At 38.0% G+C, this 72,089-nt stretch overlaps 2 protein-coding genes across 4 annotated transcripts; both read left to right on the top strand.

Annotated features, from left to right (window-relative positions):
- The first annotated feature begins 37,636 nt into the window (after nt 1-37,636).
- On the top strand, nt 37,637-53,070 carry mapk13 (mitogen-activated protein kinase 13). Of its 2 annotated transcripts, XM_051902508.1 has the most exons (12): nt 37,638-38,024; nt 41,533-41,662; nt 42,060-42,118; nt 42,344-42,449; nt 43,801-43,830; nt 45,456-45,503; nt 45,591-45,705; nt 47,191-47,262; nt 47,725-47,804; nt 48,063-48,141; nt 51,636-51,809; nt 51,904-53,070. In XM_051902508.1, exons 1-12 carry the CDS (start codon nt 37,912-37,914, stop codon nt 51,981-51,983), a joined length of 1,086 nt encoding a protein of 361 aa, XP_051758468.1. In that variant the 5' UTR covers nt 37,638-37,911; the 3' UTR covers nt 51,984-53,070. The 2 variants fall into 2 exon arrangements, with proteins under 2 accessions (XP_051758469.1, XP_051758468.1); XM_051902509.1 differs by lacking the exon at nt 43,801-43,830 and having other exon boundaries at nt 37,637-38,024.
- Nucleotides 53,071-54,814: 1,744 nt separating this feature from the next.
- brpf3b (bromodomain and PHD finger containing, 3b) lies at nt 54,815-70,645 on the top strand. 2 transcript variants are annotated; one of them, XM_051902495.1, is made up of 13 exons: nt 54,815-55,300; nt 57,114-58,650; nt 60,715-60,871; nt 61,054-61,185; nt 62,866-62,994; nt 63,572-63,884; nt 64,135-64,416; nt 65,449-66,024; nt 66,613-66,691; nt 66,788-66,882; nt 66,964-67,052; nt 68,955-69,109; nt 69,261-70,645. In XM_051902495.1, the coding sequence occupies exons 2-13, from the start codon at nt 57,149-57,151 to the stop codon at nt 69,442-69,444; spliced, it is 3,693 nt and encodes a 1,230-aa protein (XP_051758455.1). In that variant the 5' UTR covers nt 54,815-55,300; nt 57,114-57,148; the 3' UTR covers nt 69,445-70,645. The 2 variants fall into 2 exon arrangements, with proteins under 2 accessions (XP_051758455.1, XP_051758456.1); XM_051902496.1 differs by lacking the exon at nt 54,815-55,300 and adding an exon at nt 55,371-55,498.
- The last annotated feature ends 1,444 nt before the right edge of the window (nt 70,646-72,089 follow it).

Here is a 72,089-nt window from a genome sequence, read left to right as displayed (position 1 = left end):
AACATGTAAGATATTTACGATTTGAGATTGGTGCAGCCCCAACGTTCTTCTGAGCACATTCAGTCGCTCTTAAAACACCTCACAGCACAGGAAAATCTGATAATATAATCTGTAGAACCATCAAGATAATCGGGACTTCCCCTAGGACTGTCGGAAGTGGAGAATTGGGCCCGATTATCTTGTAGTGTGTGGGTGCCTTTACACATATTAACATACATCCTCTTTTTCACACACTAACAGGTACCGCCCCTTAAGGGCTCGGGATTCCTTGAGTCCTGTATCCACACAGTGTAATGTGTGGTTGAATGAACAGAGCTCTTTACAGCTCACTGCAACTACAAGATAAAGGCGCAATTTCCATCTCACTGCCCTGAAACAAACCCTCTGCATGCAGCACTCAGAAGCACGAGATTGAGCCACTAGCCTGCATTTAATTAGCTTCAAATAGATGTGCCTTTATCACTCGAGAGAAAAGAGAATTTTTGAGATGCTTGCTGCCGGCGGAGTGTTTCCTGAGGAAATCGCCTGTGTTTGTGCTTTTCTTTACCCTTCATCTGCTGTGTGCTGTGCTTTTGTTCACGACTCATGCACACTGCAAGAGCAACAAAATGTCACAGAGCATTTAGAAACAGGTCATTGTGTATGCAGCAAAACAGACCTCGTATGACAAAGACAAACAGACAGCTGAGTGCTGCTGATGCGGAATCAAAATTGCTTTCGAATTACATTTTCAATTTTCTCTTCAATTGTGCTAAAGCTAGAATAACTAAGTACACAAGTCTGAAGAAAATGTGAGTGGTTAAGGGTACTCAGTGCCACAGTATTTGCATGGTTGCTAGGGTGTTGCTAGGTGGTTGCTAGGATGTTCTGACTCTTTGCAAAAACATTGCTAGCCTGTTGCTATAATGTTCTACAAGGCAGTTTTCAGCAAAAACATCATAGAAACTGCCTAGCTGCCATGCAGGGTGGTTACTTGGTGTTCTGGGTGGTCACTAGGGTGTTTCCAGGGATCTGGATGTTTCCAGGTGTTATGCGTGGTTGCTAAAGTGCAAAAGTTGCTAAAGGCTTTGGGCATTTAGGGTGGTTAGATCATTGCTAGGTGGTTACTTTGGTGTTCTGGGTGGTCACTAGGGGGTTTCCAGGTAGTTTCTAAGGTGTTCTGCTAGGGTGATGTGAGTTGTACTATGGTGTGAATGTCATTGCTTACTGGTCTCTTATATTCTGGTGCTGAGATATGGCTGTGTCATGTTGCTATGTGGTTATTAGGTCATTCTAGGGGGTTGCTAGGGAGTTTTGGGTAATTTTGTAGCAAAGCAAACTCCACATAATTTTTACATTCTATGAATGGCTTACTTAAAGTACTCTCTGCACATTACACTGGAATAAGAGAAAGCATTTGTCAGCCTAAAAGTTGGCTTCTTATTATCAAGAGCATACTTTTCAGATTATGAAATCTGAAGTAAACATTGTGCAGATATTATAATGCTGTATACTTTATATGCTAAATCTTCTGGATAAGCCGAAATGACATTTTCATATACAATGTCCCCTGAGAGCAAATTGTTTGAAGATATTGTGGCTGAACAGCTGAGCTCTTTTAGAGTATATTATCTAAAGTGATATAATCCATGTGAGCGAAGGATCTCTACACTTAGATAAACATGCAGTGACGGCACTTTTGAGATCATGTGATGCATGAGGTAAGAGCAATGGATCATATCTGGGCATCCTCTCCTTAATCCCAGTACCATTATGTATGCCAGAACCTAATCAATACCCACAGGGCTAAAGGATTGCTGAAATTGACAGCTTTAACATTGAGAGATGTTGCGAGATACAGCCCAACAGCTTGGATGAATTATAAGCAGTGGTCTCAGTCGCAGTGCTGCTGTTATCCGGGTCTCTTGGCAAATGTTGTGAAATGTGCCTTGAAGAGAGAGCCAGACCCAATATGGTGCCCCCTGTCCCCAGAGGCAGGCGATGTCCAGATGGCTCACTCACTCTCACTTTCTCTCCTTTTCTCCCATCTCTCTCTCTATCTCGCTCCCTAAAAGGAGCCAAGCAGTAGAGCCGCATGTGCACTAACCGAATCTACCCCTACTGCCCTCATTACACCTCTTCAGAAAGTTAATAAACAGAAATATAATGTAATCTACAAGCAATTCACTGTATGGGTTTGTCACCCGTAGATGCAAAGGGCTTCATGAAGCGGAAAGCAGCTTGTTATTGTAGAGGGCAGCATGACAAATAGAAATTCAGGATAAGTAAGCATGTTTGTAGCCATTTTATGGAATTAATATATATGAGAATTTATATTAATCATAGTTTTCATAATCATTTATGATGAGGAGGACCAAAGAGGTCTGTAATATATGGAGAAATCATGTCTTTGGCAGTTGCTCGGATTGCGCAGGACATCTTTGCTCATTTGACCACAGAACGTTTTGAGCCAATCACCAGAGCTGTAAACGACTAATCACAAAATGACCCTTCCTGAGATGTGATGTTACAGAGAAATAAAAAGTCCATTATACAGTTTTAAGAGCCCTCCAAAAACAAATTTTGAACTGGTAAAACATGTATTTTAATATAATGAAATATTTACAATGTAAATGTTGCTGGCATATATTTATATATATATAAACCTCTTAGAACATTCAGAAATAACATTTAGAACTTCATGGGAACATATTTTTGTTAGCTGGGCAGATGGTGTAGTTACGGAGTCTACCAGCAGGGGCAAACTGAGCCATGCTAAACATCTGAACCTTGTCCAGACTCCCATGTCTTCATTTTATGAAATAAAATGGTATGTATTTAATACAGAGGAAGCATCTCTAACACCTGAGCAGTTGTTGTCATTTCGTTAATGTGTGTTAACAAACAGCGATCTGGAGTTACAGTTTGTTGCATTTCATGTTTTGTTGAGTTGTCATTGTGGTTGCAGTATTTTCTCCCACACAGCTATTAGACATACTCTTATTTGCTTTACCTCAGCTAACTACCCGTTCAGTGAAATGACAAAACTAAATGCAAACAAACTCCTGAAATACCATCCACTTATTTTCAGCTCAACTGTAATTTGTTACAGAGGGTTAGAAACCAGAAATTTCACCACCAGTCCAACAAGCTGATACTGAAACAACCAGAAACAAACTGATCTGTTTTTATCCATTGATCTGATGTCAATTACTGACAGAGGAAAATTAAACATGTAAAATGTTTGTTTGAGTGTTTGAATTTGACATGTCGTAAGCAAGACTGTGACACCTATGACAATAATAATATTATATAAATGCTTTTTATGTTTTTGTTTTTTTTTTGGCAAAAAAAGTGCCTGGCAATTTTGTTTTTTCAAATATTAAAGTGTGGAGGAGGTGAATTTAATTAGTGAACTTTAGTTACCTTTGGAGTTTAATTAGAATTTTCAAAAACAATCAAAATCTCATCTTGCTCAATTTACTTAAAATGTGCTGGCGCAACATAATTATTTAACTTAATTTCATTGCAATTTCAGTGCAAGCCATTAAAATTTGTCCAACAAAAGTTTACTTACATTTGCATTGGGGCTATATGAATAATTTCTGTGTGTGTTAATGTAGCATTGCTATAAGTGAGCAGGGGATTTTTTGTTCCCAGTATGCTTTGGATAGGACTGGATAGGGAGTGTAGGCCTATATATTGAAATTAAATATTATTTTATGTTTTTTAGCAGGGGACTTGTTAGAGTTTAATGTTTTGCTATGTTGGGATTTAGAAAAGTTTCTCCTGTGTTGAGTTTCTTTTATGAGTTTTGGAGGTTATTATAGTGGAAAGTAGAGCTTGTGCTTAGACTGTCAACGGGTAGCCTACATAAATGCTGTCATGTTGATTTACATGATTTACTCAAAACAGCAATTTTGCAAATTTCAGCTGAGTGATTGGTTTTCTCTTCCTTTTTTTTTTTTTACATACCCAGGTTAAAAAAGTACACTTCTATAAAGTACTTAAAGTGCTCTATTTTTGTGCACTAATTTTGTGTGTGTATGAAAGATTCAAGTGTACTACAAGTGGTAACTAAACACATTTTTAATACAGAGATATTATGTTAAAAGCACATTTTAGTTCATATTCATGGTGTCTCAAAATAGCACAGTTTAGATGTTCTTAAGATTATCCAATCTGATCTCACGGCAATTCGTATGTATTTTACGAGGTGGCTAATTTGTAAAAATTTGTACGACCTCACTCGTACAAATTCGTAGGTTTTTTTGCTAAATCGTACTTATTTTAACAAGTTGCCAAAATCGTATGAATTTACTGTACCCCTAACCCCGCCCCTAAACCTACCTGTCACTGGGGTTTAGACAAATCGTATGAATTCGAGTGAGGTTTGTACGAAATAGCCACCTCATAAAATACGTACAAATTGATCTTAAGATACTGTTGGATTATCTTAAGAAGTACTAAAGAAGAATTTTTAGTACATTAAGTACAAAATTAGTGCGCAAAAATAGAGCACTTTAAGTACATTATGGAAATGTACTTTTTTTTTTTCACCTGGGTAAATTTAATAAATTACATGGTTGTGCATGTGCTATTGCAGTAGAAACTGAAGGACATTTAGTTGCATTATTTTGATATCTAATTGCATCGCAATTTATCAATTGTAGTGAAATGATCTCAGAAGACTTCAGTATTAAAGGGATAGTTCACCCAAAAATGAAAATTTGATGTTTATCTGCTTACCCCCAGGGCATCCAAGATGTAGGTGACTTTGTTTCTTCAGTAGAACACAAATGATGATTTTTAACTCCAACCGTTGCGGTCTGTCAGTCGTATAATGCATGTCAATGGGAACAAAATCTATAAGAGTTGAAAAAACATGCACAGACAAATCCAAATTAAACCCTGCGGCTCGTGACGACACATTGATGTCCTAAGACACGAAACGATCGGTTTGTGCGAGAAACCAAACAGTATTTATATAATTTTTTACCTCTAATACACCACTACACCAATACACCACATGCACTCTGATGCCGGAAGTGATCGCTCGCACTCATTGACATATACACGCGAGAGATCACTTCCGTCATCAGAGCGCGTTTTTAGACCTCACCAACCGGATGCTCAAGGCAGTTGGACATAGTGGTGTATTAGAGGTAAAAAATTATATAAATACTGTTCGGTTTCTCGCACAAACCGATCGTTTCGTGTCTTAGGACATCAATGTGTCGTCACGAGCCGCAGGGTTTAATTTGGATTTGTCTGTGCGTGTTTTTTTGACTCTTATAGATGGAGTTCCCATTGACAAGCATTATACGACTGACAGACCGCAACGGTTGGAGTTAAAAATCATCATTTGTGTTCTACTGAAGAAACAAAGTCACCTACATCTTGGATGCCCTGGGGGTAAGCAGATAAACATCACATTTTCATTTTTGGGTGAACTATCCCTTTAATGTTACAATAATATTGTGTATTGCCATGTTGCTAAGCTGATTGTTTTGTACATTGACTGCATTTATTTATAGATGAAGTCTGATGACCCATATTTTTTGCTCTGAAAGTAAAAGAAAAAAGTTATAATAAAAAAGTGCAAATATAGCTATTAAATCTACATTCCATAATCTTAATTTAAAAGCAGACACAAATTGGAATTACTGCAAAGCTTTGGCTTTGCAGAATCAAATGTGACCAAGCAATTAGCACCTGTCTTTCACTCTCACCTGATTAGAATTGTACCCACGTCAGCTGCCATCACATCAATCCAGACTTGTGTGGAGGAGAAAATGAGCTGAATCTTATCTTCAGCAGATGTAACTCTCTTGTACAGCTGTTCTTGTTGAGTTTGATGAAGGTGGCCCATCTCTGGAGGACATTGTGCATAATTCTAGAGCTCCCCGGCACCTGTGAGGACTTCAGATCAGTTCGTCTCACTTCACGCATCAAGAGGACCTTTGAGAGGTTGGTCCTTAAACAGCTCTGACCCGGTCCCACTGTGGGCACACAGGTGTGGATGATGCCCTCATCTGCTTTCTCAACAGGTCCTGCTTCCACCTGGTTACGTCTGGCACTACTGTCAGGACTGATCTTCTATAGCCTTCAACACCTTTCTGTCTCACCAAGTGCAGAACAAGCTCAAGGCAATGCAAGCAGATCTCCATAGTCTCCTACAACATACAGAACTGTGAAGAAGGTGGTGAGTTAATGGGTCTGTCTATTCAACGTTATGTCATTTGTATTTGTAGGTATTTGTATGTAAAGCATACACATACATTTTGTATGTGTGTATGGAGACTGAAAAGTACACATTGAACATATTAACAGCACGAAATGCGTAAACCTTTGTAACTATGTACAACTTTAGAGATGTACAAATCTGTATGAATCCTGTGGTTCAATACTAAGATAAAATTCCATATGTGACCCACAAAACCAGTCATAAGTCACCAACAATACATTGTATGGGTCAAAATTATCGATTTTCCTTTTATGCCAAAAATCATTAGGATATTAAGTAAACATCATGTTCCATGAAGATATTTTGTAAATTTCCTACCGTAAATATATCAAAACTTTATTTTTGTAAGTAATATGCATTGCTAAGGACTTCATTTGGACAACTTTAAAGGCGATTTTCTCAATATTTTGATTTTTTTGCACCCTCAGATTCCAGATTTTCAAATAGTTGTATCTCGGCCAAATATTGTCCTGTCCTAACAAACCATACATCAATGGGAAGCTTATTTATTCAGCTTTCTGGTTTTGTATAAATCTCAATTTCAAAAAATTGACCCTTATGACTGGTTTTGTGGTCCAGGGTCACATATGATGGGGCATTCATTTATCAGTAAATGATGGAGAAAATTTTTCCCACCTTTTTATTGACAAATCTATTTATAAATGCAGTACAGACAGGATGAATACAAGCAAAGTGATTTATACTCTTTGTCTGGCTGAATTTATCATCAAATTAAAATGGTCGGTCTGTCTGTCTGTCTATGTATCTATCTATCTATATCTGTCTGTCTGTCCGTCTGTCCGTCTGTCTATATATCTATCTCTCTACCTGTCTGTCTATCTGTTTGTCTATCTATCTATCTGCCTGTCTATCTATCTGTCTATGTATCTGTCTGTCTGTCTGTCTATCCATCCATCCATCCATCTGTCTGTCATACACCCATCTTGTAGGGATTCTTCTATTCAACACTTTCAGAGTGAAGCATAATAAAAAACAACACTTATCTGATCTTGTCTTGCACGTAATTTTCATTATTTTCTTGCTGTAACATTTTCTATGACAGGTCAATGAGTCTTTGAAAGAACACGTGGTGTCACAAATGTCAAAAATTCTTTCCATCTATTAGAGAGAGTCAGTCTGAGTAATTTGCTATGAAATATCAAGGTTCTGCTTGGCTTGCTACATCTGCTAATGTGATTCATTTGCTTTATCTTCCCTGCTGTGAGGATCAAAAACATTAGCAGAACAACCAAATCTTTCAGTCTTTAATAAAAGCACCATTGGTAATTTTAATCCAGCATTTTATTGATATTGTTTCCATTTTTGTCTTCTCTTTCCTTCCTAGTGTTCTGAATAAAAACAATCTGTTGTTCTTTGTTACTTCTTTAACAATTTCCCTAAAAATCTCTTTCAGTGAAATTCAGTCTGCATATAAATAACAACCTGTAGCCTGGCCCACTCAAAATTATAGGAATCAACAAACTGTGCCACATTTGGACTCTAGAGAGAAATAAGGTATAATTTTCAACCGGTCATTATCACAACATAAACCCAGACAGGGTGATCAGGTCCTGTATCACTTTGAAAGGGTTTATTTTGTGATAATGACCATTTGACTGTACATTATCCCACTTGCCAACTTCTTACCAAATAAATAAATAAAAAAAAAAAGAAATGGACGTGAAATATTGATTTGAGTTTTTTTAATGACTATTATATAAGAAGAAAAAGAGCACAGAGACATAAAACTACAACAGTCAAGTATAGAGTTTATTTTTTACTAATACAAAATGAAAGATGAATATAAATTAACCATTTGTGCAGTATGAAAACTGCATTATTAAAGAATAGTTTATATCAGATATTGGGAGCTATATGACTGTTCTGTGCATGTAACATGGGTAAATTTAGCCATCCATCCCCCTGCAGGAGCATATCCTGGCTTTCTTTAAGGATTGACTGTCAAAGTGATTATCATATCCTGGTTAGAGCCTACAGTCATTGTCAAACTGATATTTGAAATCATATATGAAATTGAAATATATATTCCAGTAACTCTAAGATAAGAAGCTTTGTGAGAGAGATGGATGACTCATGTTGTCTCTGCGCATTTTTTTTTACATTATTTGAACATTTCCAAGGACGTTAACTGTACAATCTTTTTTTTTACTGTAATTTACTGTTATTAATTGCATGATTGTTACACATTTTCATTAAGAACATGTTGTTACGATTATATTTTGTAAATATACAATCCCTTCTGTCAGCGTAATATGCAGATACAACTAAAAGTAAGTGCTATTTAAGCATTTTTTGTTTTATCTCGACCAGCCTGGAACAGCAGAAGCGGCTCAACCAATGGCGTGAGTTTGGAGGCGGGACTATGTGTTTGTCCAATGTCAGTTAGGCCCTGTCCCAAATGGCACCCTAAACCCTCACGGACTTCCTCTGAGTCCGCACTTTCACGACGTAATGCCGCTTTGCCTGCGGGGTAGAAGTCCTCTGCGTAGCTCACAGACTTGCGGGCATCGAGGGCACATAGCAGCCGCAAAGGGGGCGCTCACGAGCACCCTTCTTTAAGCTTAAATGACAAATGGGACACCCTAGTCTTGTGGACTTAACGGACACGCGCACGCAGTGGCCATTGTAAGTCCACAAGTCCGAAAGTGCACATGAAGTGTGCCATTTGGGACAGGGCCATAGAGGGGGAGTGTTCAGGTAACCTGTTTGAAAACAGACATTTTTTTTTTTGGTGGTGCTAGTGGTGCAGAAATTACTCTCTCCACCAGGTTAGTAGACTTTATATATATATATATATATATATATATATATATATATAAATGGCTAAAAACTAAGCTTTTAATTGTCTTAACCACAAATTATTGGTCAGGAAATTAGCTACATTTAAGCAAATGAACTACTTAAAAAGCCATTGCTGTCTTAGAAAAACAAAGATAGAATGAAGTTTTTGGCAGAATATGAGAAGTTGTGTGTGGAGTGATGAATCACAGTGAAACACTAGTTGCATTATGATGCTCCAGAGGGAGCGGTGTCTTCGAAAATCTGCTGAGAAATATAATAAAAAATGCACCTTTACCACAGTGAAGCATGCAGGAAGTGGTGTCATTTTTGTGTGAGGAGTCTTTTTAGCTGCTGGTATTGGTGAGCTACTTCACTGTGAAATGTCATTTGCTGCTTTGGAGTACAGGAGAATATTGCAGAAAGGCTTGCTTCCCACAAATGAAAAGTTGTTTTTTAAAGAGGAATGATCAGATGTTATTTTTCAACAAGACAGCACTCCTGCCCAAATTGCAAAGACAATGAAGAAGTAGCTTGAGAACAAGTCCATCAGGCTCATGTTTTGGCCTTGGTCAAGAGTCCAAATTTGAACCCTATAATATTTGGTCTCCAGAGCTGGGTAGTAACGGATTACATGTAATCTAGATTACATAATCAGATTACAAAAATCAAGTATTTGTAATTAGAGTAAACTACTTTTTAAAATACTCGTAATCAGACTACAGTTACTTTTTTATGAATTACATGATTACATATTATTTACACAATGGCAGTAAGTTGTTCTACTTACGGAACGAATAGGGAAGGCGTAGGACATACAGCGTAAGCTTTTTGAAGAATACGAAAGTACAGTTTTGGTGGAAGCACTTGAAAGGCGATCATTTGTTTATATAAAGCATATGCATTTACATTTTTTTTTCGAAAATGACCCATCGTTTCACAAGATAAGACCTTTATTCCTCGTCTGGTATCGTTTAAAGCCCTATGAAGCTGCACTGAAACTATAATTTTGACCTTTAACCGTTTGGAGACCAGTGAAGTCCACTATAAGGAGAATAATCCTGGAATGTTTTCATCAAAAACCTTAATCTCTTTTCGACTGAAGAAAGAAGGACATGAACATCTTGGATGACATGGGGGTGAGTAAATTATCAGGAAAATTTTATTTGAAAGTGAACTAATTCTTTAACATTAGTTATTGCACTGTGAACAATGAACAATTGTATTTTTATTAATTAACATGAACAAATATTAGTATATATTGCAAAAAGATATGCTCATTGTGATTTCATTAACCAATGTTAATAAATGAGATTATATTGTAAAGTACTAGAAATTGATAATTTAGACAGACAGACTGACGATAGATAGATAGATAGATAGACAGACAGACAGATAGATAGATAGATAGACAGATAGATAGATAGATAGGTCTACAGTTGATCTCTCTGCATGGTGACCACAGCACCGTTTCTTAGCTCTGTGTCACAGCAGAGAGTGGCCTGGTAATTGGAGCAGAAGGTGAGATGGTGTTTGAACTGATGAGAGGGTGGAAGAGAGAGACAGAGAGGGGCTAGTGTGGCAGTGAAAGACTAGAGTTGTGAGCTTTCTCTATAATTAAGGCCGCAGGGAGCTGCTTCCCATACCAGGGGAAGTGACAAAGCCAGAAACCATTCAATTCTCACATCAGTACCTGTGATTGGTCATTTGATGATCTAAACCTCACCAAATTGGTCATGCACACTCGCACACACTCGGAGCAAGATTATGGCTGTGTGTGAGACAACGTTTCATATATATATATATATATATGTGTGTGTGTGTTTGAAGGGTATAATTCATCATTTATTTTATGGTCATTAAAAGTTGTGTAATAAACCATGGTTTAGGAGAAGTGTGAGTGGAAAATAATGTGGTCTGAATCAGAATTAATTTTGCTTAGGGTTTGTAAATGTAAATGAGTGGTTTCAGTTCATTTTTTTCTTGTAGTTTGTACATACATTGTGATTTCTATCATAAACAAAAAAGAAACTCAGGAAGTGATTAATTATACTGTACGTGTCATCATGTTTAATGAGCTTATATGACAAGTTTTGGTACACCATTAACTTGGAACAATTTAGTTGGTGTTAATGGAAAGATAATGCCATGCTGCATCAAGGGATCCTATTCTGTAATGATATATGTATACTTATTTAAAATGAGTTTCACAGCCTTAGGTGTATTGTTGTCTCAAAGTGAGGTTTACTGCAGTTATTTACTTTCTTTTCATTGGCTATCAGGACTGTTGTGATATCACTCCATCAAAGTTTTTGTTCTTGGGAAAAAAACAAAAAGAGCCCACATTTTGATACTCTTTTATTTGGTGTCGTTGCAATCAATGGAAGAGCTGGAACGCAATCATCTGCTCTTGGTTTGGGCTACACTGATTGTGTTCCATCGATTTTCGGAGGCTGTATCAGACTGTTTGATACTGATTGCAAGATGTATCTTATTGTGAGATATGAATGGTACACTGAATTCCCTGGACATGTCGTGAAAGAGATTTTGATAAGAGAGAAGGAGATCAAAGAAGACAAAAAAAACACTTGGTCCTAATAAAGTAATAGAGTAACAAGCTATTTGTTCCTTTGCCAGCTGGTCTGGCATGAAAAGGACAAGGTCCTAAATTAATGAATGAACCACTGAGGTGACAGTAATGAACTCTTAACTTAGGTTATAAATGAGAGAAAATAGAGAGGTTTTTAAAGATCTACTTTTATTAGCCTTAGAGAATCAAATAGAGGTTTTAATCTAATACAGAGAAGCACACTGGAGACACACTTAAGCACAAAGAGAAAGAAGACACTTCTTTTTCTTTACATAAATTGCACAAAGGATTTCTGTGTTTCGCATGCTCCCCTCTTGTTTTATATTCTACAGCTTGGGGCTTGTTTTCCTAATTTTTCTCCTGTGTGCATTGAAAAAAAAATCAACCTTGAAACCAAGTATGTTGGTTTGCAATTAAAGAGAAACAATACAGTATGTGGTGATCTTCATTCTATTATTTTCTACTAACGTTCAAGCTAATTGCTCTAGAGGTTTAAAAGCACGGCTGCTCACAATGGAGAGTTTCCAAGTGCTCTTGTTAAGACTCTGTGGGAGAGGGTCGGTTTTGTGACGGCATACACGTTCATTGGAACTCAGACTCGCATGCCTGAAACCTCCATCCTGATTTGGCACAAACTCTGAAAGACAGGCATTAACAGTCTCTCTAATGCCATGAGCATGAAAAATTATTTGTGCGCAAAGAAACCGCTCTATACATTACATCTGCCAGACCACCTTCCGTATCCAACTTCTGAAGAAAGTTTAATGCCTCTCGCAGTTCAAAACGCTAATGCTACGTCCTACGCCGAAAAAAGCATAACTGACGCAACCATCAGTTTACGTTTTTTCGTAAGTTGAATATGGAAGGCGCTCTGGCCGAAGCTAGATATTTTACTTTATAACTTGTTAAATATGGATATTTATATTACACAAACACATTGCTTCACTTTAGAAGGCCTTTATTAACCCCCCGGAGCTGTGTGGAGTACGTTTTTGATGGATGGATGCACTTTCTTGAGCTTCATACTCATTGGTCCCGTTCACTGCCATTATAAAGCTTTGATGCGTCAGGATATTTATTAATATGACTCAGATTGTGTTTATCTGAAAGAAGAAAGTCATATACACCTAGAATGGCTTGAGGGTGAGTAAATCTTGAGGTAAGTGAACTAATCCTTTAAGATTATAGTCTTTGTTGGGGAATGTTGCATTTAACATTTTTACATTAAAATTGGCATTTTCAGTTTTATGTTAATTTTAACATGTTACATTTTTATAGCCCTAACCCTATTCAATAATCCAAATAAAAGTAGCTAGTTATGTTACCTCTTTACATAAAAACGAATAATGTAAAAATGTGACACAAAGTGACAGAAAAAAATGACTAAAGTAACAATAAAACAAAGTTGTTGCTTTACACATTTCTTTTGAGTTAGTTTTTAGTAACTCAGTTGCTCTATTAATTGGAATTGCTCGATTTATTATAAAATTACATCTTTACATTTTACAGAATATATGTATTTTTGTAAAATATATAGGGTATAGTGTTTGCAAGCAACAAATTGCAAATATTTCATTATATTATATGCCTGATATTTTTGTTTAAAACTGTGCAGCCAATCAGCATTGTCATGATGGGTTTTTCTTTTCTTTTTTTTTTGGTCTGTTCCTCACAGAAAAACTGTTTTATAGCTTTAGAATATTTGAAATATAGCACACAACCACTTTTATGATATTTTTATGGTGCTTTTGAGTGCTTTAAAGTTCTGTTCCTCATTCTTTTTAATTTTATGTAAAAGAGCGATCAAATGCATTATTAAATTTCTCCTTGTCTTCCACAGAAGAAAGCCAAACGGGTTTGAAGCAACATGAGAGTGAGTAAATAATGACAGAAGTTTTATTTTGGGGTGAACTATTCCTTTAAAACTTAATATGCCTGCACCCTTCACTTTCCCATTCCCCCCTGAGGAGTGGAAAAGTTGGAGCCGTTCTCTCATTGAAATGCATTTAGTTCGGCTCAGTAACGCAGAGGCAGCAGGCGGAAGAGCAGAGGAATAATTTACGCTCCGAAAACAGACAGGCGGGCTCACAGAGCCCAGATGAGCGGGGCGAATGTGAAATCATTACATATACTGCATCCCAACACACTTCACAAACAATACAAATCGCAGGATTGCCGAACAGCCCAAAAACCAATCAAAACCAGCCCAATGTCAAAGCTTAAAATATGCCACAGAGTTCCTATTACACATCTTCAGATTCTCACATCACAGATCCTTTCATTTGTAGGCTTATAATGTAAGCAGCAACTTTAAAGACCATTACACTCACAACCATCATTAAAAGATGCAATGGATTATTTACAATGTGACATAATGATGGAGACTACATTTTAGCAGAGGAAGGCTTTAAGAGGTTGCTTGGATATATAAATGCATGCAGTATCATGCTGCTTTTACTTCATATGTGTCACAACTCGGTAGTGATAAAACACAAAGTCTAAGCAAAACAGAACCGTGACAGAACGCTCCTTCCCAGAAAGGCGCGACCTCGGTCTGACAGTACAAATTAAGGAGGAGGCTCAGGTGGGGGAGGGGCAACCAAAAAGTCCAGGGTGGTGCAGGTGGAGGACTAATCCAGTGGACGGCCATGAACAGGAAGAGCCAGATGGAGACCCAGGCCACAGCCAGGATGGCATCCCATGGCAGCATTGATAGAAGGAGGAGCCAAGGTGTTGAGGGTCTCAACGCCACCCTGGGGATGAGCAGAGATGACGAAGCTGATGGAGGTGGGGCCCTTTGCACTGATAGCTGATGGAGCGGAATGACGCTGGAGGCTTAGGAGGCCGTGATGGAGCCACAGCGATGAACCCCGAGGTGAAAGCAGGGCACCGGAGAGCTGAGGTGGAACTGGAGCAACTGAGAGCAGAGGCGGAGTCTGAGGGAAGGCGGAGCCAAACAGAGTCATAGGGATGGAGGGGCGGAGCGCAGTGGATGAACCGCAAGTCTGTGGCGATGTGATGGTGATGGTGATGGTGATGTTTGACCCAGTTGGAGCCGATGTTCCGAGGGAGCCCGGTTGGAGCCATTGGATCCCCATGCCCAGGAGGAGCTGGCTCACTGAAGGCCCGAGGTGGATCTGCGCCACTGAGAGTAGGCTGAGGAGGAACCAAGGGGCTGTTGGGAGACAGTGGAGACTGGGTAACCAGAGTAACCAGCCTGGAAAATAGGCTGAGGAGGGACAGAGAGACTGACGTGGGACAACAATAAGTCCTGGGTAGGCGTTTGGAAAGGAGTTGGGAGGTGGCTGGGAGGGGCTAGCAGGTCTAAAGATGAAGATTCTGATTCAGGCAGGATCAAAGGGCAGGGAATCCTCCTCTCCAAATACAAAACAACTGTCCATTAAAGTAAACAGAAACTCACTCTCAGTGGCGGGAGGGTGAGCGGGGCTGCTATCCATTCCCTCAAACTCCACAATGATTCCCGCGGTGATGGATGGCGCTGCCGACTTATATACCTGGTCAGACGTGCGAGGCTGAGTTTCGCTCTTGCAGGCACTGGCTCTCTTATCACAGCAGAGTCGGACCCTCTGTCTGCAGGTGGGCACAGGCTGCTGCTCCACGTGGCTGGGTGGTTTCTGGCTGGGCTCTGGGTTGGGAGTGGGGCTGGTGTCTTCATCAGCAGAGCCGACATAGGAGGAGGATCCACACGATGCCAGCACCGACTCCACATAGGTGGCGAAGCTCCCTCAAGGTCCCTCCCTGGACAACTTTGCCTTTGTGTCGATGTTAAGTCGTGCAAAGGCAGTCGTCTGTGTAGTGAGAATGGTAGACGAGATCTAAATACTCCTCCAAATGGTCCTCGAGGGAGCGATCTAACTGCTCAAGACAAAGCAGGTGAAAAGATGGATTGTCCATGGTGATGGGGCAAAAAATCAAGTCAAAAAAGAAAACACACAAAATTAAAGTATAACTCACTTTAGCGGTCGGGTATTCTGTCACAACTCGGTAGTGATATATCATGATGAGGAAGATGAAAGTTCAAAACAGTCTTTAATAATCCACAAATTAATCCAATCAGAGACAGGCAGGGAAACACTACTGAAACATCGACAATACCTGATAACCAAGGAATAAATCACAAGAACTTGTATACACAGGATAATGAGGGGAACACAGCTGAATGAGATGATGAAATCAAATGAGTAACCATAGTAATAAATTACTGAGGCAGGAAATAGCAAAACAAGTCCAAGCAAAACAGAATCGTAACAATATGTAAGACTATTACCCATTGTTTCTAATGACGTGTCCTCACAGGCTGCATGCATGCAACAGGCAATGTAGTCAAATTCACAAAGTAATGACTCAGTTGTGTTGTTTTTTTTTTTTTATGAAAAACAGCGCAACCAGTGTTGCACAATTCAAATTCATGATAAATCCAGAGCAGTTACTGAATCAACATCTGACTCACTTACTGAACTGCGAGTTATCATCATTTTTCTGTATCAAAATGAAGCCTGTTTTATGTCAGTATCATGAATGATTGACCATATAAAATGTATCATTTGTAACACACATTTACAACAGACTTTTTGTAATGAAGGAATATTCCTATGAAGTATGGACAGAGACTCCCCTGCTGCTAAAACACACTTTCTAGATTGATTTGGCTGTTCCAGTAATTCCAGTGAAAACAAATCTTAATGCTCTTCCACAATGACAAGCTAGAGAATTCTGTGCTTCCAACTTTGTTGCAACATTTGGGCAGGGTCCTCCTCTGTTCCCACATGACAATTGCACTGTGTACAAAGCAAGATCTATGTAGAAATGATTTATTGAGTCTGGTGTGGAAGAACTTGACTGGACTGCACAAAACGTAGTCCCCATTCTACTACTAAAAGAACACAATTCTCTAGAATGTCATCGTATGGTAGCATTAAACTGCCCCTATTGTGCTATTTTAAAGGTTCCTAATTTTGTTTTGAGGTCTCGTACAACAGGTTTACATGCATCCAAGGTCAAAAACACTTAAATTTACTAATAATATACATTGCAGCATCACCTCTTTTCTCAGTGTTTGAAACGGTTTGATAAACCCCTCCTTTCTGAGAGCCTACTCTGCTCTGATTGGTCAGATGGCCCAGTGTGTTGTGATTGGTCTACCGCTTACAGGGCATGTTGGAATGTCTGAATTTCAGCTCCAGAGGCTTTGTCAGCACTTGATACACAGTGATATGAAAAGTAACAATGGCGTCGGTTTTACCATATCAATTTGAGACCAAGTTCTTAACCTTTGGAAGTGCATGCAAAGTGCAGGAAACACGACAACATGAACCAAAGTGTTTGAGGGCGTGTCAAAGTAGACGTTGTTCGCGGGCAGTGTAGGAAGTAAGACTGGAATTACTGACAACACGTTTCAGGCAGTTCTGCGCGTTGATCTTTGAAACTTTGCAGATCTTATACATTCACAAAAAGGTATATTATACACTACATGAAATGTAATATTAATATTAATATTAAAAAAACACATAATAGGGGCACCTTTAAGAGTTCTCATCATAAAAACTGGGATAGCCAAACCTTTCAAATAGAAGAGGGTGTCCACATAAGTTAGACCATAGTGTATTATTTAGTTTCTTGCTTCTTTTGAATTGCAGAAGACTGGCTGTTGATTAGTCAAAAAACCCTTCAAATCTAATTTTTGTGAAAAACAAAAACCAACCTATGGCAGCAGCATAAAAGTAGCCCAAATTTGCTGGAAAACTGACTTGGCTAAGTACCTTTAAAAAATCCTCTTTTTTTTTGCCCAATTTGTGGGTATAAATACTTGGAATTTTTCCACTAAAAAACACATAAAATGAATTATATGACCAGTCACTAATGAGAAAGCCCTGTTTGCTGGAATAAAAAGTTCTGATCTGTGTAGGGTGTAATTCTACTAGGCTGTAGCTGAGCACTTCTTATTTATTGGTAAACACTCCCGGCCTCTAATTGACAGTTTAATGATGGACTGGCATTGCCTGCCTCACATTAAACAAGTGTTAATTATTGCACACTTAAGCTGTCAGCACAAATGCCCTGAAGGTCTGTTGCTCACACAAAGCTATTTTATGACTTCAGAAGACTTATATAATGCATGGGTAGGGAATACTGTTGGAATATGAAATATTATTTTGCTCCTTTAATGGTGTTTTTTGTCTTTCTTTCTTTTTTTTTTAGAGCTTGACAGCTTCTCGTCACTGCATGCTTTTATTATATGAAGAAGAGCAGCCTAGATGTTCTCTAAAAGTAATTCGGGTTTCTGATGAATGATATGAGGGTGAGTAAATGATGTAAGATGAAGTAGATGATGAAACAACCTGTAGCTTTATGTGTTTTTTCAACCATCTGCTCATGTATGGCCTGATTGCCTGAAGCACTTGGAACATACTGAACTGTGTGCCAGAACAAACATGGTAAAAGCAGACTATAACTGATTTAGATATTCAGCATGTTTCACGTTTTCATATCGCTGATATTGAGCCAAATGTTTTACATCTGAGCAGCGATAAATCTAGCCAATATCTCTGTCTTTTGTGTTGTTTATTAAATGCATTGCAGGGACGTGTTTTTTATGCAATGGAGGCAGTGCCTCTTCAAAAAGATTTGGATGAGAAAATAATCCACAGTACAAATGAGAGATCAAATAATGTATAAATCAATATTTTTTTTATAAGACAACTGGTCTAAAAAGAACACTTAATATAATCACATTATATTATTAATATTATTTTTGTTATATGATCATATAGCTTAATATATTATATTTTCTTAAAATAATAATCAAAATATAATTTTTTTTTTTTCCTGCTGATTTTTGGGATAAATGTGACCACCTCTTGATGAGGTTCACCCAATGATCTGAAAAGAAAGTGATATTAAAGGGTTAGTTCACCCAAAAATGAAAATTCTGTCATTAATTACTCACCCTCATGTCGTTCTACACCCGTAAGACCTTCGTTCATCTTCAGAACACAAATTAAGATATTTTTGATAAAATCCGATGGCTCAGTGAGGCCTGCATTGCCAGCGAGATAATTAACACTTTCAGATGCCCAGAAAGCTACTAAAGACATATTTAAAACAGTTCATGTGACTACAGTGGTTCAACCTTAATGTTATGAAGTGACGAGAATACTTTTTGTGCATCATAAGTGTTTCGAAATTTCAATGGTTCACCACTGGGGGGCGTGACTTTGGCAGTTTGATACACGCTCCGAACCACTGATTCGAAACAAAAGATTTGTAAAGCTTCGAAGCTTCATGAAGCAGTGTTTTGAAATTGCCCATCACTAGATATTGTTGAATAAAGTCGTTATTTTGTTTTTTTTGGTGCACAAAAAGTATTCTCGTTGCTTTATATCATTAAGGTTGAACCACTGTAGTCACATGAACTGTTTTAAATATGTCTTTAGTAGCTTTCTGGGCATCTGGAAGTGTTAATTGTCTTGCGGGCAATGGAGGCCTCACTGAGCCATCGGATTTTATCAAAAATATCTTAGGTTAATAACGAAGGTCTTACGGGTGTGGAACGACATGAGGGTGAGTAATTAATGACAGAATTTTCATTTTTGGGTGAACTAACCCTTTAATTGTAATAGTGTAATAATGACATAAAGTGTTAGTTCACCCAAAAATGAAAATTTCTGTCATTAATTACTCACCCTCATGTCGTTCCAAACCCATAAGACCTTCATTCATCTTCGGAACACAAATTAAGATATTTTTAATGAAATCCAAGAGGTTTTTTTTATCCTCAGTAGAAAGCAGTGAAATTACATTTACTGTGTCAACTGCATACAAGTCTGACAGGGGAGAGACAAATTTGTTGAATAAAGTCATTATTTTTGTTTTGTTTTTGTGCAGAAAAAGTATTCTCGTCGCTTCATAACTGTCACGATCACTGTCTGTTCCTGTCAGTTCCTGGACTCCACTTCCCATAATCCTCCCTTCCAATCACATGCACCAATCACCAATTGCCACACACACCTGCAGATCATTACCTGGACTATAAAGGACTTACACACACACCACCTCATTGCGAAGTCTTGATTTGCCCCGGTGATCACTTCTGAGCGTTTTCTTGTGGATTGTATTTCTGTTGCCATTGGACTGTTTATTGGACTGTGTTTGTTTGCCGCCTGCCCTGACCATTGCCTGTGACTTTACTCTGCTTGTCTGCCGCCTGCCTCGACCATTGCCTGTCCCTGTTTGTGTCTCTGCCTTTGCCCCTGTCTACTCTGTAAGTACTTTTAATAAACAAGCTGCAAATGGATCCTCACGCATTCGACCCATCATTACAGAAGACTTCGCCATCAAACGATCCAGCAGCTTCTACGAGCGCTTCCAGCCTTAGCATGGACCCAGCAATACGTCTCGTCCGCCTTCGGCAAGGTAATTGTACACTCGAGGACCACATTCAGAAGTTTTTAGACATTGCCTATTTCTCTGACCTGCCTGACTGTGCCCTCATTGACTTCTTTGGCTATGGATTAAACGAACCATTGAAGGACTACTTACTTATTAATGGTCCCCGAGGGTCGTTCGTGGAATTTCTGGACTTTGCCCTGCTTACTGTTGGTTCACTTTTTACTGTGGGTGTCGCGGAGGAACGCGACACCTCGTCCCCCCATGTAATGGCTGCCTCTAAAGAGAGCCTGCTCAAAATGGCGGCCACAACATCATCACATCATGTCTCCGCTGATCTTCCAGAGCCAAGTCAAGTCTCCGTTGATCCTCTAGAATTACATCACGTCTCTGGATCTGTTTGGGAGCGGAGTGGGTTGCGTTCCAGTGTGGCTGATCCAGCGCTGACTTCAGTACGAGCGGCTGGCATTCCTAAGCCTCCGCCGGCCGCTTCACACTCAAGCTCGCCGGTTGCCGCTTCACACTCAAGCTCGCCGGTTGCCGCTTCACACTCAAGCTCGCCGGTTGCCGCTTCACACTCAAGCTCGCCGGTTGCCGCTTCACACTCAAGCTCGCCGGTTGCCACGCACTCAAGCTCGCCGGTTGCCACGCACTCAAGCTCGCCGGTTGCCACGCACTCAAGCTCGCCGGTTGCCACGCACTCAAGCTCGCCGGTTGCCACGCACTCAAGCTCGCCGGTTGCCACGCACTCAAGCTCGCCGGTTGCCACGCACTCAAATTCTCTGGATACTATGGACAAGATGGCCGCTTTGCCAGTGCCCACGGGCAAGATGGCCGCCCCGCCAGTGTCTGGGAACATAGGGGTCGTTCCAGCCAGTGAGTCCACTCCAGAACCAGCTCCAGTCCGCGAGTCTGCTCCAACCCGTGAGCCCGCTGCAGCGCCCTCAGAGGAGGTAGGCATAGAGCCACCGCCTCAACCATGTAAACGGAGGAGGAGGAGGAAGAAGGCTTCCTCCATCCCTCAAGGCCCGGAGGCCTTCCCAGAGCCCGCTGTAGGCCCGGAGGCCGTCCCAGAGCCCGTTGTAAGCCCGGAGGCCGTCCCAGAGCAGCCCGCTCTTCCTGATACGGCCACGGAGGCCGTCGCCGAGCTCCTCGCCCTGCCGGCGCCACCCGAGCTCCTCGCCCTGCCGGCGCCACCCGAGCTCCTCGCCCTGCCGGCGCCACCCGAGCTCCTCGCCCTGCCGGCGCCACCCGAGCTCCTTACCCACGAAACCGCCACGGCCTCCGTTGAATTCCCCAAGAACTTTCTGGGGGGGGGCCATATACCTGAGGGTGGGGAGCTTGTGGGTGGGGACCCTGCACGGCCGCGATCATCAGCGGCCTCCGAATTGCTTGAGCTTGCGGGTGGGGACCTTACACGCCCACGGTCTTCAACCGCCTGTGAACTGCTGTGGCCGGCTACGGACCCTGACCTGCCGTGGGCGCCTAAGCCACCTGACCCGCCGTGGCTGCCCGTGGCACCTGACCCGCCGTGGCTGCCCGTGGCACCTGACCCGCCGTGGCTGCCCGTGGCACCTGACCCGCCGTGGCTGCCCGTGGCACCTGACCCGCCGTGGCTGCCCGTGGCACCTGACCCGCCGTGGCTGCCCGTGGCACCTGACCCGCCGTGGCTGCCCGTGGCACCTGACCCCCCGTGGCTGCCCGAGTTCCTGGACCTGCATTGGAGACCCCGTTCCCGTCTGCCAACAGGTCTCCAATGTACCCACCCCCCCCTCCCTATCTGTGCCATTTACGCCGCGAGGACGCGCCTTCCGGAAGGGGGGCGTTATGTCACGATCACTGTCTGTTCCTGTCAGTTCCTGGACTCCACTTCCCATAATCCTCCCTTCCAATCACATGCACCAATCACCAATTGCCACACACACCTGCAGATCATTACCTGGACTATAAAGGACTTACACACACACCACCTCATTGCGAAGTCTTGATTTGCCCCGGTGATCACTTCTGAGCGTTTTCTTGTGGATTGTATTTCTGTTGCCATTGGACTGTTTATTGGACTGTGTTTGTTTGCCGCCTGCCCTGACCATTGCCTGTGACTTTACTCTGCTTGTCTGCCGCCTGCCTCGACCATTGCCTGTCCCTGTTTGTGTCTCTGCCTTTGCCCTGTCTACTCTGTAAGTACTTTTAATAAACAAGCTGCAAACGGATCCTCACGCATTCGACCCATCATTACAATAACATTAAGGTTGAACCACTGTAGTCACATGGACTATTTTAACAATGTTTTTACTACTTTTCTGGACCTTGAATGACGGTAATTATGTTGCTTTCTATTGAGGATAAAAAAACCTCTTGGATTTCATCAAAAATATCTTAATTTGTGTTCTGAAGATGAACGAAGGTCTTACGGGTTTGGAATGTCATGAGGGTGAGTAATAAATGACCGAAATTTCATTTTTGGGTGAACTAACCCTTTAAAGATACACAAAATATTCTTGTAGCTATAGTTATTGTTTTTAAAACCATGTAAAATGTTTTTAAAATGCATAAAACACACACCATTGATCTGTACCTTTTCCCTCCCTACTGTAACTGTTATTGGACATCTGTGTATTCGCTGGCAGGCTAATATCTCTGCCATAATCAAGCAGTCTGGATTGAAGTGTTTGCTTGGAAATATATTTTATGAACCTATTCCACGGGACAAGGGAGCGATAAATAATCTGAATTTTGGCACAAGGACTCAATATCTGTGGTCTGAAGTCAAAGAGAAGGTTTCCTCTGAGTCTGAAGTTCTATTTTCCGTGTAGCGCCAGTGCCAGGTGATTCACATGGTTGGCCAAGATCACACATTGCGACCTCTACATCATTAGCATACACTAATTAGCGAGGAAAATAAACAAGGCAGCCTAATTATTCGGTGGAATGAGACACAAACAAAGGAAAGAACACTAATTACAGACCGTCGTTATCAAACCTGTCTATTGGTTAGGGTCAAAGATGCTGATATATAAAGAGAGCACTGCTTTTCTTTGTAGGATATGCAATGATATTTCCCTGCCAATGAGGCTGTTTATCTATCAACCAAACGTGTCTCCAAATTAGGCCATGACAGATAAGATTTAGTTCAATTGTCAGCTTCTACTACTGAGATTCATCCTTTGTATGTGATGTAAACAAGACACAACCAGAGACATTCACAAAGATACTTTTGACAGGCAGTGCCATTGCTTTTATAGCTGACTGACTACACCAGGGACCACACTAGGAACATGAATCCAGTGCAATTCCCAGAGGAATATGAACATTCGTAAAGTCATATGAACATTCTCCCATTTTATTATTATGGTCATCTGCACAGCAGACCCTGGCAACAAGCACACAAATCCCACACATGTGATTCCCTGACAGGTCCCAAGGGTCTTTAAACCTCACTGCGATGTGCTATAAGGCCAGACACGATAGAAGCCGTGGCGAACACTGAGAGTTTTTTTTTCTTTTTTTTCTCGATGTTGTGTTTTCTAATTACGACTGTTTTCCTCCAGTCCTCGTGTTTAGGGTGGTGCGAAGTGTGTAGATCATTAGTTTCCTGCCAGGCGCCCGTCAACGTGTCCTTCACGAACCGCTGCGCCACTAAGAAGTCATTTACACCGGTTCTCCCCATATGGTTTCATCACTATTCCGGCGGTCTCCGCTGCCGCTCATAAAAACCCCGGGACTGTCAGCCTTTTTAAAAATGGCATTATCCAGCTTAATGATGCAGCACTTTAATAGCAGTGAAAAAAGAAAGAAAAAAAGTAATAAAGAGGCTGTGACTAGAATGCCGTCAATTCCACATAATAAAAAGACTGTTTGTCATTCATGGGCGTGTGCAACGCAGATCAGCAGAAAATCTGGACGGGATGCTTTGCGCATGTTAGTGCACTGATAGAGATATAAGTACAGGCCTGGGCAAAGAAGGTGCAGTTTTTATGAGATGACTGCTGAGTCTGATAGATGTGGAGAAGTCATGTGAGGAGGAGGAGGAGGAGGAGGAAGCAACGCCTTTATGTTGCTACGATTGGCTGATTACTCTGTCAGTGTGATAATACCAATCATGTTCATAATCACTGCGTAAATCAGCCCGAATGGGTCACACTAAACTTCCCCTAATCGGACACCAGTACTTTGAAAGTGTCTGAATTTCATGAAATTTAATAATGGGTGAGTGAGGCGTTTTTATAGCGAATAAATTAAAGTTTCACGCGCATGTCTGTGACCATCATTACAACTGCAGTGTTTTGATGACTAATGATATAAACAGTGTTGGGGGGTAACACATTACAAGTAACACGAGTTATGTAATCAGATTACTTTTTCCAAGTAACTAGTAAAGTAACACCTTTTAAATTTACAACTAAAAATCTGAGTTACTTTTTCAAATAAGTAACGCAAAGTTACTTTGTTTTCCCATTTATTGACTGACACCTCTCCTGTTGCAAAAGTAACGCAAAAGTAATGAAACATATTACTCTTCATAAAAAGTTAGTTACTTTTTTAGGGAGTAACGCAATATTGTAATGCATTACTTTTAAAATAACTTTCCTCAACACTGAATATAAAAAAAAGTGATTATTAATAATGAATAAAAGGCAGAAGTAATAAATAAAAGACACATGAAATATGCTTATTACTGCATTTTGTTTCATTAATTTTTATTATTTTTGACGCAATTAACAATTAGCATTCCTGTAAAATTTGTCTAAAATGCCCAAAAAAGGCATACCCAAAGTAAATTGCATGCTGTTCTTGAACCATTTGGAGTATATGCATGGTTTTGATCTCTTTTGAAGGTATGTGTACCGTGGGCAATACAGTGGAATGCTAACAGGTTAAAATATATATATATATATTTTATTTTCCTTTAACTTTTTTATATTTTCTGTAAGACTGCTTTGGAACAATTTGTATTGTAAAAAGCGCTACCCACCTTATTTTGTTTTAATGCAGAAGTAAGCTATTTGTAACTAGAAGAATATTAAAGTGTATTAAACTGTAAAACTATTTGCGCTACAAACCAGTTTGTTTATGATTATGATGATAAATCAAAATTATATGAAAACAAGTTCCAGTTTACAACATCAAGCAGTATAACAGACTAGACCAGGCTAAAATAACTGGAAGCAGATGACACCGGTTAAAAAAGGCAACTCCTATGTTAAAAATATGGTGGATACAAAATAAATAGAAATTGAAACCTATTTTTAATATAAAGTTTGTGTCGATACAAGCACACAAAACTACAGTTTATGTTCTTTGCTTTTTGTTGATAGGTTAATGTAAATATTGATCTATATTCCATTAACCCTTAAACAAAATTACTTTGGATTAAAGAACCCAATCCCAGAGACTTTGCCTTCTTACTTCAGAAGCCTACACTAACTCTCTAAGACAAGCAAGGTGAAATATCACTATGTGTCGTTGGTTGCTTTGGGTTTCAGTTGTACTGACTACTGTATTGAAGTATGACTCTCTTTGGATTTCCTATGTGAGTCCGAAGTACTAAGTGAGGCCAAATTGAAATTTGGGAACTTTATCATGCATAAGCCATATTTGCTACATACTTTGGCATGCCTATGAGCCCAAAATAATGTGAAGTACTAAGGTGAAACTGAAATTTTGGAACTTGCATAATTAATACTGAATAATGGTGAAATGGATCATTTGTAAGAAGTTTTTCAGTCATGCTGGCACACATAGAGGCATTAGTGTAATGATTCAGACTGTTCTGTACACTTTGTACCCCGGGGAAAATGCAGTTGACATGTAGACAAAGTGCAAGTAAGAACGGGAAAAAAATTTGTCATCATCCTGCAGGCATGCCCTGATTCTAAGAATTAATTTTCTGTTTCAAGTCCAGGCCTGAGCTGTTCAGAACTAACCAACAGAGAGAGAACTAAAGAAAACTAGTCCCCTAAGGACATTTCAAATCAGGGTAACAACCATAGTTAATGTTGAATCACAACCCCCATAAAGTTTTATTCATTCGACATGATGGTTGAAAGAAAACGGTTTTACATGGCAAGGTATGAATTTAATATTCCCCCAGTTTCACAGACAAGGCTTAAGCCTAGTCCCAGACTAAAATGCATGTTTGAGCTGTTTTAACTGAAAGCAACATTGTTTTGCATTGTTTTGTCTCAAAATGCACACCATAATGTTGTTGTTTTTTTCTAAGGCATTTTTATGAAAGCTACTTAAATATCCTAAGTGAACCAAGGCCTAATCCTGGTTTAATCTAATCCCTGTTTGTGAAACCAGGCCATTGAGTTTGAGTGCTTAAAGGGGCTAAATGTAGAATTTAGAAACCTTTGTTTTTAGCAACACCACTGATTGTTAAGTGAACTGCAGCCAACAACTACAAGAGACTGAACATGAACGCCCCAATATTCTCACGGCAAAGGTCTTTTTTGTTCTTTGCTTTGGGGTGAAAAGAAGTTTGAAATGCCTTTGCAGCGACAGTTAAAGAAACAACCAGACGCGTCCACGCTACTGAGAGCAGCGTTTAGATAAATATGTAGGCTAAATATGTGCTGCGCTTTCCACTCAATAACAAAATAAACACAACAACAAAAACAGACAGTGATGAGAAAGCAACAGTTAAGAATGCATCTGATCATAGTGATGTGGATATGTTTGCACATCTGCAATTCACTGGGATCATGTCGAGTGCTCATGTAATAAAAATTACACTTATGATAGTTTGGTTATAAAGTATATTTGTGACTATAGATCTGGCTATAAATTAAACTCTTTTCTTTGCATGACATGACATTACAGTACACAATAGCTCTTTCAGCATTATCCTGAACATCGTAAAAGCATTCATTTCATGTGCCACTGAACGGAAGAGAGACTCCTCCTATTTAAAACTTGACTCTTCTGTAGTTACATCGTGTACTAAGACTGACGGAAAATGAAAAGTTGCGATTTTCTAGGCCAATATGGCTAGGAACTATACTATCATTCCGGCGTAATAATAAAGGAACTTTGCTGCCGTACCATGGGTGCAGCAGGCGCAATGATATTACGTTCCTAGCCATATCGGCCTAGAAAATCGCAACTTTTCATTTTCCGTCGGTCTTAGTACACAATGTAACTGCAGAAGAGTCAAGTTTTAAATAGGAAAAATATCAAAACTCTTTGGTCATTTTTGAGCGAGATGCTAATGGTCTAATCAGATTCAATGAACTATGCTAAGCTATGCTAAAAGTGGTACCGCCAGACCCGGAGATCGGCTGAATGGATTCGAAAACGGTAAAACTCAACTGTTTAACTCTAGGGGAGTTGGAAAATGAGCCTATTTTCAAAAAAAGTGGAGTGTTCCTTTAAGTTTCATTACAAGCTGTTCACACATTGGCAATAAAAAAAGTGATTAATACATGAAAATTCTTACATGTTGGCCCTTTATGTTTAAAAACATTTTTGTGAAATTAATATTGGTAAGACGCTACCAGAAGAACACCCTTTGTCCAGTTCGTTTTCTCTATTAAAAAAAAAATAAAAAATTAAATATTATATATACCATTATATAATTTTATTGAAAATGAATGGATTAAAATAATCTGTGTAAAGAATGGTAAAATAAGTCTGTTTTCAATTGTTAATATAAAGGAAAAAATGCCCCTGGTTGGCTGATAGTGTGAATACAGGGACAATATGTTGACATTTGTCACTATGCAACTGATTTTGAGCAATATATTATAATGTATAATTATATATTTATTTAAAATAACCATGACAGCAAATGGTAAACAAATTTTCTGTATTTAATCGCATTTCCTAAGAGTGATTGCACCTTTAAGTGACATTTATTCATTTGAGATACATACACCCATATCTTTACATTTCAGCTATACTCATTTCTTTACTCTAGTCTACATGTTAATGATGTCAGTATAGTTGTGTTGGTATTAAAGGAAAATGTATATATACAGGTAAGCCAGAGCATGCAATTCTTAAAAGTGATGCATCATTTTACCAAACAAGTCCTTTTCCTGCACTTCCTTTTTTTAGACTGGGTTCTGAGTTCTTAGAACAGGTTCTGTATAATGCTAACTGTATTAGGAAATGCTTTTAAGAGTCTGCCTTGACAACGTAATATGTCACATTAGACATACTGCGGCGGAAGTAACTCAAGAGCAATGTGCAAGAACCACATTATTGTAATTCTCTCTTCCTCCATTTATGTGTGTGTGTGTGTGTGTGTGTGTGTGTGTGTGTGTGTGTTTGTGTGTGTGTACATAGCACGCAGGCACTTTGTTATAGGTGTGACATTAAACAGGATTGTGAGTGCTAATTTGCACCCCAAACGTGACAAACAGAAAAGCTGTGAACTATAAAACGCAAGCAATGTCTTTGTTCTTCACTTTTTTTTAACACATAGCAATCAGTGTTTCTCTCATTAAGGAAAACATCACCTTCCCTCCCACATCACAGTTTTAAAGTTCCTACATTCGCCGGTAATCTTTTATTCATACGTATAGTTAGAATGTCTGTTTCTGCCAGTTGCTTTTTACAAAAGCATGTTGCAAAAACAGCATATGCTTGTAAAAAAGGGGGGGGTGCAAGTCAGGTGTCATAAGAAATGAAGTCCAAGTGGACCCTTTTATATATTTATTTATTTAATTTAAATAATTTATTGTGACTTCTACTTCAGTACATTTTTTTTATTATAAAAAATAAATGTTCAAGGGTTTGTTCACCCAAAAATGAAAATAATGTCATTTATTACTCACCCTCACTAACCTGTAAGACCTTCGTTCATCTTCAGAACACAAATTAAGATATTTTTGATGAAATCCGATGGCTCAGTGAGGCCTGCATTGACAGCAAGATAATTAACACTTTCAAATGGCCAGAAAGGTACTAAAGACATATTTAAAACAGTTCATGTGACTACAGTGGTTCAACCATGTTGTGAAGCAACTTTTTTCAACAATGCCTATATAGGCCTATATAGACTGTGTATATATATACAGTCTATATAGGCCTAGTTCTGTCATGAAACTCTAGATGGCGCAGGCTGATGGGTCCTTAACACAAGCTGATGATACTTACAGCGTTAACTACTGGCACAAGCTGATGATACTTACAGCGTTAACTACTGGCACAAGCTGATTGGTTCATGTCACATCTGCAGCCAATGAGCTTGCTGCTCACAACATTTAAATGGCTGGTTATCATTCACTATAGCAATTGCTGCATGCTTTTAGAGTTCGTCCAAAACCCTCCAACTTCCCCAGCTCCACCTGTATAGATCTGCTATAGGTAATTGATATATGCTATTTGTGCAGCAGCAGTATGTCTTACATACTCACAGCAGCGTATCAGCATATGTATTGGTAGTAGCAAGTTCCTGTACTTGCTCTGCAGCAGCAGCAATAATCAACAGCAGCAGCATAGCAGATCTATTCCGCCAAGACCGCAAATACATTAACATTATCATATCCATTGCCATGCTAAAATCTTCCAAGAGTTGTCATGATAGAAATATATATATATATATATATATATATATATTTAAGAGCTGAGTGAGTCAGACAGGAAGTAGCACAGAGTGCTGAGAAGAAAGTAGAAGTAATCAATAGTAGTGCTATTTAGAATAATCACACAACCATTAGGTTTTGTTTTTGCACTGGCAGTTAAAGCACTTTGAGCACAATCAAAAAGCACGGCTTGACATTAAGCTTGTCCAGGTAGGCTACTTATTTGATTACTGATCATTTACTTGCATGAAAACTTGCTGAAAGTCACTGGTCCCAAAGCATTTTAGCAATACTGATTCAGTGCATTAAATTTATTAGCAAAATGGTATGAGGCATTTGAAATATCAAGTCTGCATCAAAGTCAATCAACTTGAATTTTAGCTATACAGCCCTACTTGTAGGTCATATGTACCCTCTCCCCGGTCAGATGTGAGACATGAAGTCAAGGACCTGACGATTGGGATGGAAGACAGGAAGGGTCTCTTTCCATCTCTGTCCCTGTCTCTCTCTCACAGGTGCTGGCCTCCTGGGCCCCACTGTCAGGCATGGAGCATCACTGTCACTTAACGGTCCGGAGCCGGCTGGGGGATGACAGGCGTGAGTAACACATTATTTTTTTTACTGACTTTAATATATAGTGACACGCAGTGCCCACATTCACTCAATCAGAAACAGACATCTGAATGCCCACCCGAAAACAAAAACGCACATATGCATTCTATTTATGTACAGACAAATATATGCAGACATCTGATGGACACACGTATGTCATATCTGACTGGTCTTCTCATATCTGCAGAATAGCAGTGTGTGTGTGTAAATATAATTCTGTCATTTTATTTACTCACCCTCATGTTTTTCAAACACATTTAACTTACTTTCAACTGCGTATCGTTTTTTCCCCCCATGCAGGTGTAATGAATAGTTAATTGAAATTTCAAGCTGCAAAACAGATGCAAACACACCATAAAGGTAGTCTCAAATGTGAGCCAAAGACCAGATCCTTGAGTGAGTCAAAGAGTACTGGATTGAGGACTGGATCAGACTGATTCCTGAACGAATCATGCAGACTAGTTTAGTGAACTGGATCAGCTGATTCATTAAAAAGATTTGAGTTGACTTGACCTGACTTTTTCTATAATATGCAGAGTTAACTATAAATTCATTGGCTAATTCCCCTGAAAAGTGTAAACACCATGACTCCTGCACTTCAAAACTCTGATTTGGAAGGCTTTTCACACTTGAAATAGTTAACCCTGGGTCATTCTAAACGCCCTGGTAAATGGAATCCTGGGTTATCTTTATTTACGTTTCACACTGCTCGTACTATACCTGGGGTTAACAGTTAATACTGGGTATTCATAAGCTGCCGTTTCACACTGTACATTCTTAAACCCTGGGTTAAAGTCCTTATTTGCATATTTGTGGTGTCAGTGTTACTGACTGGACAAACGCAGCACATGACCTGGTTATATAAAGGTTCTAGTATTGCGCATCCTCATTGCTAACTAATATCAAGTTTTTTTCTGAATTAACTTTTCAAACTGTAAACGTAAGAACTTGACTCTCCTTCACTCCAATTTTCACATTTTCTATCGACGTTTGACGTATCGACTGTTTATATACATTGCACTGTGTTTCCATGACTGTCCAAAGCTTGTTGGTTGTCACTGCATCGTTTCACACTGTACAAATTTGGCACCGGGTTTGGCACTCCGGAGCAGGGTATCGTAACCCCGGGTAAAAAGCGGTGCTAACCCCGCATCTAAATTACAAGTGTGAAATGCTCCTTTACCCGGGGTTAAAGAACGACAGTAACCCGGGGTTAAGCCCTTGTTAGCTAGTAATGGTCACTTTGCTTTTGAAACACTGCTTCATGAAGCTTTGAAACCTTTGTGATTGTTTCAAATCAGTGGTTTGGAGCCAAGTCACATGATTTCAGCAAACAAGGCTTCACTGCCATTAGGTGTGTTTGACTTGAAGCGGCGCTGCTCAGTCCGACCAGTGTATGACATCAAAGTACCGCAAGAGCGATTAGAAACGGCTCCGTATGCTTCTGAATCGCTCTCGCGGTACTTTGATGTCATACACCGATCGGTCTGTGCAGCACCTCTTCAAGTCGAACACACCTATTCACAAATCTTCTCCCGTGGCCTCATGGGATAGTACAGTGTCCATCCAGATTTTTGATTTTTGGGTGAACTAACCCTTTAATACGTGGACAGTGACCTAAATGGCCATGTAAAAACATAAAATAAGTAGGCCAACTAAAAATTAATAAAAAAAATAAATTATACATACACTTTATATGTATGATTTGTAGATTACATTTAATAGATTACACTTTGATAAAAAAAAATAAAAAAAACGTATTTGGTTTGTTAAAGGTGTCTGTAGGCATGTTTGAGTAGAGTTCTCATTGTATTTATACCATTCTGACCAGCAGGTACTATCAGCATGTCTGGTCATGAGTGTTTGAAACAGTGAATCATTTTGCAAAGCAATTAGTTATATTGATTCAGCGTTTCGAAAAGCTTTGGGTTTTCCATTACTAATCTGAGCATCTGCATTAGCCTGTCATTGCCTTAACCTATGCTGTGAGTTAGTTTGACCAATGGAAACCTGTTTGAAACCATTATTTTTCTCAATACCATTTGGTGACCCTAGTGTTGCAGAAATCACACAATTCTGACCTCTTTTGTTTAGTCTGACACAAGTTTATAAGCTTGGCTGAGCCAAACATATCATTTCATTTTTGTGATCTTGGATGAAATTCAGCCCTCTGTATTTATCAGTTTTGGCTCATTGTAGCTTTGTTTGTTTTGTAGAGTGTTTCATCTTCTCTGTCAGAGAAACATGACAATGAGGGGTAAGTGCTGTAGTCGAATAATGGAGGACCCAAAATGTTTCATGTGTTTAATTTCCCAATGAATCCAAATTAATGAGCAAATAAACCCATGCATAAATAATTGAGATACATAAATGACCAGCGCAGCAGCCTCTGCAGCACAATAGTGTCTCGTTAAGTGTTTATAACAATGATACAATGAGAAAGAGAAAGAGAGAGAGGGACCCTGGCAACGGTGTGGTAAAAGACTCGTCAGGTCCATCTCATAATGTAATGGATGGTAATGACGGTGCTTACTGTTGCCCGAATGTACATTGACCGGTCACACAGTGCAGGGCCGCCGGCACCTTAATTAAAAATGTGTGTGTATGTTTGCAAAGAGGAAAAGAAAGAATAATTGTGTGGATGCGTGCATGTGTCTGTGGGGGAATAGAAAGAAAGCTTATTACCCATCTGCCATCCAATTTCAATCTCTTTAAAACAAATGAAACATTCACAAGACCAGGGACTTTTCATTATCTCTATCCTCAGCCCTAAAAGGAGCCTTTTTACTGCCAATGACTAAACACCAGCGAAGGAGGAAGTGGAGGTGAAACGAAAGGAAATGAAGAGCTAGAGGCAGAAGAAATCTGAACTTAGCAAATGGCATTTACATAGCCTTTACCATGCAGGTCACACCGTCAAAGCCGAGCAAATCAGCTCGTAAATGAGGCGAATTAAACAAGAAACCTGTTGCTTAGCGGAACGGTTTGGATCACAGTACGTTCCACGTAATCTCTGAATCACGATGATGCAGTTACTCGTTCTCATGTTTGAAACATCATTCCCAAGGTGCCTTGTCGTCTTAAAAAGAACATGCTGAGCTCCGACAGCACCGAACAGCGCAGTTAGTGAGCCTTAGCGTGCTGTTGCCTGATCTCCTGTGGATTGTTGGTAGCATTAGCATGCTGAGGGCTCCTTATAAAACTTCCTGTCCTGAGGTCATATCTAAATGGAAGAGATTTCAGAAGAGGAGTCTGGGTCATGGAGAAGGTCATCACCATTAATCATGCCAGAGTCTTTTTACCGCCAGTCCTAGATAGCATCATTGATTGAGGCCAGTGATTAATTCCTCGGTAAAGCAGGTGGAACTTGTGAAATCACATCTTTAATTTGTTTCTAATCACTGCCTGGATGGTCACATGGCAACCAGGACTCATGAAAAAGGATGAATGTCTTCCTTGTGATAAGCTGTGTTCTGCTTCATAGGGTCCCTGAGCAGTGTTCAATTTTTCTTACATGGAAAGCAGGAGATATCTAGTTTCACTTGATTTGTGTGTTATTTAGGCAGCATCCGAAATCACTTCCCTACTATATAGTAGGCGAAAAACTATGTGGCAAGAGTAGCTGTGCAAGTAAACCTCACTCCTCTGATCTCAAGAGATGCTCTAGCGACCGACGCTAGGGTTTGCAGCCTTTAGCCTCCTTAATAGAGCGTCCGACTCACACGCCGGAGACCCAGGTTTGAGGCCTGCACAGAGTGGGGCAAGTAGGACCTGGTTAGAGGGGTTACGTTGGTGCCGTGACCCGCATGGGAGTGAGGTTTAGAGTGGGGCAAGTAGGACCTGGTTAGAGGGGTTACATTGGTGCCGTGACCCGCATGGGAGTGAGGTTTAGGGGGGTGAATGTAACGAAGGCCAGCTAGTAATTGCTGTGCAAGTAAACCTCACTCCTCTGATCTCAAGAGATGCTCTAGCGAGTGACGCTAGGGTTTGCAGCCTTTAGCCTCCTTAATAGTGGGTCCGACTCACACGCCGGAGACCCAGGTTCGAGTCCCACTCAGAGCGGGGCGAGTAGGACCTGGGTAGAGGGGTTACAGTGGCACCCGTGCCCTGGGGGCGTCAATTCACAAGGTAGTCGAAGAAAAAAACAGAACAGAACAGACAAGTGTAGTGACAAATTGGGTCCTCTTTAGGTCCCCAAGTGATCCCACTGGTTCAAATTGTTTTTAATAGGTACTCTCTTTAGCGCCTGATTACAATTCATGTACAATCATGTAAATACCGTTTCAACTACGTTATAATGACCATTTATGTCTGTATTAGTTAGCTTATATACTAGCATAGCATACTGATAAGTGATTAGCCTGATAGCTTAGTTTATACATACATTTGCACTTATCCTACATATGTTCTCAATCATTTTTAATGTAATTGTGTTAAAATAAGTGTATAATGTCCAACTATTTAAGTTATAAATAAAACAAATTAATGATGTTCAGTTATTTACTTAATAGGCTATCATTATTATTAGGTTAATTATTAATTAACAGTTAATCAAGTGTAAGAAATTATGTTCAAATGGTATTATTATGCACTAATGGGAGAGCTGATTTCAAGAGAGGACCCAGTTTGCCTACTCAAGAGAATATGCCATTTTGGATGCAACTACTGTCTTCATGAGCCAGTCATTGACTCTTTTATGCAACTGATTTCTTTCAACAGCACTGATTCGTTCAGGAACAGTACAAGCGATTTGCCTTCATGAGTGAGTTATTGAATCATTCATTCAACCGATTTGTTCAAAAACAATGATGAATTCAAGAGCAAAACAAGCGTGTCCTGAATGTGGAAGACTTCTGATTCATTAGCCACTTTTGGTAAACAACTAGAAGAACAACGACATGCAGTAAATGGTGAAACTATTTGCGCTACAAACCAGTTTGATTATGATTACTATAATAAATCTAAATAAAATGATATCAAACAACATCAAGCAGCATAATAGACTGTTTTTGACCCCGGAGGCCTTACATATTCAAGTTGCAATGTTTAATCTTATGTATGCATCTTCTTAACTGTTATGTAACCAATTGTCATTTAGAAGTTTAGCCAAATTTCATGCAGTAATGAGCGCAATGACTGATGGGTACATTTCCCTCTTCATATCCTGTTAGTTTCGATACACTTGTTCCATATACCGTGACTTTCTGAGCATAAAAACTGCCTTAGATTTGAAATCTCACTAGACCGAATAGCATCTGAAGTCCGCTTCGCAGGGTATTCGCAGGTATTTGGAACGCAACCCAACATAACCTCCACTTGTTTCCTGCATCCCTCAGCTTTTCCTCTCTCTCACATCACATCTAAACACGCAAGAACTAAAAAGAGGATCAGAAATGCCAGTCAAGCAGTGTAATTTTCTAGACGCAGAACGAACTGCTGATCTGATTACAAGAGGGATTTTAACAAGTGAAAATAATGAATGATTTGTTTGTTTGTTCTAACCCCTCTATATGACTGCAGTTCCCCACAGACAAGCAGCCAGTCATCTTCAATGTCCTTCTTTTACGGCAGAACACGGAAAATGTCTAAATATGCACTAATATGAAATCTCATGCTCTTTAAATTATTCATGAGTTGAGAGGCAAACTAACCTGACACACTTCCATTCTCCAAACTCTCTTTAGAGAGAAAGTGGAGTAAATTGGGTTGTTAGAAGAAAAGACAAAGATTTGATACAGTTTCATACAGAAAAAAAAAAACAACTTAATATATGGTGAATGCACTGCATTTTAGTTTCAGTCCATTAAATTGTCCTTAACTGGTGGTTCATGACCCAAAAATGTGTTGCATATCTGTTCTGATAGGGTACAAATAAAATGCAACTATATAATAATACATAGTTAGGCTTTTAAAAGGGAAGAGAAAACACTTCTCACGTCTTTTGTTGCAGATATCAGAAGGCATTCAAACTTTGTTTTGGGGCGTAATTCATTACTAATTAGAAAGCTATGACAACGTCAGCCAGTTGTTGTATATGTAAAATCTCAGTCCTGAAAAAAAAAGCCAGTTGGGAACCACTATCTTATACCTGTCAAATTTTCTGTTCAAAACAGTCTGCCAGATTTAAATGCATTACGCTGAATGTTTTATTAAGACTTCTGAATGCATTATTATAGTGCATTATTCCATTATTGAAATGATTTGCAAATGTGTCAATCCATGCAGGTATAAATGTGTATTTTAGCTGGGGTTTACATCACCACCCAGATCTTTTAATAAATAAAACCCCTCGTGTTATGAATACATATTAGAGCGACACTACTGACATTTAGATCCAGTGTGATTAGTCAGAGAGTATAAAGAGCCAAAGCCCCCCCACAACCGTTAGTTCAGGAAGGAAGAGCCCACCACAACGCAGTCTGCTGCTAATGAGCCAATTATCTCTGCACTGCAACACAGGAAGTCGTGGCCGTAAAAAAAAGTGACTTTTTATTCATCATTTTCACAAGAGCATGTCAGCCAGCTCTCTGACACTGAAAATCTTAGATGGTTTTAGAAGGGCTTATTAGACAAGGCAAGTTTTTAACGCTTTTATATTACTTTTTTACCAACACATCTTAATATTTATATATTAAACTTAGTGACCTTATAAGTTTTCATTGGTTCACAACCTGAAAGATGGAAAATGCAGTAAAGTTGGGTCATGAATCTCACATAATATATTTGCGATGATGGCGATATGACTAATGTTACACTGCTGTCACCTTTAAACCAATGATGCTGCTCACATTATGACTGTCTGACAGTGCCATCTAGTGGCCAACAGATGTTTAAATAAATAAGCTTTCATTTATGGGCCAGTGCAGAGCCTGTAAGAATTTATTTTTGTCTTTCACAGTTATAGCCTTCAAATAATTGAGTGGTTCAGTGCCCATAAAACTGGTAGAGAGATGAATATGCCCCAAAGGGAATATCCAAGAGATACTGCTCCCAGATTCTCCACTGCATTTAATTTTGTGATGGCTCACTATAACCTTTACTGTACTATCCATCACATTGGGATAACTGTCCTGATATACCAATACGATGTGCCAGTTTCCATTACAGCCAAGCCGAATATTAGTCCAGTATCTTCTGATGTCCCATGAGTGAATTTGCGCCTCACAGATTTGCTTTTTAACGAATAATATGTAGGCTAATATGTATATCAAAGCACATTTTTAACATTTTTTTTTTTTTTTTTTTTTTAAGAATTAGCGAACCCATCGGTTTCTTTTCAGGTTTTTTATTATTAATATATATATATATATATATATATATATATATATATATTTTTTTTTTTTTTTTTTTTTCATTCAAAGTTATTTAGCTAACATGTTGTGTTAACTGAACTGAAGGATAACCCAGATATGTGTTTACATGAAGGTGAGCAGCAGTGTGTCAATCAAAGCGGCAGTTGCTTGAATCGAAAGTGGGCATGTGCGGGGGATCATGACGTCAACGTCAGACAGATCTCAGCGCGTTCGTTTACAGCGATCTTTTCAAAGTTTCAATGGCTCGTGATTTAAAACGTCGATTCCGCGGCCAATCCGCACTACATAGGACCAGATAGACGGCCGTTTTATTTTGGCGTGAATTAGAATCGTTCCTACGCAGTGACCTTTTGGTGCTCGAATGCAGAATATCGCGTAGGAGTCGTTGTGTGCGCGGTGAACGTTTGATTTCTGCCTGTTTTCCTTCACAGCTAAATGGAGTCACGGGTGGAATTCAGTCGACAGGAGATCAACAGTACGGTATGGGAAGTTCCGGAAAAGTACATTTGCTTGAAGCAGATCGGAACTGGAGCGTATGGCAGCGTGTGGTGAGTTCCTTACAGACAGGTAGACGCTCATGAGCTGCATCTCAACAGGTTCCCACATAAAGCAGGAGGACGCTGTGTGGCAAGCCGTATTAGCATTCATTGCTTACAACTAACTATTATTGTGTTCGTATTTATTGTGAATAGTATTAATTCCGATAGTCTTTAGTACTTTTTACTAATCACTATCTAAATACTTAAGTATTCCATACGTAATGTTTAGTTACTCATTACTAAATACTTAAATAATAGTATAAATAAGTAGTACTGCTATCTTTCCAGTGAATTTTTTTCTAGTAAAACCGCAAAAGTTACCCTCAACGATTGAAATACATATTGCAAGAGTAGGGTAACACTACAATAATGTCCCATTAGTTAACTAATGTTAATTGACAATGAGCAATACATGTTCATTGTTAATTCATGTTAGCTCAGGTCCATTAAATAATATTAAAAACATAGAAAGCGTGCACATCCAAAAATATCTGAAACAGTTGAACAAAAAAATGTCGTGGGAGCAACAGCGTGCTAACTTTGTTTTTTTATTATTAACAAATAGCATTGCATTGCTATTTAGCAGCAACATTGTTCATGTGAACTATTACTAATGTAGTTTACTTGTGTTAACAAATGGAAACTCGTTGTAAAGTGTTATCTTCAGTGGCTAAAGTTTGCAATTTGTTACCGGTAACAATGGATAAGTAATAAGTACTAGTGACGTCCTGAATAGATGCTAGTCACTATTGGATTAACTTAAGGGCTTTTCACATTTGAAATAGTTAACCCTGGGTCATTCTAAACCCTGGGTAAGCGGAATCCTGGGTTATCTTGCTTCACGTTTCACACTGCTCATGATTTACCAGGGGTTATCGATTAATCTTGGGTATTCATAATCTGACGTTTCACACTGTACATTCCTAAACCTTGGGTTAACATTCTTATTTGCATATTTGCCATGTCAGTGTCATTGATTGGATAAACGCAGCACGCGACCTGTTTACATAAAAGCTCTAGCATTGCGCAAATCCTCTTATTGCTGACTGTACTATCGAGTTTCCTGAATGGATATTTCAGACTATAAAGGTAAGAATGAAACGGTCTATTCTTCACTCAAATTGTCGCATTTTCTCTCAGTATTTGACATTTTTCTTCTAAAATGCTGAATTTACTGTTTATATACAATGTGCAGTGTTTCCTTGACTGTCCAAAGCAGGCAAATAGGAGTACTCGATTGGTTGTCTGTTGCTAAGCGCCTAGCTGTAACATTCTAACACCGCATCATTTTACACTGTACAAGTTTCAAAAGTGGTGCTAACCCTGCTTCGAAGCAGGGTTTCATAACCCCAGGTAAAAAGCGGTGCTAGCTAACCCCGCTTCTAAATTACAAGTATTGAACGTTCTTTTACCCGGGGTTAAAAGCGGCATTTAGAACGACGATAACCCGGGGTTAAAGGGTTAGTTCACCCAAAAATGAACATTATGTCATTAATTACTCACCCTCATGTCATTCCACACCCGTAAGACCTTCGTTAAAATTGGTTAATTAAAAAAAAAGAATTGTATATCAATTCAACAGAGTATGTCCAAATTCTGACATAGTAGGATTTAAATTTTTGGATACATTCGAGAAGGTAGACTTCTGAATTAGGAATCTTAAAGGGTTAGTTCACTCAAAAATGAAAATTCTGTCATTAATTACTCATCCTCATGTCGTTCCACACCCGTAAGACCTTCGTTCATCTTCGGAACACAAATTAAGATATTTTTGATAAAATCCAATGGCTCAGTGAGGCCTGCATTGCCAGCAATAACACTCCCTTTTTCAATGCAGAGAAAGCTACTAAAACCATATTTAAAACAGCTCATGTGACTACAGTGGTTCAACCTTAATATTATAAAGTGACTAGAATACTTTTTGTGCACCAAAAATAACAAAATAATGACTTTATTCAACAATATCTAGTGATGGGCGATTTCAAAACACTGCTTCATGAAGCTTCGAAACTCAACAAATCATTTGTTTCGATTCATTGCGTATCAAACTGCCAGAGTCACGTGAACTATTGAAGTTTCAAAAGACTTATGATGTAACAAAGCCTCGTTTACTGAAATCATGGGATTTTGGTGCTCTGAACCACTGATTCAAAACAAATGATTCGTAAAGCTTCGAAGCTTCATGAAGCAGTGTTTTGAAATCGCCAATCACTAGATATTATTGAATAAAGTCGTTATTTTGTTTTTTTTGGCGCACAAAAGTATTCTCGTCACTTTATAATATTAAGGTTGAACCACTGTAGTCACATGAACTGTTTTAAATATGTTTTTAGTAGCTTTCTAGGCATTGAAAAAGGGAGTTCTATTGCTGGCAATGGAGGCCTCACTGAGCCATCGGATTTGATCAAAAATATCTTAATTTGTGCAATGAAGGTCTTACGGGTGTGGAACGACATGAGGGTGAGTAATTAATGACAGAATTTTCATTTTTGGGTGAACTAACCCTTTAAGCGCAGTGTGAAAAGCCCCGAACTAGTATCTTGTGAATAATCACTTAGGGAATTTATTAATACTAATCCTGGTACTGTAATGTTGTGCAGAACTTCCTTCCTATAGCCTGGTTATAGCTTAAATCTTAATTGATCAACTTAAAAAATATTATGTGGAGTACACATCTATAGGGGCAGTCTGATAGTATCAAACTTTGAGCTGATACGATAACCAATAAAAATGTAGGGTAGCACTTTATTTTATAGTCATGTTCCCCATGTACATACAATGTATTATTACAGTAACTACAATAACTGGGTAATAACTAGGTACTAACCCTGAACCTACCCCTAAACCTAACCTTAACTCCTGTATTTACCTTATATTACCCAGTATTTTCTTCGGTAAGTACACGTACTGTAAAATAAATTGCAACCGAATTCAGTTATGAATGATAACTGATATGATAGAAATCTGATATGATATGATAGAAAAGCCTGTTTTTCATACTAAGTGAAGAGATTAATCAAACAATGCTAACTCTAGTTAGATATTTTCAACATCCAGTACAGGCCAAATCATACTTACAATGCTACTGATGTCACCAATATATCATGCATTGCTAATTTTGCAGGCTTTTTGCAATGGACGTTTATGTTCAACTGTGCTACTGTATTGTGTATTTACTATGGCAGTCACATTATTGCTAAAATTAGTCATGATATGATCTATCCCAGCAGCATTGACATTTCCTGTTGAGGGTTTGATGCCACAAAACCTTCACAACAGCTCCTAGATCAAACACTGGTAAAAGTGGGGGGACTGTGAAACCCACATGCTCTGACAAATTAGTCAGTTTGCAGGAAAGCAATGTGTGTGGATAGTATCACAAAACATGCTTGTGTAGTTTCTTATTTGAATATTGCACTTTCTGTATCAGTTCCTGAATCTGTTACAGTTGCTTCTTGAAACTTTAACCTCAGTTCATAATGTTTGGGTATGATAGTGATTGTTCTCCTTATCTTAGCTCGTCCATCAACAATAAAACCAAAGAAAAGGTGGCCATCAAGAAGCTGCACCGGCCCTTTCAGTCGGAGATCTTCGCAAAGAGAGCCTATCGTGAACTGAGGCTACTCAAGCATATGAAACATGAAAATGTAAGTGTCATCTGTGCTTGACATGCCTCGAGGTCAGATTTTGTTGCTTACATTGTTAGTGCTAGTTTCCAGCACAACCAGAAATTAGAGTGGCTTTTGCAAGGCACAAAAGACTTGTATCACACCATACTCATTGTTTTCATTGAGAATAGTACGAGTATCAGATGTTTAGCTTAGTGGATTGAGTGTGTGTGGACTGAGCGGATACTTGTGGCGCCTGGAGACATGATGATGATTGATTGCAGTGTCATAAACTGTGTCTTATATAACTATCTAAAAGATACACAGAACTCTCAAACCCAGGCAGCCTTATTCAGTCAGTCTGTCCATTAAATACCATTATAATATCTTGAAAAGACCGTGACTCACTTCTTGCTTTTTTGCTGTCCAACCCAAGGTAATAGGCTTGCTAGACGTCTTCACTCCTGCCTCCAGACTGGATGACTTCCAAGACTTGTAAGTCTTTAATGAGGCCTGTGTGTGTGAAATCTATCTGATAGCCATATGTCCTGAGACATATTTAAAGAAATAGTTCAGCCAAAAATGAGAATTCTGTCTTTATTTACTCAACCTTTATCTCTTTTTCATAAAACGACAGTTCATAGTGACTTTAATTTCAGTCTGATGTAAAAGAACTGTTCCTTAAAAGAGAGAGAAATAAGCAATTCTTTTTTGTTTTAGCTACCTGGTGATGCCGTACATGTATACGGATCTCTCTAAAGTCAAGGGCGTCCTTACAGAAGACCGTATCCAGTTCCTGGTTTATCAGATGCTGTGCGGACTAAAGGTCAAACCAAAACATCTCACAAAGAGAGGCCAAATTTTCCTAACCAGGCATGATGCAACAAGTTTCCAATAGTTTCTTTCCGCATGGAAAATAAATGCTGTGTGATGCAACACAGCCAGTAAGAACAGAATTGTAATTGACCGAGAATCTTCATGTTAGTTTACTGTTTACTTTAGTACACTTCCATTCAAAAGTTTGGGGTCAGTAAGTTTGAGTAAGAAATTGATACTTTTATTCAGCAATAATGCATTAAATTGATCAAAAGAGACAGTAAAGACATTTATAATGTTACAAAATATTACTGTTTCAAATAAATGCTGTTCTTTTAAACTTTTTATTCATCAAAAGCAGCAGAACTGTTTTTAGCATTGACAATACCATGAAATGTTAATTAAGCACAAAATCAGCTAGTTAGAATTATTTCTGGTGGATCATGTGACTGCAATGGCTGCTGATTCAGCTTTTCCATTACAAGAATGAATTGAATTGTAAAGTATATTGAAATATTTCACAGTATTACTGATTGTACTGCATTTTTGATCAAATACATTCAGCCTGGTTGAGAATAAGAGACTTCTAAAAACTTTTTAAAAAATCTTACCGACCCCAAACATGTTTGTGGACTTACTTTGCATGACTTATCACTGCACTTTACTCAAAAAAATAAAAAATAAATATATATATACCTCTCCACCTCTAAAACAACCACAATCCATTCAATTTCTGATGAATAAAACCAAGTTTTGTTTTTTTCATTTTCCTTTTTGCTAGAAATACATCACATTATGGAAGTAAAATGTGTTGCGAATGCAGTTTCCTGTTGACTTTAAGTTGGTAAACGTCTCACAATACTGAAGTAACTGAATATTTGAGAAAAATGACCAAATACTTGGCATTGTAAATCACATCAGGCATTCACTAGGTCAGAACAGAAACACGTCCACCTGCAAAGCCTTTAATTAATGCAAAGCAGTAGTACTGCAGGAAACAAGACATGCACTTAAAACCAAAGTATACGTCAGTTTACACGTTAATATTCAGCATATGCGTACAATCGAATGCAAAGACTTTCAAAGTATACTTGATTTGATAGTGTGCGTGAACAAAATGTACATTGCATGCTTGGTTAGAAAATTTGTTCTGCATGCGCTCAGTGAAGTTTATGTACATGTAAAAACAGAAGTATACTTTAGGCTTAGGATTATTGCCAGTAGGAATGTTAATAAAATCTTTCAGATCAATCCTATTAGTGTAATCAAATACTAAAACATAACACTGTGAAGAATCTCATAATACTGATTTGTGGTATTTCTTTTTTCTCTCTGTCCCTCTGTTTCTCTTCACTCCACAGTACATTCATGGTGCTGGCATCATTCACAGAGTAAGTGAGACTGGCAGTGAATAAACAGCATCTGCTCATAATTATCATTTCCACACAGAGCTGAATTAAAGACACATGGCATCTCTTGGGATCGTTGTAGCTCTTAGCCGGGAGATGCAAATGTGATCCGTGGGGGAGTTTTCATCTCCATGAATTACATTTACTTGCAGCTAATTCGCTAATATGTATTGATCAGTGGACTATCAACAGCCATTTACTACATTTCCTCTCATCTGAGAAAATCCCTCTCAGCTTAAGAGTAATAAATATATTTATAACTTATATTTATTGATGTATTTATTAATAACTACTTTACAACAGCTTCAGACATTTAGATTTAATCCAATTAGATTTAAAATAATGTATTGCTGTTTTGAGTACTCCTTACATAACGTGAAGCTGTTTTTGATCATTTGTTATGAAGGGCATATGCCCTACTTTTCAAAAGTTTGGGGTCAGTAAGATTTTTAAATGTTTTTGAAAGTCTCTTTTGCTCACCAAGGCTGCAAGGTATTTGATTACGAATACAGTAAAAACAGTAATATTGTGAACAGTGCTGGGTAGTAACTGATTTTAATGTAATCTGTATTACATAATCAGATTCCAAAAAATATATATTTGTAATTAGATTACATTACATTACATTTTTAAGTACTCATAATCAGATTACAGTTACATTTGTATTGATTACATGATTACTTAATATTCACAAAATGGCAGTTATTCATAATTTACTGATTCTCACTAATTCTTTTTTTTTTAATCTTTTAAATCATCCTTTCTAAAACAGGCTATTGCTTATGTATGTTTAGAAAGTCTTCCAGTTTTGTGGAATTACACTAGTCAGAGGCCACACAACATAACAAACAAAATATTTAATCTTTTTTGGATTTTATTTTGGTTGTTTTAAAATGTTACATTTTTGGTTTAATTAATTATTATCTTTTCATAAACTTACAAACCCCCTGCAGTTCCTTCACAAACTCCAGTTTGGGAAACCCTGATGTAATGTAAAGTTTAATTCACTTCATTGTTATTTATATCACTATAACACAAGATTATCCTATTTAAATTTATGTAATAAACAAGTTACAACTAAAAGTAAGGTCAAAGTATTCTAACAGTAATCAAAAAGTAGCAGATTATATTACCTAAAATGTGTTATGTAATAGATATACATTTTATATATATATATATATATATATATATACTGTAGATAGATAGATAGATAGATAGGCTTATATACATACAAACCCTTTTCTTTTGACATTCTAACAGTATGTTTTAAGTAGTAGACGCACAATCCTTGTTGCCAGATTGAAATGTCCTTTCTGAAATGTGCTTTATTGTTTCTCTAATTCTATTCCTATCAGTGAGTTCAAGGCTTTTTGCTTTGGGTTTCCTATTGTGCACTGTCCTATGAGGTAATGCCAGTGGTTTCCTGTTTAGTGAGGCAGTGCCTGTACATGCTCAGAACTGTTTGAAGCCACCCAACTTACTTTGAATGTGAAAAATACAGCTTGTGGAATTCAGATTAAAGATTTCCTAAGAAATCCACTAAGATCTTGTGTAATTGTTCAAGAATAATGTCTTTGTAGCAAGATTAACACCTTCATGCATTGCAGGACCTCAAACCAGGAAACCTGGCTGTGAACCAAGACTGTGAGCTGAAGGTCTGTGCCACCATTCTTTCACCATAAAAGAGGAAAGCGTAAACCCCAGACAGTTGACAGTAACACACTCCTTTGTTCTGACTGCAGATATTGGATTTCGGCCTGGCGCGTCATGCTGAAGCAGAGATGACAGGTTATGTTGTGACGCGGTGGTACCGGGCCCCTGAGGTTATTCTAAACTGGATGCACTACACGCAGACAGGCAAGATGTTTATCATTCATTAAGATGTACATTCCTATTCAAATTATTAACAAGAGCTACTCAGGTGTTTCAGATAGGTAAAACATTTGTATATAAATATGAGGTAAATAATTATTGACTCAGTCATCTGTTATAGTCCAGTTAGTTTCTTGAAATCTGTCCAATAGCACCTCTATTGGTCTATATGAGCATTTACTGTATAACATCTCATTAGAATTCATAGGTATACAGTAGTGGCCAGAAGTGATGTCCAGCCTAGGAAAATTGATATCTACATCTTTTATTCCAATATTATTAAAAATTTGTTAAAGAATTTGTAAGCATATTGCATAGTTGAGCTTTTTGTTCTTCACTCATATTTAAAATATTTAAAAAATATAAAATATTCTTTCATATTTTGATGGTTTAATCAAACTTATAGGATTAAATATCTCCTCCTTCCTTCACTTTTGGCCACTACTGTAGTTCTAACAGAAATGTTTGGATAGACATGCAATATCAACGTATGGCCATCTTCCATTTATTCCATCTTCCAAAATGTATTTCTAACAAATTTACATATGCAAATCGTTACCAATCTTCTTAAAGGGTTAGTTCACCCAAAAATGAAAATTATCCCATGATTTACTCACCCTCAAGCCATCCTAGGTGTAAATGACTTTCTTCTTTCAGACGAGCACAATCTGATATATATTTAAAAATATCCCGGCTCTTACAAGCTTTATAATGACAGTGAATGGGGGTTTAGATTTTGAAGCCCAAATAAATGTATCTATCCATCATAAAAGTAATCCATACGGCTCCTGGGGGTTAATAAAGGCCCTTTGAAGTGAAGTGATGGGTTTTTGTAAGAAATATATCCATATTTAAAACTTTATAAACTAAAATAACTAGCTTCCGGCAGACAACCGTACGCATACTGCGTAAGTTGACTTGCACCACTCTGCGCTTACACGTTCGTCATTGCGTCATGCATCGGGTCAAAGTTACTAAAGTTTTGGCTGGCTTGTATTTACAATAATGAGATAAATTAAAATGCAATTAAATGTATTTAATATTTTAATGGATTGTAATTAATAAAAAGTTAAATGTTCTGCATTTGCTGGCTGTGTGATTGTTGTCTAAGTACTGAACTGTGGCAGTACTACATTATATGTGCTCTTATGTTGACAGAACTGGATAAACAAGCTCTTCCTAACCGTTCGTTTAGAACTCCATATATCACTATTCCATATAAATGTTAACATTAATATTTACTGTGCTAAATAATGATAACACTTAAATGTAGAAATCAGTCTTTAATTGCCAGTTAGTCTGAATGTGCTCTGATTGTTTAATTATTAAGATCAATACTAGATTGCTGGGTTCAGTATTGCTGCATGCATGTATAGCATGTCAACAGGTTTGCATTTTTTTAAGGACTGGTAGTTGTAATGATTATTATAGTTCAATATTTGTGATTGTTGACTTTTTCCTTCTTTCTAGTGGACATCTGGTCTGTTGGGTGCATCATGGGTGAAATGTTCAATGGAAAAACACTCTTTAAAGGAAAAGACTGTATCCTTCAGCATTCACTTTGCCTATTTCCAGTTTTTATTTTCCTGTTTATTTCCAGTTTTTACTAAATGACCACATTCTGAGGGCTGTATTAAAAATATTTTAATACTTCTTTAAAAGGATAGGTTTGACATTATTTACTTGTCATCATGTCCTTCCAAACATACATGTTTGTTTTGTTTTTATATAAAATACAATCATTATGTAGCTCTTCAAGTATTCTACTTTTGAAAAAATAACAGCATACAGGTTTGGAAAGACATGAGGGTTTGGATTTTTTTTTTTTTTTTTTGGGGTGAACTATCTTTTTAACATTCTGTTTCTTAAATTTCATTGTCACTGACATACAGTACAGTAATTGTGATTGCATTTAGAAATGCTGTGCCTACTTATTCCCCTTGTCTTGCTTGTCAAGAACAGAAATAACTTGGAAATTACATTCCTTTAACTTTTGACATTCAGACATGGATCAGTTAACTCAGATAATGAAAGTAACGGGAACACCAGGTCCAGAATTTATTGAGAAACTTGAAAGCCCAGAGGTAAGACTATTTCAATGCAACCAAAGATAGTATCTTTAATACATGGTGTGTCTGAATCTTGATTAAACATAAGACTGATCTCTGATGCAGCTCGGAATGAATTGTTAATGCGATGCGAAATAAGATGGTCTTGAATATTTTGGGGAAAATTTCAACTTGAATTATTAACATACTGTGTGACAGTTGCTGTAGCTACTGTGCTCAGCTGTCATCCTTGTTCTTGATCAATGTCAATATCTCTTCATTGCTGTTAAATAGGCTAAGAGCTATATCAAATCCCTGCCCCACTACCCACGCAAAGATTTCTCTACATTGTTTCCCAGAGCCAGTAAAAAAGGTAAGTAATACCCCAATAAAATTACTCCTTTGTCGTGTTGTCACAGTTCTTGCTTAGCAAGAGACTTTTTTCAGAGTAAAACTTATGATTTAGTTTGACTGCATAGTTACTGCCTGTCAATGTGATGTGTCATTATTTCTGACAAAAATGACAAGATGCTGAGCAATTGCAACAGAGCAATTTAAGCAAGTTTTTACATTTTTACACCAAACTTCAGGTAGAAAATATTGCCACACATATTCTATGCTATTGCACAGCAGTGAAAACTAACTAGATTAGTAATATCTTGCAACTTGGAATTTAATAGGCATCCCCAAAAATATGAATTGTCAGCCAAACATTTTAATTACATTATGTTAGGTTTCTGTAACAAACTTTGTTAGCCCTGCAGTTATTTAAAGATTTGGTGCCACCTTACAATAAAGGTTCAATTAGTTAACATTAGTTAGTTAATGCATTGGGTATTATGAACTAATTATGAAAGCATTTAATAATCTACTATAATGTTAATTTCTACCTATACTAATAATTGTAATATTTAAAGCTGTACAAATTAATGTTGTATTATGAACAAACATGAATTACCAATGAACAATAGTATATTTATATATTAACATTAACCTAGACTAATAAATGCTGTAAAAAAGGCCTGATGTAACTATTTGAACCTTATCATAAAGTGTTACCCAAGAAATTTCTAGAATTGCAATTCTACTAGAATATGGAAATGTAATTCCTGCAACTGGAGAAATATTCTAAAACACTTCAAATAAATGTATTATTTATAAGTTTTTCCACATATTTCAATAGTTAGTCAGATCATGTGTTTTAAAACTTGACTGTAATTTTATACCGGCATATTCTAGTATCCTAAACCAACCTTAATCAGACGCGACTAGTCCTGATAAAGGATAAAAATGACAAAATAACTATAGAGTGCAACTGTTGAGTTCCAGAAGTAAAAACTCGAATACATTTCTCTATAGAGAAATTGATTTTTAATGATAACTTATAAACCTTTAAAGGCAGCCTTACTGTGAGCTACGAGGTTGTTAATCAATAGTATTTGCTTTTGTTGAAGCCGCCAGACCGCATTATTTCAACTTAGTTTTATTTCAACTTTAGTTTTAATAATCGTGTTTAACAGCAGAATTCAGGGTGAAAAACTACTTTAGCTGCATTACCCATGATGCTGTACATTACACCAATCAGAGTCGAAACAAGAAAATGTGCCAAAAGATCTTGTTAGCTCCACCCACTCACATGAAGCACCACAAATGACATAATCGAGTCTTTTTATGCTCTCAAAATACTTAAATATTTGAATATATATGCTTATTTTGCAAAAAACGTATTATTATATATATATCTGATTATGTTCTTCTGAAAGAAGATAGTCATATACACCTAGGATGGCTTGAGGGTGAGTAAATAATGGGATGATTTGGGTCAACTATCACTTCAAGGTTCATAGAATATTGAATTGATTGACTGACTTTTTTCTTGTATTTACTATAATGAGATCAATTAAAATGCTATATTAAAATAATCGTGTTTAACTGCAGAATTCATGGTGAAAAACTATATTACCCATGATGCTTTATTATTACAAAGGAGTATAGGCTACTTTAAAAGCCTCGCGCGCTCAACGAGATGGAGCGGGACACGGAAAATGAAGTAAGGCCTATACCCGGGCCTTAAGACAACTTTTATTTTCTCTCACACACAGCACAGAGAAACAACTTTCTAATAAAGCGACCAAACTGCCTGTCAAGTGATAGACGAAACTGACAATGACTTTTTATCTTTTTTAAACTGAAATAAAAGGCAATGTGGATAAACATTCACAGCCACGATGTACAGACCACCACACAAAGATATAGAAGAAAATGAATAAATACATTTTGGATTAATAAACCTAAAAAAAAAAATATAGGCCTATATAAATAACTGCAGAAAGGCCACACTGCAGAGGTATGCATTTCACTTGCATTGCGAGCAAGCTTTAACTCTACAGCGCAACATCGATGCACTGAAGAACAATTTAAAAAACAATTATTTACAGAATTGAATTAGAACAGAATATACTGTTCTAATAAAAAAAAAAATGTAAAAAAATGAAATAGTCATAATCAAGTCACAAGTGCAAAATGCATGAAGTGCAGAGGAACATATATTCAAAACACAAGCCACAAATAGTTAAATTAGATAACCCAGAGTGATCAATAAATATATTAAAATTAAAGAAATTATTAAAATAACGAAAGTAGCCTAGGCTATAGCCAGAATTGTCAACTTTGTCTTTTTAACTGCAGAGACAAAAACACTAAACTGGAATAGCAGTCTTTTTTGCTAAACATTCACAAGCATGCAAAAATCAAATTAGAACCGGCTGAAATGTTTTGAAATCACTTGTACCCTACCTAATGGAGAAAAAAAATCCAGTCTTTCACGTGATCTGCCTGTGTCCGTTTACGTCTTTTCAAATAGTGCGTTAGTCAACTCGTTAACATTGGCCGGCAGAAGTGCGCCGCAGTGTTTGTCGTTGTTGAGCGGACATGAGCTGTTGGCACAACTTGCATCTTACGTTTTTTGGATCATCTTTTACCATATCAAAGTGCATCCAATTCCACACTTTAGATTTTTTTTTTATCCCAGACATTGTTAAATATTTAATCCCTGCCACCAAGATGCCCTCTGTCGGTCACAGATCATGGAAAGTGAAACTTCAATCTGTCACAGGGGTGGTTGGATTTATTCACGCACATTAAAAATATTTATTAAAAGCTTCTTTCTCTTCACATTTTTATTTATAGCATTATCATAATAGGCTGTATATTAACCTATTGGGAGAAAACCGGTAGGTCTATGTAAAATCAGATATTGAGCACCCCCATCTTGTTTCATAACACCTCTGCGAAGATTCGACTATGAGATTGGTAGTCGAATCAGGCTCCTCCTATCAAAGCATCGAATCGTTGACTATTCAGGGTCACCCCTAGTTTTTTTTTTTTTTTTTTTTTTTTACATATAATCAACATTTTTAAATAAGTAGTTTAATATTTCTCCATTGTTTTTAATTTATGCTGTTCGCAATGCTTCATGGGATTGTAGTTCTTTTTTCTATCTCTAAAGTTATTAAGTACACAGTCTTGTTCCTTTGTATTTTTGTCTGATTTTCAAATACTTTTTTGCTTCAAATCAAAGCTTGTAATGTTATGATTCGCCTCGTAGCTGGTTGGCTTAGTTCATGGCTTATAACATTTATTGAAGACTTTTTTTTAAATCCCTATGGGGAAATGAATAGAAAAAATACTTCCCGTGTACGGCCACTGTTGCACTCTATTGTCAAACAATAGCTCAGCTTGCCCTGTACTACTAATACAGTAATGCTTGTATAATAATACATGTATCAACTCTTGCTATTCTAATGCTGTCACTTTGTTTCTGACACATTGTGTCCCTAATTGCCACTGCACTGGTAACTAACCCAGCGGTAGATCTGCTTGAGAAGATGCTGGTGTTAGATGCTGATGCTCGACTCACTGCTGATGGTGCATTGGCTCACAGTTATTTCGATGGCCTGAGGGACCCAGAGGACTGGCCAGAGCCCACGTCATACGATGACAGCTACGACAATGCCACATTGCCCTTAGAAGAGTGGAAACGTGAGCAACAGATATTACACAGATTGTTATGGCTGCTGTACTTTATATTGACATAAATTGTGTATGTAAATGTAATGTGACTATTTTTTCACAGGTTTATCATTTAAAGAAGTGAGGAGCTTTGTTCCTTTCCCAAGAAGAGACTCAAAGAGAAGAAACACACTCACAATGTGATAGTGGGTCTGACATTTACGCTGTACTGTATTGCAATTATGCAATTTAGTCTCCGCCTCGAAACAGTTTAGAATGTTTATTCACTCCTTAAAAAGTATATGAATAGCAGTATTTTGTACAATAACCAACTCTTTTTGGAAAATGGGGGATATTTTCTGGGCTTCTGGTGAATGAGCATTTTATTTTTAGTGACAGTTCATGTAAAGTCATATGATAGCTCTGTGTGGGGAACAAAATTTTCATTCTGCTAAATGTTCTCCTTGTGCTTTCCACAAAAAAGAAAATAATTTCAAAAGATGTGAGGGTGAGTAAATGATAACAGATTTTTTTATTTTTAAGTAAACTATCCCCTAAGTGCTATCAGGTTAAAATTGCTCTATAAAAGGACAGCCATATACAATTTCAAGTATTTTAGTGTTATGGGTCTTAAAATTCAAATATTTTCCCAGTCTATACCGTTTGAATTTTGGGCTTTTTTTTTTTTTCTTTTTTTTTTTTAAATGAATACTTTTATTTAGCAATGATGCATAAAATTGATCAAAACTGACAGTAAATACATTTATAATGTTACAAATAAATGTAACATAAGTTTTTTTTTTTACGTTCTATTCATCAAAGAATCCTGAAAAAAAAAAAATGTATTACAGTTTCCACAAAATTTTAAGCAGCACAACTGTTTTCAACATTGATAATAATAAGAAATAAGCAGGAAATCAGCATATTAGAATGATTTCTGAAGGATCATGTGACACTGAAGACTGGACTAATGATGCTGAAAATTCAGCTTTGCCAACACAGGAATAAATTACATTTTAAAATGTATTAATTTCACAATATTACTGGTTGTTTTTTTGTTTTGTTTTTTTGATCAAATAAATGCAGCCTTGGTGAGCATAAGAGACTTACGTCAAAAACTTTTTTGTTTTTTTGTATATGTCCTTTTTTGTATATGTGTATGTGCTTTCAGACACTGTAACCACTGTTACTGACTTCTGTTAAACACTTAAAGAAAGTTTTAGCATTGAGATATGTTTACCTACTTAAAATCAATATGAAATAAAAATCACAACCCATTTTACTTCAATAATCTGGTGTATTTCTGAGTGAAACAGGATATGCTACTAGTAAATTGTTTTCTGGCGTTGCCTGTTTTTCTAGCGGGATTTTTATCCAGTGGGAATTAAATAGGGGTGGAACGGTTCGCTGTAAACAAAATCGTGGTTCCGCCCAAATCTGACGCATCTATAATATGGTTTGTTGAGAACGACAATGTGTAAAACAGACGGATTCGGCTAATGTATGTTTCAGTCGATGGATATACATTCTGGTTTCCCAATACGTTACAACAGCGATGATCAAAAGGACATGGACAAAACAGTCGCTGTAAACAAATGTTTAATGCTCTATGACCAGTCATTTACGCCGTCATCACCCGGGTGTTGATAGCGCGCGAGCGCAGGTGAGACCTGAACATCTCACGTTGCTATCTGTGTTTAATTTAAACTCATTCATCCGTAAGACGCGAAAGAGAACTCGCGCGCGCTGTGAGAAGATTTGTGTGTACTCATCTGAAGCGCGTACACGGAGAGCTGCGTCACAGCGCGCAAATACTCTCGCGCAAATTCTCTTTCAAGTCTTGCACCTAAACTGACAAATTAACACAAAAATTATGTCAACATGCCCATCTTAGAGAGTATCCTAACAAACATAGTAGGTTATGTCTTAGAAGAAAAACGAGACAGACAACGCATGTGTATCAGTGTACTGGATCTTTAAATTTTCTTAAAGGGACAGCAGTCTAATATTCCTGCTCTCTGAAGAAGAAATCACTCTTGACTGAATAGCTTTTGTAACTTCAATAATGTTTCATCTTTATTTAATTATTCAAAGAAGTTTATATGAAGTGTTATTTTATATTTGATTACTTTATGCAATTTCTGTACCTGAAAGCTGATACCTGAAAAAAAACTGTAAAGCATTATTTGTATCATAGCTCTCATGTATTTGTACTCTTTCTTGTAGTATTTGTTTTTATTTTCTTTATCTTTATTTGACAATTGTCCTATTTTTTACTGAACATAGCACATACCGAACTGTACCGAAACCGTGACCCTAAAACCGTGATACAAACCGAACCATGAGAAATCTGAACCGTCCCACCCCTAGAATTAAATGAATAGTGAAAACTGTGTTAAAGTTAAATTCCACAATTAAGACAGATGGTTAAGGAGGAGGGGGGTGTAATAAGAGGGACTGTTAAGTACAGTTATCTGATTTTAGACAAATTATTCACACAAGTACATAGGGTCAGTTCTAATCTCATGTTGACTTTATGGCTTGTTTTTGCACCTTCAAATCCTTTGAAAGGTGTGACAGGATGCTTAGCTTGTGGAAGTGATTGAGAGGCCATGACAAATGGCACCATCAAGGTATTGAGTAGCACATTGGTGTGAGATAAAAGATGCTGTTGTAAAATGTGGAATCTGACATAAAGACTTGTCGACTTATTTTTCTTTTTGCTTTAATGTCGTAATTGTTTGTTGTATGTGATAATGCATGCATCAGCTCAAACGTACTTGAAATGCATGTATTGAATACTGAAAATGTGATTTCTCTCTCTCTCTCTCTCATGCAGACTGTGTTTGTACACGCCTGGGTTCTTGATCATGTTTGTTGACAGAAATACTCCTGTTTCGTTGATCTAGTAATATGTACCTCCTCTTTGCTCACTGGCCTAATATCTGCATTTCTCCAACCAATCGAGCTGTATGCATTACGGCTGACAGGTCGTGATGAACTCTGACCATGGCATGAACTGTGTGGGAAGCACACTTGCATCTTAGCACACTCAAGTGTCACAAACTTCCAGCCCCCATTATGAGTTAAATAAACACTAACGTGATGCTTTATTAAATTAGTCGTATAGCTGACAGAGTAGATGGCCTGCTTTTCTGAAGGGGCGTGTTCTTACTATCTCGACAGAAAGCTCCGCTCCGCTCCGCTCTGCCTGTGTATCTGGCGAGCTACTAACTATCTACCCAGGCAGCGACGGTTGTAGTAGTCGAAGCTGAAAATAGCCAGCTAGCTTTGCTGCTCCCGTCTAATCCAACTGAGAGTCGATCAGAAGTTAAAATGCTGAAAATTAATCCAAATTCATGAGTGCGCAGAAGACATTTGCAGGAGGAAATTATGGAACACTGAGAGACGAGGGACATTTTATCTGCGAATTTTTACCGGCTTTTCGGCCAAGCCGCCAGCTTAAACAGCCTTCGCAAAAAGATTCTGCTTCTCTACGGAAGTTGTGGTCGGAAAATACGGTAATTCGTCTGTTTTTAATGGTGTATTTTGTGTACGATACCAATTCAACTTGTGAAGTCAATGTCAACGGTCGCTTAGCTGAGCCGGCTGGTTGGTTACCGCACGCGGCGTTATAGTGCTGATTACCCGGGCTCGAGCGGCTAACTAGCCCGCCAGCTTTAGCCGCCTTGGCGTTTCGATCGCCTCGGAGTTTATCAGTAAGCATATTCGTATATACGCTGTCTCAGAGGAACAGTTTTATGATCTGAAGTGGTAACAGTGTTGTCATTGTTTATTTTTGTGTAAGGGGTTCTCGGGGAAACTTAGCTGAATCTGAAGTTCTGTTTGGACTGTAAATATGGCTGACGTTTCGTTCTAGAATCGAGGACGCTCAACCTAACTATTAGCTTGTGTTATACTTTTTCTCGTAGCTGATTGGCTAGACGGAGAGGGTGGACGGCTGTGATTGGTTGTCTAAGTATGTGGGGTTGATAAACTTCGCAGCCTCTGGTGGTCGTCTCACTTCAGTGACAAATTCCTCAAAACTCCACGTTAAGTTTTGTAATATGCTTCTTAAAGTGTTTGAGGCAGCTGTTAAGGATGTATAACGGCGACGTGATCCTGAAATACAATTTTAATGTGTTTTAACGTTGACAGAAAGAGGGCGAATTGCTAGAGGCCTTGAGATCAAAAGTCCCGCCCATTGGACAGCAAAAATAAAAACACACTAAGTTGGCGACCGGCCTGAACTTAATCCTTCCAATGAATTTGTGTAATCAAATGTCGTATACTGAATTAAACTAGGAATGGATACATTTGCATACCTATATATTGATTTCATTGTGAAATGTATGGATTTATAAGTTTGAATAGCACGTGATAGTTGACAGAACTTAATTGTATAAACATTACTATTTTTAAAAATCGAAATATTTATTTTCTCTCCTGAATACTTGGTAACAATGAGTTTTTCGTTTAATTCTTATGTAGTATTGTTTATTCTATTATGTAGACATTTTTCTGTATTCTTAAGCTTTTTGCAATTTATGCAGGTTAATATTATACAAATGCAAATGTTCTTTCACAAAATATAAACAAACAAAATATACTTTCAGCAAAGTGACCAGTTAAATTATGCAAAAAAAAATGTAAAAAATAAAAATGTGGCAGACTATAATAATAACATTTAGTATAATATGTATTAATAATATTACAGGGCTTAATATCCTTTTTATTTTATTTTTTACATTTATACAAAACACTGCATGTATGTTTAATTGGCTTATTTGCTCCTTTGAATAGTTTGTAACTTGTAATTTTTTTTATCATATTCTAGTATGTAACAAAATTATTACATTTTTGTATAATTTTTATTAACATAATGCATATTAGCATAATACAATTAGAAAATTTCTCTCACAATATATAATTAACCAAATGTGTTTGTGCAAACAATTGCATTTTTTTCTGTTTTTAAATTGTGCAAGCAATGAAATAAGATGTAAAAATAAAAAGATGGTATGATAAAACATCAAAAAAGTTCATATCTATCAATATTATATTTATCAATAGCAGTGTTGTTTAAAGTCATGTATAAAATTAAAAATAAAAAAGTTGATAAACATCATTAGCATGTCATGATGCGGGTTGTGACCACTTCCAGGAAATGAAACCATGCTGTATTTACAAACACACAACCCAGACCAAGGGTGGTATGAAAATGACAATTTTGGAAATTTGGCATGGCAAGATCTTGAGCGATAATTGTATATTTGTATTGTCATGTTTTGTGAATAAGAAATCTTATGTTTGTTGTTTTTCTTTTTTATACAGGTCAAGGTACAAGGGGCTGCGTGGTGTGAGTGCCCATGAGAAAACCACGACGGAGGGTAGGCCTGCCCGGAGGCCAAAGTGATGCCGCGGACACGGGTACATCAGGTATGGGGGCATCACAGCCACGCTCACCCTCTCCCTACCGGCTGAAAGTTTCACCCACCAGAGAAACCCTAACGTACGCCCAGGCTCAGAAAATTGTGGAAGTGGACCTGGATGGAAGGCTGCATCGGATCAGCATCTTTGACCCCTTGATTGTGATCACTGAAGATGAGATGACAGCTCAGGACATTGCAGAGTGCAACAGCAACAAAGAAAACAGTGAGCAAACATCAGTGACCGCCGTTGTCAGCTCGCCGCGCCGATCGACGGCCCACAGGGGTAAAAAGAAAGATGTGAAACAGTTGTCGTCGTCTTCATCACAAAACCACTGCTCCAACTCTCACGGACAATCTCAGACGCAGTCAAGTGCGAACAGCCACCACAGTGCTTTACCCAAGCCTACTTTCAGAGAACAGGAGTCTTATGAACCGGTCGAGGCACCTCCTCGCCCTTCAGCATACTACCGCTATATTGAGAAGTCCGGTGAAGAGCTGGACACGGATGCAGAGTATGACATGGACGAGGAGGACATGGCCTGGTTGGAGCTGGTGAATGATAGACGAGCATCAGAAGGCCAGCCGCAAGTATCACCTGACACTTTCGAACTCCTGATAGACCGTCTGGAAAAGGAGTCATTCTTGGAGTCACGAAGCCAAGCGCCCTCGCAGAGCATCATTGACGAAGATGCCTTCTGCTGCGTCTGTCTTGATGACGAATGTCTCAACAGTAACGTCATCCTGTTCTGTGACATCTGCAACCTGGCTGTGCACCAGGAGTGTTACGGAGTTCCCTACATACCAGAGGGCCAGTGGCTCTGCCGCTGTTGCCTGCAATCGCCCTCTCGGCCTGTGGACTGCGTGCTTTGCCCGAACCGAGGCGGAGCATTTAAACAGACCAGCGACGGACGATGGGCACATGTGGTCTGTGCTATTTGGATCCCTGAGGTGTGTTTTGCCAATACGGTCTTCCTTGAGCCCATTGAGGGCGTGGACAACATTCCACCAGCTAGGTGGAAGCTAACGTGCTACCTGTGCAAGCAGAAAGGTTGCGGAGCGTCCATCCAGTGCCACAAGGCCAACTGTTACACGGCCTTCCACGTGACCTGTGCGCAGAGGGCGGGACTCTTTATGAAAATAGAGCCAGTCCGAGAGACTACTGTGAATGGGACTACGTTTTCGGTGAAAAAGACTGCGTTTTGTGAGGCGCACTCGCCGCCCGTGAAGGACGGGTCGGATGATGAAGAAACCGGGGGGAGGGTTTTGGGGTGTAGGGCTAATAGGGGTCGCAGTGCCTACACGCAGACGCCACAGCTGAAGAAGCAGAGACGAAGCAATAAACTGGATTCTAAGCAGCAGCAGAAGAAAGGAAAGAAGGAAGAGGTGTCCAAAAAAGTTGCAACACCGCTGGTCACTGTCCCAGAAATACCGACTCACAGGTATATACTTGGATATTATGGAAAGGGGTGTGCATATATATATATACACACACACATTGCCCGGCCAAAATATTATATGTTTGGCAACGGTTCTTTTAACGCTTAAAGATGGAGTGTGTAGCTTTTCATTTCTTAAACAACCATGTTTTAAGATGTATCATGGCCGTATTCCAGGATGACAATGTCAAGATTTATCAGGCTCAAACTGTGAAAGAATGGTTGGGAGGGAGCATGAAGAATCATTTTCATACATGAATTGGCACTGACCTTAACCTCAGTGTAAGTTTTTGGGATGTGCTGGAGGAGACTTTACAGAGTGCTCACCTCTTGCATTGTCAATACAAGATCTTGACCAAAAAATGATGCACCTCTCGATGGAAATAAATGTTGTGATGTTATTTCCATGAAGAGGTGCATCAATTTTTGGTCAAGATCTTGTATTGACAATGCAAGAGGTGAGCACTCTGTAAAGTCTACTACAGTACATCACAAAGAACTGGAGGTCTGGAGGTGCCAATTCATGTGTGAAAATGACTCTTCATGCTCTCTGAACCATTAATGAAGATTCATTTTCACACATGAATTGGCACCTCTGAGTCCAGACCTTAAAGGGTTAGTTCAACCAAAAATGAAAATGATGTCATTTATTACTCACCCTCATGTCGTTCTACACCCGTAAGACCTTCGTTCATCTTCGGAACACAAATTAAGATATTTTTGATAAAATCCGATAAGTGAGGCCTGCATTGCCAGCAAGACAATTAACACTTTCAATGCCCAGAAAGGTATTAAAAACATATTTAAAACAGTTCATGTGACTACAGTGGTTCAACCTTAATATTATAAAGCGACGAGAATACTTTTTGTGCACCAAAATAACAAATTTTCAACAATATCTAGTGATGGGTGATTTCAAAACACTACTTCATGAAGCTTCGCATCAGTGGTTCGGATCGTGTATCAAACTGCCAAAGTCACGTGAACCATTAAAATTTCGAAACACTTATGATGTAATGAAGCCTCATTTACTGAAATCACATGACTTTCGCGCTCCGAACCACTGATTCGAAACAAAAGATTCATAAAACTTCGAAGCTTCATGAAGCAGTGTTTTGAAATCGCCCATCACTAGATATTGTTGAAAAGTCGTTTTGTTTTTTTGGCGCACAAAAAGTATTCTCGTCGCTTCATAACATTAAGGTTGAACCACTGTAGTCACATGAACTGTTTTAAATATGTTTTTAGTATCTTTCTGGGCATCTGAAAGTGTTAATTATCTTGCTGGCAATGCAGGCCTCACTGAGCCATCGAATTTAATCAAAAATATCTTAATTTGTGTTCTGAAGATGAACGAAGGTGAACTTTTGGGTGAACTAACCCTTTAAATTCAATGAAAGTCTTAGGGATGTGCTGGAGGAGACTTTACAGCAGGGGTCTCCAAACTCGGTCCTGAAGGGCCACTGTCCTGCAGAGTTCAGCTCCAACCCCAATTAAACACACCTGAACCAGCTAATCAGTGTCTAACTAGGCATACTAAAAACTGCCAGGCAGGTGTGTTCAGGTTAGTTGGAGCTAAACTCTGCAGGACAGTGGCCCTCCAGGACCGAGTTTGGAGACCCCTGCTTTACAGAGTGCTTGACTCTTGCATTGCCAATACAAGATCTTGACCAAAAATTGACGCACCTCTTGATGGAAATAACATCACAACGTTTACTTCCATCAAGAGGTGCATCGATTTTTGGGCCTGATGAATTTTGATGTTTTCATCCTGGAATATGGCCATGATCTTCCTACATGATTGATTAAGAAATGAAACGCTACACATTCCATAAATTAGGGTTAGAAGATCTGTTGCCAAACATATAACATGCTAGAAACAATAATCACTGCAATATTGATCCAGTCACAGACTCTTAAGCATTTGCGTATTTAAATTTTATTTTTTATTTTTTAGTCAGTTAAATAAAAAATATATGCAAGTATACATATTTGAAATATTTTTTAAACAATACACTTGATAAATATTTAATAATTATGTAATTATTTTGTTGGTGTTTTTTACAGATTGAACAAAATTTCTAAAGATGTGATCATACAGAAGAAGAATCAGTTCATGCAGAGACTTCACAACTATTGGTTACTTAAGCGTCAGTCACGCAACGGAGTGCCTCTCATTCGTCGTTTACATTCGCATCTGCAGGGCCAGAGGAGTGCAGAACAGGTCAGTGTTTGTATATTTAAATGTACACTATACTATAATAATATAGTATATACTGTATACTATATTATTAATAACTCTGAATAATTGTGCAGCCCTAGTTGTATCCATAAGCCACGCTCCTTAAACACAACTTCAATATTATGTGTTTTTCCTTATCTTTGGCTCTTATAAACTTCATATAGGCGGAGCCAGATGAAAAGCTGAATGCTGTGAGAGAAGAGCTGAAATACTGGCAGAAACTTCGTCATGATTTAGAGAGAGCGCGACTTCTGATTGAGCTCATCCGCAAGAGAGAGAAACTAAAGAGAGAGCAGGTAACATACTGAAACTTTTCATATGATTAGAGTTTTTTCTTGTTAGGTGGATTGGATATGTCAATCTGGCCATGAGAGTGTGAGTGTGTAAAACCTGTGCCAAGTCCAATGTGTGTGTGCGGATAATTCCGATGAAGCGGATACTGCAAATGAGTGGGACTATCGCTAGGAATATAATAATGCATTCTTGCATAATAAAGTCAATGAAGTTATCTTAAATAAATGATGACAGCCAGTTATGTGAACTCCTTAGTACCTTAGCTTATTTTGAACCTGTGTCATGGTTTTTAAAGGGATAGTTCACCCAAAAATGAAAATTCTGTCATCATTTATTCACCCTCATGTTGATCGAAACCCGTAAGACTTTTCCAGAAAGCCTAAATTCAATCTGTTCGTCATATAAAGCAAGTCTCTTCAGAAAATGTGGACTAAACCACTCAAATCATATAGATTAGTTTTACAATCTTTTTATAAACTTTTTGAAGCGTCAAAGTGTCAGTTGCGTAGCTGTCAACAGAGGGACAGAAATCACTCCGATTTCATTAAAAATACCTTCATTTGTGTTCTGAAGATGAACAAAAGTCTTGCGGGTTTGGAACAACATGAGGGTGAGTAAATGATGACAGAATTTTAATTTTTGGGTGAACTATCCATTTAAGGCCTGTGTGTAGTTATTCCTGCACTCATTTACAGTTTCCAGAACTCAGAATGCATGCCTTAGCAGCGCTGAGCCTATTTTTGCCCCATGTAGCAAGCTGAATTGAAAACGCGCCATTAAACTACCAATGAATATTATCATTTGCAATATAAGGGTTTTATGAAGCAACATAAAATGCTGAAGTCAACTATTGAATGAAAAAAGACACATATTTGGCTTGGTGCAATTGGCACAGACTTTCCTTTCAGTAAATCTTACTAAATCCAGACGATTAAGCAGTTAATATCAACAATTTGTTTCATGTAAATTACCATGTGGGTGTAAATGTGACACCCCTCTTCATGAAAATTAAAATCCATGAGGATCAAATTTGTACTAGTTCTCGATTGGTTTTTGGAAAAAATTCTCAGTTGCTCACTCCCACTATCCATTTCATAATTTATAGCTGTTATCAAAGAGAATACTCAATGTTGCAACCCAGAATTCTTTCTTGCTGTAGAAAGTCGAAGCTCTGTCATTGTGAAACCATCACCAGCCTGCTGTTGCCGTTACGCCGCAGTGTAAAACGAGTGTCAGACTGTTACTTGATTTGGCAAATATTGTACGCTAGATTTGACTGAGTCATTTCTTTAGCTTTGACTTGGCTGCTTTTTCAGCCCGGCAAAACCACATGTGACATCTTATACAATGGATGAAAGTGATGAAGACATTTTTAAGGTGAATACATATCAACCATGTCCTTTGCAACTAATTGGTGGTTGACAAGGAAATAATCTACATTAGTGCAACTGAACACACATTGACAACACTGTGATTTTCTACTTGCTATTATAATATTATTATAGTTTAAAAGGGAAGGGGATGTTCACATTGGAAAGAACATTTTATTGGACAGACCGCTCACAGACATGAAGTAATCTGACCTGTTACTGATTGTTTAATGACATCTGCTGACTTATATGTCACCTTGACCATATAAAATTAGCCAGGTGTCTCACTATAACCAAGTGTTGCTTCTGTAGGTGAAGATTCACCAGGCTGTGACTGAGCATAAGTTAACTCCGGTCCTGGTACTGCTGCGGTCCACTTTAGACCAACTTCAGGAGAAAGATACTGCAAACATATTTGCACAGCCTGTCAACTTGAAAGAGGTCTGTCTATATTTATGTACATTCATACACACTACCATTCAAAGGTTTGGGGTTTTTGGTGAATGCTCACAGTTTACAGTATAAACTGTAATATTGTGAAATATTATCACAATTTAAAATAAGTGTTTTCTGTTTTAATATATTTTAAAATGTAATTTATTCCTGTGATGCAAAGCTGAATTTTCAGCATCATTACTCCAGTCTTCAGTGTCACATGATCCTTCAGAAATCATTCTAATATCCTGATTTTCTGCTCAAGAAACATTTCTTATTATCAATGTTGCAAACTTGTGCTGCTTAAAATATTTGTGGAAACTACATTTTTCATGATTCTTTGATGAATTTTTGAAGCATTTATTTGAATTAGAAATTTTTTATAATATTATAAACCTTAGATCAATTTAATTCATAACAATATTGCTATTATACAACAGCTTCAAACAGATTGATCCATTTAAATTTCTAAAATAACAATTTACTCTTATATTAAAATCCTAATATCTTAATTATTCTCATACTCATTTATGTTAATGGAAGCTTCAAGCCTTAAACAGAAACTGTGCTCTTGGCTTCTCAGGTCCCAGATTACCTGGAGTTCATCACGCACCCCATGGACTTCTCCACCATAAAATCCAAATTGGAAGCTCACAAATATCGCTCTGTTGCTGACCTGGAGGCTGATTTCAACCTCATGATCTCCAACTGCCTACTTTACAATGCTAAAGACACTGTGTTTTACCAAGCTGCATTACGTCTGAGGGACTTAGGGGGCGCTATCCTGAGGCATGCTCAGAGACAAGCCCAGAATACAGGCTTTGACCTGGACACGGGAATGCACCTGGCAGAATCGCCACACAAAAATGACTACTACCGCTGCACTTTGGAAGATGGTGAGTAGTTCACAAGAAATCATATAAGATTAAATAAAAAAGTTGTTGGCAGTGGTAAAGTTCATACATTTGAGTGAGATTTCTTGAAGCAACACCTTAGCAGCTGCATAGGATGACATGGCATGTTTTCTTCTAGAAATTTTTTTTCTGTAAATAATTTTATCATAGTAACTTGACTTACAGTGTAATAGTAATTTAGCTTCTTTTGTTACTAATGGTTTGGTATTGTTGTGTGTGTGTGTGTGTGTAGTCGACACGCTGCTAGACCCTGATAATCGATTGCATATGACGACGGAAAACCAGTTGAGGGAGCTGCTAGATAAATTAGACGTGGTGACGTCGATGCGCTCGAGTGGCGCACGCACACGCCGCATCCGCCTGCTGCGACGAGAAATCAACAACGTCCGCTATAAGCAGCACTCGCGGAACTCGCACATGCTCAATGGGGACCTCAAAGAGGAAGATGAGGAGGAGGATGAAGACAAAGAGATGGATGGTGAACATAACCTGTCTTCGTCGTCATCAGATAAAGGTAAAACTGGACTAGGAGTTGAGAATTGGGTATTCAGAATTCAGTTTCTTTTTAGTTATTATTCCAGAATTCTGCTTCTGTTTTTTTTTAAATACTGAAAACAAATTGTTTTCATGACGTTCAGTTCCGTTAATGGTATTTGAACATATACATTCTTTCCGATTCTTTTTAGAGTCGGCCATAAAATTAAAATTCAACCTAATTTCTATTTTCTAAGATCATGTTATTGATCTGATTGTAAATAATTCATCCATGCACAATTCATTTAAAAATTGACCATATATGATATCATAACTGGATATTCCGGTGAAATTACAGACTACTCTTTGGTGAAGTTTGTTGGACTTCTCCAATCATTTTGCCTGCTTAAACCCCACCCCTTTATTACAATCAACTTCAAGCTCACATTCAGATCCGCCTTCATTCAATCAACAATCGATAGATTGAAGTCTCCGTCCTACTTTTTTTTTCCCCCCCCCCCCGATAATCTGTTTCACCTGGATGTACGTCACAGTATGGAAGAACAGATATGCTTCTACTTTTGTTACATCACAACGTCAGTGAATTGGTCAAAAATACTCACAAATCAGTCTTGAACTTTAATTAAGTAGCGAGCTGTTCTTGACTTACTCATGAGCTACAAGTTGTTACTTTAATCATGTATAACTCAAAATGAACTTTTACTACCGTAAATCGTAGTGTAATCAGAACCGGAATTGTTTAATTCCATTCCTTGAGATAAATTTTAGATGTCTTTTCTCACACACCCTCTAAATTGTTTTGTGCATGTTTTTAGGGCAAAAAAATTAGTGATTTATATATCAGTATGACTATAAAATAATAATTATTGTTATTATTTGTATTATTGCTAGAAAATATATTAAGCAAAATAAGAAAAATTACTATTGTACTAGTATATTTTATGGGGTATTTAGGAAAAATAATAAATAATAATAAACATTTTACAGAATTTTTTTTTGCCAGTGTTATTCCAGATTTTCTTGACATCGGTCTGTCCCTCTTTTTATCCAGATGACTGTAAATCAACTCCGCCACCAACGCTGGAGCCCACAGGCCTGGCTTTGTCCCCTCCACCAGCAGATACACCCCAAGAACCACCGACCCTCCGACCCATGACATCTGACCCCAGGACCTCCCCATGCCCACCCAAGCGCCTCAAACTCAACAGTGAGAGCCAAGAGGCCGATACAGACACCGCACCTGTGATCAGCTGCACCAGACCCGATGACCGCCCGCCCGCTGAGAACAAACTGATCAACGGCCTCTCTACCACAGAGTCACCGGTCCGGCCCACCACAGGGGTCGGGCGGCGAACGTCCGTCCTCTTCAAAAAAGCAAAAAATGGAGCAAAGCTCCAACGTGAGAGAGACAATCAGATGCAGAACGGAAACAGGGAGGAGCCCATCAGCACTGACCCAGACCCTGCACGCACACCAAACTGCATCACCACCATCAAGACTGAAACTTCAGCCCAGCCAAAACCTTCAACACCTCCACCCATATCAACCCTGGCCAAACAGAGAGCGAGAAGTCGCAGCTGTAGTCCAGAGCGCGAGAGAACGCCCCCTCGACTCACTTTAGAGCCTGGTAAAGAAAACAACTGTTACATGCTGCATTACAACTGATCTTATGATGTTTACTTGTAAGGCTGCACGATTTGGGGGAAAATTTCTGATAAAAATTGCGTTTGTGATTCAAAAATGCAATTGTGGGGGAAAAAAAAAAAAAAAATATATATATATATATATATATATAATTACAATAGTAATATTTTTCAATTTTTTCCATTTTGAGATGTTTAGCCATCAAGATTTATTGTGCCATTTACAGTGGGGGTAGTAGTTATTTTACATGGTTTTCACCTTGTTTTTTTTCCACTTAGTCAAGGTTTCTTGCACCTTTATGGCTGTTATCTGTAAATAACCTTACACAATATGTAAATGTGCTCATGCTTGCATCAACATAACCATGACAAACACATTTTTTATCTCAGTTTCCATAAATAGGTGAAGGCCTGGAGGGAGATTGGTGGGATGTATTTTTGTTTTATTTATTTTTTTAATTTTAGAAAGCATAGACAATCCTGTATTTCATGACAACTGAAATTGTGGTATGGGTATTTCGTTTTTATTAATTTAACCTTTCCTAAACACCCTTTTCTCTATATTTTTTTAGCTCTTACAAATGGATTCAGAAAGCACAAAGATGGCGGCTCTGACTCAGAATGCAGCTCCTCTCCGACTCTCAGAGAACTGTAAGAGGAAAAGAAAAGACTAAAATCTCTCTGCATTATATAGCTCGGTTAACTCTATTTATGCAGTTATAAAAAAAAAAATTCTGTTGGTTTCAGTGTCTCACCTCCTAAAAAGAGCAGAGGGAAACCTGCTTTGTCCAAAGTACCATTCTTAGAAACTGTTAACGGAGATTGTGACTACACTGGGACTGGTAAGAAATTAATCCCAATGAAATGTCAGTATATTTGTTTTTGAGTGCGCAAATGGTTATTATGATTCTTGTTCTATGTAGATGTGCTGTCGAACGGGGATGCGCCTGAACCTGAACCTCTGGATTTGGTGTGGGCCAAAAGCAGAGGATATCCATCCTATCCTGCTCTGGTGAGAGAGGGCGCTCTACACTCACATTACATTCATACTGCATGTTGGACCATTATTCAGAGTTATCTGTCATTATCTTTTAAAGGGGACCTATTATGCAAAATTCACTTTTATATTGGTTTTGTGTGCACACCGCAGTGTGTACACAACCACCCTACTGTGGTAAAAATCCATTCACTCCGTTTATTTTCCCCATAAATCTGAAAGTGTCTTAAAATGAGCCATTCAGGAATCTACTCCAATGTTACATCACATTGGGACAGGCCCCGCCCATGAATGGCACCGAATTTGCCCTATTAGCTTAGCTCCTCCCCTGAGTGAGTTGTACATAGTCCGCCATGTTTATCTTCTCACCAGAGCATTTAACAGCAGCATTTATGTAAGAAATGTATTCTTATTAAAGCTACTAAAGTTATTCAATCAAGAGCAGTGAGTTATTTTGTTTTTCTTTTGTTTGATTCATATTAATAGCATATACAGCAATAGGTACTGTATATTACGCTGCTTTCACTTTAATACACAGATCTAATATACACATGCGATTTCTTTCCCTGCTGTTTACGTTTACAGACATAACTAACTGTATGTGAACTTTGTGTGTTTTTTGACATAACCTTGTGTGTATTTAAGCTCAATAATAATACATGAAAGAGTACTTTAATACTCATGCGACACACCGTCTCCCAGCTTTCTGTGTGTGTGATTCAGATGTGTGCGCTCAGAAAACCATATATCAGAAGTTTAAACTGATATGGCTTTAAAACGCAAACTTTAATGATGATGAAGAACTGCAATGTCACGTGAGTGTGACTGCAATAGAGATGATAATCAAAGCCAAACAGATGTTTTAGTTTTTGGCAGAGTATCCGAAGCACGAGTTGTACAGACTCCACCCTCTTCTGGATAGAAGATGGGGAGCAGCAGCTCATTTGCATTTAAAGATACATGCATGAGAACAGCATGTTTTTGCTTCCACTCAAAAATGGGCATTACAACATGGTATAATAAATGATCTGTGGGGTATTTTGAGCTGAAACTTTAGACACATTCTGAGATTTATATTAGATCTTGTAAAAAGGGGCATAATAGGTCCACTTTTAAAAAATGAGAGCATTTTAATATTAATTTAATAGTCATTTTTTAGGCTTGAGATAACTTTATCATTCCTTCACTATAATGATGAGATGAGCCTAACATAAAAATGACTTTATTAATACACATTCCCAGTTTCATTCTAAATGATTCATTTGTCCAGGGATTCCTGAACTTTTTTTTTTTTTTGTCAGCCAAACGCATTTGACCTAAAACACCCCTGAGAAATTCATATTTAATAATGCTATCATTTAACATGATTACATGTTCACGGTTCTCTGTTGAGTGGTCACATCAAAGTGCAGGTAAACAATTTTTTTGTTTTTTTCCGTAAATGTTTTTTGATTGCTCTTATTTATTAGATTTTGATTTGTTTTTATTTGATTCAAATTTTACATTTTTATGATTTAACTAATTAGCATTTCAACAACTCCCAAACCTCTTGCGGTTGTGTAGATAAACAAAGAAAATAATTTTCTAGTTAATAATGTTCTATTTTGAATGCTTTTATTATTTATTTATTATACGTTTACTGTTTTTATTTTATTAAAATAAATTATTTTAGTGTTACATTTTTATAACACTACTAATCCCTCTTTTCAACTTTTCAATCTAGTATTCAAAAAAAGTGAGTGCCCTACATTTTTGCAAAAAAAAAAAAAAAAAAGTTTATTTGGTGAGAAATAACCTTTTTTTTTTTTTTGGCAAGTGTCTAATAAATGGGTTGTGAACTGTGTTTAGCGCAGTGTTGTAGCAAACCACTGACATTTAAAGGTTAAATAAATGGTTGAAACTGCTCTTATTTTGTAGATCATAGATCCAGACATGCCTCAGGAGGGTCTGCTGCATAATGGCGTACCCATCCCTGTACCTCCGCTCGACGTACTGCGCCTGGGCGACCAGAGACAGGAAGAAGCCGGCGAGAGACTCTTCCTGGTTCTCTTCTTCGACAACAAACGCACCTGGTGAGCACAGCACTGGAGATTTACTTTGTTTTCCTTTAGCTTTATCCGCCAGACTTTGCTTTTCCAAATATCCATTGTAAGTATACACTGGATTTGTGGATTTTAGAAGGAACTGTCAGTGAGTTACATGTTGTTATGTCTGTATCTGCAGGCAGTGGCTGCCACGAGATAAGGTGATCCCTCTTGGCGTTGACGATACGGCAGATAAACTGCGTATGATGGAGGGCAAGAAAACCAGTATCCGGAAGTCTGTGCAGGTGGCCTACGACCGAGCTATGATCCATCTGAGCCGAGTTCGAGGAGATCATGGTTTTGTCGGCTCAAACTTCATGTAGAACAGAAATGCCAACCACATCTGTCCTCACGTACCATTCACATGGGCTTTCTAAGGCAGGCTCAGAGCCATTTTGGTTAGTGCACCAGGTACTAGACTCCTGATCAGTCAGTTTAGTTTATCCATGTAATCCAGACACAACGCTCTGCAATGGTTTAGTACCGGAGTCATTTCAGATTCAGTCCAGTTTTTTTCTTTCTCCAGGTTTAGGATGTTTCCTAGGACAAGGGGTCACGAAAGGGCGGCGGTTTCTATGATGATTTGTGTTTTTATGAGGTGTCACTTTATGGTGATGAGTCTAAACCACCCAGACCCATAGTTTTAGCATTTGGGTACATTCAGAGCAATTAATTTCTGAATAATGAATAATTTTAAATGATTCAATGAATGAACTTAAAGAATATAAACGTTTGAATGAATCACTGCCATTTTCTTAAGATAGCTTTTTACTTTTTAAAGTTTTACAAACCACTTCTTGTATATTGTAAAGACACTTGTGTATATAGGTATGTTTTTTTTATCATATAGTATCTAATTTAATGTTTTTTTTTTCTTCTCTTTATTGTGAAATAAATTGCCTGGAGGAATGAAGAAATGAAGGTTGTGTATATACGTGTAAAAAGATTTTCAGATGAACTGACTTCCTACATAGTGTACCCTGCTTGTCTTTGATATCAGATAGTGTGAGTGTGTTCATATATATGTACATTACCGGCATACAATCATGTATGTATGTGTATATGTACCAACTCACAGTTGTCTATGGTTAAATATATATTCTCATTTTTTGATACAAAAAAGTAATTTATTTATGGACCGTAAAGAGATAAAGGAATTAAATTATATTGGTTCAAGATGGAAATCAGATCTCTTATTTAAGATGATAAACTATTGAATAGGCTTTTAAGATCTTCACATGTGCTTTCAGATTCTGGTTTAGTTCTTTTTAAGATTTCAAGGTGGAATGCTGGATGGTTAATGATCATGTATTGTACACTTGCTGTTAGACAGTAAAAATCCCTTTTCACCATCAAGCACAGAACCTTGTATTTATTGTAGAAAGTTGTGTAGCTTTTGTTCACTGTTTATAAGATGGAAAAATTTTAAGCTTGTATAAACTGCAGATTTTACCTACCCACCAAATAACCTGTCTCAAACAGTATTTTCTCATGTGGGAAAATAAATGTTCTATTGAAAGTCTACTATGCCTGTTGCCATTGTAATTTGATTTAAACATGTTTTTTTAAGACCATAATGATTGTGTTTAGGTCATATGAAGTTGTATGAACAATATAAATGTTTTGCTTATATATATATATATATATATATATATATATATAACAATTACACAGTATAAAACACGCAGCTTTATATGGTATATCTGTATTAATGTGTACTTCTATGTAAATATTCTCATATTTTCCTTGTTTGGCATCATGTAAAGGTGAAGCAGCAGAAAGGTAAATTGGTAGGATGCATATGTATTGTACATTGGAAAATACTATAGCCTTATAAGTGCTGTTAGAGATATATTTTTGTTTGTTGATTTTTTTTTTTTTTTTTTTTTTTGGAATCAATATGGAATATCAGTCACAGCATGCAATCGTTCTGCCCTCCGCCATACTAAAATGTATGACACGCCCAACTCGGAACTCAAAATTTCCTCAGTTTCCTAGTAGTAAATAGGACCGACTAGGAAACTCGTATTTCTTATATAACAATCAGCTTGTATCGACGTACTTCTATGTAAATATTCTCATATTTTCCTTGTTTCGTATCATGTAAAGGTGAAGCAGAATGGAAAAATGACGGAATGGAAAACCACACAAAATGTCCCTACTACTATCTGACATGTATCACTAAAAGGTGTCCCGTGGAAGGTCTCTTACTCTATCTGTCAATCATCTTGCGTGCGCGCGAATTTGTTGGAATCGGGTTGGCTGATATCTTTGGAGGGCGGGGTTTTGCAAACGTTGGCGTTCCTTCACATGCTATCGTAAGTTTCCTATTTCCCACTTCTGAAGTGAGTATGAACTCGTCGAGTTAAAGTGCTTTTTTTGTCGGAAAGAATAGGAATCATGGAGGACGACACCAGGTTTATTCGTGCCTATTTCTTGGTAAAAGCCAAATGTATCGGATATATTTAATTTTGAATTTTGAATAAAATGTAACGTCCCGTTCGTCCGTTGACAACCATATTCACCCGAAATCTAGATAGCTTGCCAATGCTGACGATTCTGGAATTTCGGTCAAATAAGTTTTCAATGTGTATAAAACAAAATGCTCCAATAAATGGCTGTTCATGTAAATATGCACTACTTTTTGTCACGCCCAACTTTGAAACTCGGGTAACAAAATGAACTCCGAATTTCCCAGTAGTGACTTGATCGGGAAAATTTCCAACTAGGAAACTCGTACTTACGAAAATGACGATAGCTCGTGAAGTCAGCAAGCAAAAGGTCCAAAGTCACGTGCAGCACCAATATTTTCCTTTTTATTTTCAACAGCATTGGGACACATTTTATCTTTTCACGATGGTGTAAGTGATATAATAAAGTTTAATTACTTGAAAATGATTTAAGCTGCTCAAACTTGCATCTTGTGAGAGGTCACGAGGTAGACGTTTCATTACGGAACATTAGAAAC

The sequence above is a fragment of the Ctenopharyngodon idella genome, chromosome 8 (genome assembly GCF_019924925.1).
Source record: "Ctenopharyngodon idella isolate HZGC_01 chromosome 8, HZGC01, whole genome shotgun sequence".
NCBI classification, from domain to species: Eukaryota; Metazoa; Chordata; class Actinopteri; order Cypriniformes; family Xenocyprididae; genus Ctenopharyngodon; species Ctenopharyngodon idella.
This window is presented reverse-complemented; position numbering and strand designations above follow the sequence as displayed.

What these genes read in the sequence shown, in the direction of transcription:
- mapk13 (XM_051902508.1), top strand. Translation starts at nt 37,912, where the DNA reads ATGGAGTCACGGGTGGAATTCAGTCGACAGGAGATCAACAGTACGGTA. An exon ending in GTGCTGGCATCATTCACAGA is followed by an intron (nt 43,831 to 45,455) that starts GTAAGTGAGACT and finishes CATGCATTGCAG; the next exon opens with GACCTCAAACCAGGAAACCT. An exon ending in GATGCACTACACGCAGACAG is followed by an intron (nt 45,706 to 47,190) that starts GCAAGATGTTTA and finishes CCTTCTTTCTAG; the next exon opens with TGGACATCTGGTCTGTTGGG.
- brpf3b (XM_051902495.1), top strand. Translation starts at nt 57,149, where the DNA reads ATGAGAAAACCACGACGGAGGGTAGGCCTGCCCGGAGGCCAAAGTGAT. An exon ending in GCCAGAGGAGTGCAGAACAG is followed by an intron (nt 60,872 to 61,053) that starts GTCAGTGTTTGT and finishes AACTTCATATAG; the next exon opens with GCGGAGCCAGATGAAAAGCT. An exon ending in TTCGTCGTCATCAGATAAAG is followed by an intron (nt 64,417 to 65,448) that starts GTAAAACTGGAC and finishes CTTTTTATCCAG; the next exon opens with ATGACTGTAAATCAACTCCG.